Source organism: Canis lupus, chromosome X (assembly GCF_003254725.2).
Source record: "Canis lupus dingo isolate Sandy chromosome X, ASM325472v2, whole genome shotgun sequence".
In the NCBI taxonomy this organism is placed as follows: Eukaryota; Metazoa; Chordata; class Mammalia; order Carnivora; family Canidae; genus Canis; species Canis lupus.
Window position 1 is genome coordinate 22,901,293 of NC_064281.1, and position 72,089 is coordinate 22,973,381.

General features: G+C 36.7%; 2 protein-coding genes and 1 long non-coding RNA gene across 9 annotated transcripts; 2 read left to right on the forward strand and 1 right to left on the reverse strand.

Moving 5' to 3' along the window:
• The first annotated feature begins 7,619 nt into the window (after positions 1–7,619).
• MAGEB10 (MAGE family member B10) lies at positions 7,620–53,855 on the forward strand. 6 transcript variants are annotated; one of them, XM_025439104.3, is made up of 2 exons: positions 7,620–7,771; positions 52,030–53,855. In XM_025439104.3, exon 2 carries the CDS (start codon positions 52,091–52,093, stop codon positions 53,132–53,134), a length of 1,044 nt encoding a protein of 347 aa, XP_025294889.1. In that variant the 5' UTR covers positions 7,620–7,771; positions 52,030–52,090; the 3' UTR covers positions 53,135–53,855. The 6 variants fall into 6 exon arrangements, with proteins under 6 accessions (XP_025294889.1, XP_025294901.1, XP_025294885.1 ...); XM_025439116.2 differs by having other exon boundaries at positions 7,621–7,771; positions 52,084–53,855; XM_025439100.2 differs by lacking the exon at positions 7,620–7,771 and adding an exon at positions 50,064–50,180.
• Positions 16,274–51,166, reverse strand: LOC112654551 (uncharacterized). Of its 2 annotated transcripts, none has more exons than XR_007409384.1 (4): positions 50,026–51,166; positions 38,683–38,806; positions 36,046–36,177; positions 16,274–16,574 (listed from the first exon to the last, which is right to left on the reverse strand). It is a non-coding gene; the product is annotated as an uncharacterized LOC112654551 (long non-coding RNA). The 2 variants fall into 2 exon arrangements; XR_003133097.3 differs by having other exon boundaries at positions 16,275–16,574; positions 49,841–51,166.
• An 8,510-nt stretch (positions 53,856–62,365) lies between the features above and the next one.
• Positions 62,366–64,394, forward strand: LOC112655766 (melanoma-associated antigen B10). The gene is made up of 2 exons (XM_025440967.2): positions 62,366–62,505; positions 63,193–64,394. The coding sequence occupies exon 2, from the start codon at positions 63,245–63,247 to the stop codon at positions 64,379–64,381; it is 1,137 nt and encodes a 378-aa protein (XP_025296752.1). The 5' UTR covers positions 62,366–62,505; positions 63,193–63,244; the 3' UTR covers positions 64,382–64,394.
• Positions 64,395–72,089: the final 7,695 nt, after the last annotated feature.

Consider the following 72,089-nt stretch of genomic DNA (forward strand, 5'->3'; position numbering starts at 1 on the left):
GAATCTCTGTTTAGAATCAAATGCAAATCAAGGCCAATTTTGCATGATTGGTTCTTTTGATTATTCTGCTAAAAAGCTATAACAACCCAGATATTCTAGAAACTCTTCCTCAGCTGACAGGGATTATGAACACTGTGAAGGACCAAGAGCCATAATCAGTAACCATAAGATCTTCAGTCAAATGAAGAAGCCTCTCTTTTCTACAATGAGTTGTTCTCTAAGAGACAGGATTTGGGCCTTAACTGTCATCTTCTTAAGACTAATTAATGATAATTGATAATCCCCATCATAAATATTTTTAAAAGATTTTATTTATTTATTCATGAGAGACAGAGAGAGAGAGAGAGAGAGAGAGAGAGAGGCAGAGACACAGGCAGAGAGAGAAGCCTGCTCCATGCAGGGAGCCCAATGTGGGGCTCGATTCTGGGACCCGAGGATCATGCCCTGGGCGGAAGGCAGGTGCTCAACTGCTGAGCCACCCAGGCATCCTATAAATATTTTTTAAAAAGCTTGCAATGATAAATTCTTGAATGAATACAGGTATCCTTACAATTTTTTAAAAGATGTCTTTAGATATATGGAAATACACTTACTTTAACATTATCAGATAGAACCAAATATTTTTAGGGACAGATTTTTCTTTGCACATGCTTTTTCATAGAAGATTCCTCTCCAGAAACATCTCTGTAGAATTTTAGGGTGATGGAACTACTCTGTATGGCACTGGAGTGGTGTATATATGATTCAATGCATTTGTCAAAATTCATAGAATTGTACATCACAAAGAGTAAACTTTAAGATATGCAAAGTACAAGAATTTCAGCCAGGATGTCAGGAAGTCTCAGAATGTAGTACACATGATGACAAATGATTCTAACTCTATTACAAATTTATGACAACACCTCACTGAAGCACGTGGGAGAAAAGAAGCCGGCTAAACAACTTTGTCAAAACTAAAGACAAAAAGAACTGTACATAAAAACTGTACTCCAGGTGGCAAATTTGTTTCTCGTGATGATTCAGGTTAAATAATTCTCAACCTACTTTACAAATATATCTCATGTTTAATAATCAAGTAAATGGATGGTAAGAACTAGATTTCTTACTGTCAGAGAGGGAAATTATGGATAAGCAAGGAAGGAAGGCTAGATGAACTCTGTGGTACTGAATTTGAGTTGGGAAATACCAGTATGAATTCATAATTAAGTTAGCATAATATATATACAGATGGCTAAATGCTGAAATAATGATACAAATGTGTGTATACATAGGTTATTAGGTCATTATACTGATATATATATTTCATAGCTCTCTTCACTGAGAGGCCTTGTGACCCCTGACACCCCTGTAGTAATGAGCACTACCAGCACCTGGATTTTATTTCTTTTTTTTTTATTTTAATTTCTAATCCCATTTTCCAATGAAAGGAACCAGAGATCCTTGGAAAACTGTCTGATTCCAATGCTAGGGCAGGGAATATACAAGATAACCCTGGAGCACCTTGTAGGGCTGGAGAGTAAGGAAGTGGGATGAAGGTATATCAAAGTGGCAAATGGAATAATAGAGTTCCCAATGACCAAAGCTAGAAGAGTTTGATTTAAAAAATAATAATGTGGTATTACATTATGACCTAAAGTATAAGACAAATATTCATGAGTCCATCCTGATATAAAATTAAAACAACAATTTGGGGATAAAGGATAAATGTCCCTACAGAATAATTCCAAATAGCATAAATAGAGATGGATATTGATTTCCCTCCTGCTTTTAAGTATCTTGTATCCAAAAGAACAGAGTATAAAAAGAGAAAAAAGAGTAACTTTACAGTAAATAAATCCTACAAACACCACTTAAACAAGTGATAGTGACTATCACCAGTGATAAAGTCACATCAGTATTACATGCCTCCAATATGATACAGGAAGGGCATTCACCTCCATGGTTGTTCTTCCCCAGAGCCCAATAACTTCAGTCTAGCCATGAAGAAAATATCAGACAACCCCAAATTAAGGAACATTCTACAAAATACTTGGCCAGTATGCTTCAAAAATTCCAAGGTCATAGCAAAGAAAAAAAGGCTGAGAGTCTAAGGAGACTTGGTGACTAAATGCATAGTGGTATTCTAGATAGGACCCTGTAACAGAAAAAGTATATTAGAGGACAAAGTTGGGAAAACATGAATAAATTCTGCAGTTTACTTAATAGTCACAAACCAATATTGATTTCTTAGTTTTAACAAATATATTAAGGTAATATAGATGTTAACATTAGGGGAAACTGAGTAAGGGGTGTGTGAGAACTCTCAGTATTAACTTTGGAACTCTTTTTGTATAAATCTAAAATTCTTTCAAAGTAAAAAAAAATTAAATGTCAAAAACCCCATGAAAAAAATCTCTAACTTTAGTAGTCATAATAATTGTGGTAATGTTTATCATATCAGCAGAAATAATTCAGTTCCCTTGGTTTTTGAAGTCTCTGCTTATTTTGTGATTCATGCTGAGTAACTTTCATTACTTGTGACCTTTTGAAAATGTTCTTTCTTTCATCATTTCTCTATTTTGTTTGATGATCTGCTTCTGGTAAGTTGTTGCTAATAAAAGTGCAATAAAAAATGTAAATTCAAATAAAGATGAAATTTTAAAGGACAGCATTTAGTAAATTCTTAAAAGAAAGAAATGTGCTTAAAGAGAGACATTTTACCAAACTAAATTGTAAAGTACTTAGTATTTAGGAACTGCACAAAATATGCATGAATAGTTGCTTTCTTTAAACCACTGATAATTTAATAGAAAACTTATCTCTGCAGTAACATTTTTCGGATCTTTTTAGAACAAAGACGGAATGGAAGCCAGATTTGCCTTGGTTGAAAGTATACAGGAGGAGAGTAAGTAGATAGTGAGCATAGGCAAATCTTTCCAGAAGTTTTGCTATGAAGAGGAAAAGAACAATGGAGTGATAGCCGGAATAAGATGTATATTTAAGGGATCATTGTTATACTTTATATTTAAGGTGAAGGAAATTAGAAAAATTTATATTGACAATAAAACATGGGAAAGAAATGAATGATATGGGAAATTGTGGAAAACTCCAGGATTCAAGCACTGAGGGAGATGTTATTTAGAAACAAGTGGAGGAATGCCCTTTCCTAGGATCAGACCATATGTTATGGATTTGGTCAAAGAAAAAACTGACAAATTTGGGGGCAGGAAGGGGTGGGGGAGACTGATGTTATTGCTTTGACTCTCTGTCCTATAAAATATGAAGTAAGGCCATCAGTTTAGATTCCTGGGGAGGGAATTTTGTAGTTCTGAAGAGAGAAGACCACTGAACTTAATTTTCTCAGAAAGTAGGGAATAAACTTCCTAGAGAAATTTTTTTCAAGAAATTTAGAATTTTTGAATAAAACTGTTAACTAAAGGAATTTTCCTTGGCAATTACAGCAATGGCATTTTATTTGAAATTCAAATCTAGCTTGAAAGTACATAAAAAATAATGTGTGGCAAAACCTCACTCCACTGGAGACAAAGGCAGTGCCTCTATCTCATTTAGATAGCAGGCATTATCATGGCATCTATTATTTCTGTGCAGTGTCACACTAACTTGATTTAAGATCCAAACTGAAATTTATACTTTCCACCAAAATGCTTATAAAACTTTCTCTTGATTATACCAACACATGTATATAGAAAGAGTGCCTACTCTTCTATATATAGAAGAGTAGGCACTTTAGTGCCACTTAAATCTAGGTCCTTCCTAGAGTTATCAAGTAAGAAGCCTTCTACAGAATACCACAGTGGAGATCCATGCTCTACTACTTTTAATATTTTTATTTTTTACTTTTTAAAATATTTATTTATTTATTTGAGAGAGAGAGAGAGCACACGCAAGTGGGTGGTGGTGCTGAGGCAGAGAGAGAGAAATCCTCCAGCAGATTCCCTGCTGAGTACAGAGTCCAATGTGGGGCCTGATCCCAGGACCCTGAGATCATGACCTGAGCCAAAAATCAAGAGCTGGACACACTTAACTGACTAAGCCACCCAGGCACTCCTCTAATACCTTTTTAGGACCACAGTTTCTATAACCTGGACTAAAACTTGAGAAATCTCTGCAATGAGTATTAGAAGTCCAGACATGAGAAAACGACCACTTCAACACAGTCCAGAATGATGTATAAAGAAAAAAATCAGTGAAACAGTTCCCTCAGTTTCTAAGTGGGTACAGACAGATTGTAAAGTACAGAGTGGGGTCTAATGGGATTGTCCTTAAAGGCTGAAATTGTCCATTGAAATCAAAAGCCACTTTAGGGCAATTGGTATATTAGAGCAAAGACAATAAACTATTTACTCTTAAGTGAGTGCAGGAATCACATATGAGCTATTTGAAAATGGTCACTTTGTTAAACTCTCATATTAGTTCTAATTATTAATGAGATTATCTCAGATAGTCCATATGTGCTATCATATCATCGACATTCAGTCTTCAATATATTTTGCATTTCTTATACTTCTTATTTCTCCTTCACTGTTTCTGGCATTTGCTGGGATCTCCTAAGCAAAGCTGAATGATAGGGGTATTGGGGTACATCCGTGTTTGTTCCATTAACGAAAATGTTTTTAATCTGTAATCATGTTTTTGTTTTTGTTGTTTTTTTTTTTACTTTTGGCATATATCTGTGCCTTGACTCTTTTTCTTATTTATATTAGCCAATTTTTAAATGTATTTTACCTAATTTTTCAATGTCAGGTTTTGGTTTTAGTGTAAATGAGATTACTAGTGTGTGTTTGTTTTGAATGGTTTTTCTACCTCATTAATTTCTGCACGTATACATGTTTTATTTCAATTTATTTGGGGTTTTATTCATTTTTATTTTTTTTATTCTTAAAGAGAAAATTTTCATCCTTTTAATTTCGATTTTTCAAGTAAAATCCATTTAATTCTGTAAAATTTCTTCTGAGTATGATTTAGGCCACTTCCCATAGGTTTTTCTTATAAAGATTTTATTTATTTATGTATTTATTTATTGAGAGAGAGAGAGAGAGAGCGCATGCAAGCAGGGGGAGGGAGAAGGACAAGCCAACTCCTTGCTGAGCCTGGAGTCCAACATGGGGCTCGATCTTATGACCCCGAGATCATGACCTGACCCAAAATTAAGAGTTGGACACTTAACCGACTGAGCCACCCAGGCCTCCCCATAGGTTTTAATATATAGTGTCCTCATTCTTCTCTAAATACATTGTGATGCTGGCTATGATTTTCTCATTAAAACAAAACTAAAAACTAAACTAGACAACACTAGCACTTTTAGTTATTTTATTATGATGATTAAGAAATAACCCATTTTCATAATAAAATATCCAAACAGTGGAGAACAGTATAAAATAAAATGAATTCCCCATGTCTTCATACTCTGTTATTGGAGGTTAGTAATATTAACAATTTCTTCAATCTTTTTGCAAAACATACTTTATACATATAAGAGCACATGTATCTTTTTTTTTTTTTTTACACAAAAGGGAATCTAAACTAGTTATCCATCACTGTGAAACACATTAACCCAAAATTTGGTGACTTAAGACAGTCAACTTATTTTTATTTCATATTTTCTGTGCATTAGGAATCTGCATGTGACTTAACTGGGTCATCTAACTCCAGGTATCCCACAAGGTTTCAATCAATGTGTCAGCCAGGACTGCAGTCACCTCAAAGCTCAAGAGGGAAAGGAGCAATGCCTCTGAGGTCACTCATGTGGCTCTCCGCAGGCCTTTAGTCCCTGCTAGCTATTGGTCAGAGACAACAATTCGTTGTCAAGTTGGCCTTTCCATAGGGCAGTTTACAAAAAGGTAGCTGACTTTCCTCAGAGAAAACAAGTGAGTGCAGGAGGGTACAAAAAAGATACTACAGTCTTGTAACCTAATCTTTGTCACCTCTGCTACATTCTTTTCACTAAAGTGAATCATGAAACCCAGCCCACTGGGATGCTTGGGTGGCTCAGTGGTTTGCCGCCTGCCTTTGGCCCAGAGTATGATCCTGGAGACCTGGGACTGAGTCATACGTGGGGCTCCCTGCATGGAGAGAGATCTCTGCCTATGTCTCTGCCTCTCTCTGTCTCTCATGAATAAATAAATAAAATCTTTATACAATAAATGAAACCCAACCCATTTTCAAAGGATAATACCAGGAGGGCAATGATTGAAGGTAGTTTTAGAGACTGCTTACCTCAGGATCATATTATGCCTTTATCCCCTGAAAAATATCTTTTACATCCTTTCGTGTTGTTAATTTACCTAATGCTTTCCAATCACTGCCAGTGTGATGGGGGGAAAAGCAGTGAACAAGCAAGCAAGCAAAAAATAAATACATAAAGAAACACATAAATGAGAACTCAATTTAGTAAATATATTTAGGTATGATTACTAAGCATATGTGAAAACTTCATGGTTAGTGGCGTACCCCTCAATACTGTAAACTCATTTCAAACTTGGCCAAGTAGTATAATGGACTAGCAGGATCCTCTTGAGAATGGAATCAAGGGTCACAGAGAAAAATAGAGAAGAGAATTCCTTCTGGGAAAGCAGAAGAGTCCAAATGGATAATCAGTGATCACAACTGTAGAATAGACTTAGAAGACATTGGTCTTCCTTTTTACACAAAATATTTGGAATCATAATGGGGCAAATTCTCCTGTTCCCTAATTCCTCAGCTGAAGCTGAGAGATGAGGACTTAGACGAGGGAGAATATAGGTTCAAAAGGCAGCTTCTACTGTACTGTGTCAAATAATCACCTTATTGGTTTTTCCAGGGCTTTTTCCTGGTCCCTATCAACCCCTTCCAGTCATGGAGTACCCTTGGACTAGTTTTAATCATTTGTAGCATTCTTCCTTGTACATATGATCTATTTCACCTTATGTATTCCAGTATTCCTTTATCAACTTTGTTCCAACATGGGAACTCCATATGTTTTCCAGTAGAATTATAGATTTTGGGGATATTTTTTGTTCATTATTTTCTAATCCAGAGCATTTTAAATCCAGTAGACCCATATTATAACATTTTTCTAGTTTGCTATACCAACATTGCAAATCCTTTCCTCCATTACATGGAATAATTAACATGAGAGGCTGAAGACTTCTTACCTGTCATGGAATAACCATTCATATTTTTTTAACCATTCATATTTTTATCTCCTTCTAGGGTTTTTAGAAGTTTCATGATTAGCAATGCTATCACTTTAAATTGTGAAGTTCTACATATTTCATGCAACTGCCCTCTTCCCAGTGTTCATCAAGATACTTTGAAATTCCACCATCCTTTCATGAAAATAGCCAAAGATATACAAATGATTCACTTGATTAATACTTTTTAATTTTATGAATATTTTTCCTATTCTGATTTTTTAATGAAGAAAATATATAGGTTTCTAAGGTATGTGATGGTCAAAAATAGGCATAGCCCTTCCCTACTATTGTTAAATAGGAAACTGTAGCAGTAGTGAGGAAGAAAAAATAGGTTAACATTTGCTCTACATAGATAATTTGGCTTCAATGTGTCCAATAACAGATTAGATTTACTAACTATGAGACAACTCAATGAGAATCTTCACTTGGTGTTTTTTTTTTAGTTTAGAGTCTCTTTTTACTGATTACGGTATGATGGTCAAAAGAACAAGCTAAAACTATTTTTTAAACTTTACTTATTTATTTTAAAGAGAAAAAACGTGCACGTGTGAGTGGGGGTTGGGAGAGAAGGAGAGAATCTTCAAGCCGACTTTCTGGTGAGTGCAGAGCCCAAGGTGGAGCTCATTCCTACTACCCATGAGATCACTAATCATAAGATCATGACCTGAGCTGAAACCAAGAGTCAGACACTTAACTGACTGAGCCACACAGGTACCCCAAGCTAAAACTATTTTTTGAAAAGATAACTGTCTGAGGATATTTAATCTGTAAAAAATGAAGCGTAAAATTACCTCTTAAGTATAAAATGAGAGGAGTGAGTCAAGTGGAAGCAGGTCCAAAAAGTGAGATAGATGTGTTTTATCAATGCAAACAAGAAACATGTCAGAAAGAGTACTGGATTTGTTTGGGGCTCTAAAAAATTACCTGAAGTGGCCGAGGCTGGGCATCTTATGTTTAGAAAGTTCTGGGGAATTCTGATCTCCTAGATTAGTTACAATGAGTGTGGTGCTAATTCACACTGAGACATCATCCTTATTTAAAGACCTTAAGATGTTTGAAAAAAGAAGAGGATAGTGCAGAAAAATTGAAATTCTTAGAGAGTTACACTGTTCAGATGTTAGGAAACCTGCTGAATCTTACAGCCTTCAGCAAGACTGTAGCCTCTGTTTTTGAGGGTGATAGAACTTCTCTGAAGAACTTCAGAAGATTATGTGGAGGAAGCTTGCTTAGTGTCTATAAATAATGGCTTTTTGGAATAAACGTCTGCATATACTTTCATTACACAAGACAAAAGATATCCCAGGTCATGCTGTGCTCCAAAATTTCTTACTTGGTTTCTTGCAAAATATTGAAGGTAAATAAGCTTAATTGTTTTCAGAAGTATCATTCACAAAAATGATTAGTTTAAAATACATTAAAAATATTTATAAGATTGATGAGAACTTATTTTAAGGAAACCTTTGCATGCCCTCAAAATTATTATTTCTTTGAGTGATTTTATGAAACATAAAAAAACCCTGCAATTTCATTTCAAATACTTCTTTTGGCCTAATTATGGGTAGCTGCTTTTCTCATATAATTAATAAAAATCAGGTTTCAGATTTATTGGATTTTGGATTTTAAAAAATTTCCTAGGAAAATTAGAAGCCATTCTAATAATGCCTATATTGCATATACGAAGAAATCTATTCCTTCTCTTAATTATTAAAGTAGGTCATAGACAAGTCAATTTGTGGTAAATACAGAGGAAAAATATAAACTATAGCTAAGGGTTTTTAACTATTCTAAAAACTTTTAATTGTGAAAACAAGGTATCTGTTGAGTCTGTGGAAAGGAAGTGCTATTATCCTTTCTCCTTAATTCACTGTCCAGTTGGTATGCAAGAATGAGAGCTAAGCAAGATTTTAACTTTCATACAAGTTTCCACTCCAAATAGGCTTCAGCGAAATTGTTATTTTAGAATAAATTTACAGAAACAGCATTGCTGGGAAAATGGTATATAAAAGACAAGCTTTTTGTTGTCCCTAAATTGCTCTTCATGCATTTGTTTCAGTTTTGGCTCCCATCAACAGTTTTAGACAATACTGGCTTTCTCATACTATAAACAAAAAAAGCCATATTTTAAAACTTTTCTTACAATGTTTAGTTACTCTCTTTCTTCTTTTGTTTCTATTTGATATTTTTATAGTAGCTACAATACATTATTTCACTGGATTTAAAACAATGAAGAGTCTATATAACGAAGTGAGAAAAATGAGGATTGCTCTTCTCTTTCAGTCATCCCATATATGTTCTTTTGGGCTTATTTATGATTCCCAGAAAGAGAGAAAAAGGGGGAGGGTAGGGAAGGAAAGGAGAGAGTGATGGAATAAGGAAGAAAGGAAGGAAAGAAGGAAGGAGGGTTGGCTGGTTGTAGCTCTAAAAAGAATTTTATCCTAGTATCTTGCATAGCCAAAGAATATTTTTCCCCCAGGGTCATAACCATAATATGCAAATGGTACCTTTGATTTTCTAAACAAATCTGTTTATTGGCATAGCACATGGGTTTGTCCTTATGCAAGGAACTGTAGTCCATAGAATCCATGCTCTCCCAGACAGTTAACTACTAGATTTGTACAAAAAAAGCACCGAACCTACCTTGTCTGAGACAAAAGTGAATGTCATATAAGAGGACAGTGTCAGAGATATGATGAGTTCATCATATCACATCCTCCGTCTTTCTTTACAAAGACTCTTCCAGATAGCACCATTACCCATAGCCTCAAAATAAGAGAAGCTATCTAAGCTATTTTAGTTATTGATTGCAATTGGATGTTGGTAAGAGAAACCCATATTATCCGGGGCTTAAACACAATGCAAGTTTGTTTCCTCTTAAACAAGTCCAAAGATGGGCAGTTCGTGGCCCTCAATATCCCAACCAACTCTTACCTTTATGCCTTGCCATTTATATCATGGTGGGGAGATGCTCTACCCAACATAATTTTTTAAAGATTTATTTATTCATGAGAGACACAGACTGAGAGAGACAGGCAGAGACACAGGCAGAGGGAGAAGCAGGCTCCTCACAGGAAGCCTGATGCGGGACTTGATGCCAGGATCTTGGCATCACACCCTGAGTCGAAGGCAGGCGCCCAACCGCTGAGCCACCCAGGCGTCCCTCCACAAAACTTTAATAAGCAATTGTGTTCCAGGCAGAAAGGGCAAAGTGGGGGAAGCAAAAAGAGATAACCTCTATATAGAGAATCAAAATCTTTTCCAGAAGTGCCTAGCCAACTTCTTACATCTTATCACCTCCTCCCAAATGTAAGTGACCTTGATAATTTCTATTATTTTAGCTGATCATATGGTCACATGTAACCTACAGAGTTTCTATTCATAAGGAGAAAGGAAAGAGAAGGACAGATACTGGGTAGATTTCCTGCTACAGGAATGCCAAAAGTATTTCATAAAGAAAGGAATTCCCAACAGTGCCAAGGATAGCTGAAAATCAAGTAAGTTAAAAGTGAAGAAATATCCATTAATTCTAAGAATAAGGTTATTTAGTGACCATGGCAAGGAAAGTTTCAATGATTGATGCAGGAGAAATCAAAAGGAGTGAGGGAGGGCTAGCACTAAGTGGACTACTAAAGACAAGGGTTCATAAGCAAAAACAGATTTTAAAAAAGAATCATTTTATAAACTGCACATGTGCACAAGGGAATTTTGGAGGGTGATGAGAATGTTTCTGGATTTTGGTGCTGGTTGCACGCATTCATAAATTCACTAAAAACATCACTGAGTTGACACAACCTGTGAATTTTATGACATGTAAATTATACTTCAATAAAACCTAAAAATAAAACAAATGATATTAACCTCTACAGATATTTGGCTGTGAAGGAAACAAGAAAGATGTAGCAATTTTCCCCATTATTAAGAAATCCCAACACTTGGTTTCATTCTTGTTAAAGATTTTTTTTAATTTTTTAAAGATTTATTTATTTGAGAGAGAGAGAGAGCACACTCGCCCATGCATGAGCAGGGGGAGGGGCAGTGAAGGATGGAGAAGGAGAAACTAAAAAAAAAAAAAAAGAGAGAGAAGGAGAAACTGACTTCCCACTGAGCATGGGGCTCATGCAGGGCTCAATCTCATGACCCTGATATCACGACCTGAGCTGAAATCAAGAAGGGGACATTTAACTGACTGAACCACCCAGGTGCCCTTACTTGGTTTCATTTTTATTTTGTTTTGTTTTAGTTTTTTGGCAGGGTGTGGGGGCAGGCAGATTTTATCAAAATCTAAGTTATTTTGAAGAAATGAGAATTTTGTTTCTTTTTTGTCAGGAATTAAGAAAAAAAATACAAAACACAATAGAGCAAAAGCTTATAAAGTTATGTGAGGTTAAATTTAAAAAATCTTTCCCTACTTGGTCTGCCATCACTACTTCTCAAAGGTCAATGCACTTATTAGCCTGGTGGTCTATCTTTTTAAAGTTATATGTATATACAAACATATACAAAAGTGGGCCCAGGCTAAGTGGAGCCCAAAGTCTATACAATACGATGGCTAATAAAAAAATACAAAAATTAAGAAAAATAATACAAAATTATATATTTATAATTAGGTTCAAATATATATATATGTTTTTTTAATTTCAGTTAAGTAATAAACAGCATAATAACACTTTTGTGTGTCAGCGTAATATTAGTTTCAGGTGCAGAATTTAGTGATTCAGCACTTCTGTACATCACCCAGTGCTCATCACAAGTGTCCTCCTTAATCCCCATCACCTTTTTCACCCATCCCCAACTCACCTCCTCTCTGGTAACTATGTTTATTCTCTATGGTTAAGAGTCTGTATTTTTTCAGCCATAAAAAAGAATGAAATCTTGCCATTTGCAACGACATGGTTGGAGCTACAGGATATTATGCTAAGCAAAATAAAGCAGTCAGAGAAATACGAATACCATATGATTTCACTCACATAGGGAATTTAAGAAACAAAACAAATGAGCAAAGAAAAAAGAGACAAAAGTGTACATATATTTTAATGAAAAGAGAAATCACAAGGAATTTCTGGAGCTTTAACAATTGAGATTCATTTCTTCTGAGGTCTCTTTACACAATTTTGTAGAAATGCTTATAGAGAAATACTTTCTGTGCAAACTGGTTTCCAGAATGTACTACAACTCCAAGCACTCCTACAAACCTAGGGACTTGTATAAGAGAGAGAGAGACCCTGAAGTTTAAGTTTCTTTACTCTCAGAAAATTTGCCACCATATATATATTTTATATATCATAAACATTAATAAATATATTAAAATTGATAAATAAATGTCAATTTATTAATAATTGATATTAATCTATTAATAAATAATATATTAATGTATGACATATTATATAGTGGGTAGCCAGCATATGGAGCTTAGTTGTGCAAAAGATACAATTCTTTTTATTTTCTCATATCCACTTTATTTTTATTGAAGATCTCTACTGGAGTAGTGGAAAGTTGTTCTCAGTTCAATAGGGTTTTATCCTATTCCTTAGAGATTTGGTCAAAGTTCCTGGAGACTTAAAGGTGCAAAGGAATGAGAACAGATAATTCTTTTTATTTTATTTTATTTTATTTTATTTTATTTTATTTATTTTATTTTATTTTATTATTTTTGTATATTTTTTATTGGAACCGATATTTTGGTTGGAGCCAATATTTTATTGAACCAATATTTTTATTGGTTCGATTTGCCAACATATAGCATAACACCCAGTGCTCATCCTGTCAAGTGCCTCCCTTAGTGCCCGTCACCCAGTCACCCCATACCCCCGCCCTCCTCCCCTTCCACTACCCCCTGTTCGTTTCCCAGAGTTAGGAGTCTCTCATGCTCTGTCACCCTCTCTAATATTTCCCACTCATTTTCTCTTCTTTCCTCTTTAATCCCTTTCATGATTTTTTTATATTCCCTGTATGAATGAAAGCATATAATGTTTGTCCTTCTCTGATTGACTTACTTCACTCAGAATATACCCTCCAGTTCTATCCATGTTGAAGCAAATGGTGGGTATTTGTCGTTTCTAATGGCTGAGTAATATTCCATTGTATATATACATAGACCACATCTTCTTTATCCATTCATCTTTCGATGGACACCGAGGCTCCTTCCATAATTTGGCTATTGTGGACCAACTGTGGAAGGAGCCTCGGTGTCCATCGAAAGATAATTCTTGATAAGGTCATTGAAGAACCAGCGTATCTAGGGCCATTGTATAGCCATTTTTTCCCTTGGTTCTTTTGTTACCAGGGCTTGCCCCCTTTCCCTCCCCTTCCTGGGACACTACAATACTTAGACTCTTACCTGGCAGGTTATCTCCAGAATAGCTCATCCAAGTTGTTTACAACCAACATATGTGCCTGATAGGTCGACAGCAGACCAGTACAGATCATTCTCTATTTTGAATACCAGTCTATTATTTTCTCCCCACCCCGTAAATAAACTTCTAAGATTTTTTGGGTAGAGACATTTTTAAAAATGAAGAAATTCTCATTCTTGATTTTTCCCCCATTTTCAATCAATTCTCAACATTCTCTAAGGACTTTAGATTTTAGGTGTCTATATCCAGAAGAAACATGAAAGCTCTTTTCTTTCTCATTCCTCCCCTGAAGCTATGAACTTAGGAATTTGAGTGGGGTGGGTTGGGGGACAGAGTGGAAATGGTATGAAAAGTAGTGAATAATTGCTAGGAAAACAATTAGTTAAAATTTATTAAATAATCTAACTGTACATTTTCCAACATATAAAAGATGTCATCAATGATTATTACATTAAATATATGCAATTTAGTTTTAAAATTTTACTTGATTACATTAATCTATGAAATATCTTACTGATTTTTTTCCTTATAGTTAAAGTTTGAATATTAGCTGGCTTCACATGGAGAATATAAAGATTCTGCTGCACCACTTTTGGACCCCAACAGTGAATGTATCATATTACTCTTTTGATATATACTGAAAACCAATTATATGACAATGTTCCAGCGTTGGGAGTGTAGTGGCTCACAAAAAAAGCCTCTGTCCTAATGAAGCTTTGACTTTACTGGGAATAAGGATAATAAAGATGTATACACATTTATAATGTCACCAAAGTACAGGTAAAGGCTATGGGAAAAAAAAGGGGGGGGGGAGGCAGGTGAAGGCTTAGAGACTGAATATGGTAATCAGGGACAGTCTTTTACAAGAGCTTTGAAAAAATTAAGAGTGAGCCCTGTGAGTATCTGGAAGAAGTTCCCTGACAAAAGGAGCAAGTGATGGAGGCACTGTGAGAAAGGCAGAGTCCCTGGGAAGAGGAGGAGCAGCCTAGAGTGATGGGAGATGGAGAAAAGTTTCAGAGCCAGATCCTGTGGTCAAGTACAGTGATATAGGCCTGGATAAGAACTTTGTATTTTATTCTCAATAAGTGTGATGGGCTCCTGAGAGTTCTTTTTGCTTTCGTTCCTTAGCTTTGTTTCTTAACCAGAGTGTCATGTGTTTCATAAACAGTGCACAATGTCACTACTTTTAGGACTGACAACTTAATTTCAAGGCATATATACTGAAGTATAACCAGGTCTCATTTGCATTCTAAATTTAATAAAAATAGGATGATATATAAATAAAGTGTATAATTTTATTTTTAAGACTAGCAGTTTATAGCACATGAATTTGGTCACAAACATGTATTTAGCTTAGAATATGCTGCACTCTATATCAAGCAAATAGGCTATTTCTCCTCCCTTTAATCACAATGCCTGACAGGTGACAGACATGTTCTATAAAAAATGTAATAAAAAAAACTTTAGAAAACATATTTTTCTTAAAAAAGAAATTTTCAAGTCAGTGTAGTTAGTGCTGGCATCATAGAAAAATATTTGTGAAGATTTTTCTAATGTAAATTGCAAACTTAACCATGTAAGGGTTTCTAAGCTAAATGACTCAACTGGAGACACAAACAGAATACCAGAATTTTTTTGCATGATTAAGTTGTATACTTCAAAAAATGATAACTATGTCAAAACTTATTCCTTGAACTGGCCACTATACATTACTTTTACATCATCTATTTTAAGTATCCCAATAAATCCCTTAGGCTGTATCCTAAGGAAATAATCAGAGATACGAAGAAAAAATTTAGGTTCTAAGATATTTATCCTAGTATGATAAAAGCAAATTTGACAAAATATAAATTCCCAGCAATAAGGTAATAATCAATAGATTGTGGTATTTTGTATCATGAAGTATTACCATGATAATGAATGTTCACTATTCTAAGTATAAAATAAAGGACCGGGCTCTGTGGTTTTTGTGTTCCCATTCAGGTATATCAAGCTGTCAAATTTGATTCTTCAAGAAGTTCCTCTTTTAATATGACAAGTCTAACATTTGTCTTTTCCACTGTTACTATTATTAATCTTAATTTCAGAAATGCAAACACTATTCATTGATTTGCTTGAGGTCTTTTGGGATACTTCCTGGATTACTTTTGTCTACATATACTTCATTTTATTTTAACACTTAGAAAGCTGAATAAGCAGTCACAAGGACTTCTTGTCCCTGTTAAAGCAAAATGTACTATTAGTCTCATCTTTCCCTCAAAGTTTATAGATATATGATTATCTATCTATCTATCTATCTATCTATCTATCTATCTATCTATCTATTATCTATCTATCTATCTATCTATCTATCTATCTATCTATCTAATCTATCTATCTATCAACTATCTATATCATAGAGCTTGTCAAGGTCGTATATTTCTGAGTTTACTTCCTTCTGATTAAACAATAGTATATCTTTTCAATAGCTCATTTTGAACAGAGAAGATCTCACTTGTTATCAGTTTTATTTGATCTTACCTAATTTTTCCATTTTTCTCATATGTGCAGATTATATTGAAGTATGATAGTCAGTCTCTGGAAGTATTGCTCCACTTTATCACTTCACTTCAACCGTATTTTATCTTCCTCTCTGTATTAAAATTAAAATTACCAGGCAGCCGGGGTGGCTCAACGGTTTAGCGCCGCCTTCAGCCCAGGGCCTAATCCTGGAGACCTGGGATCGAGTCCCACCATCGGGCTCCCTGCATGGAGCCTGCTTCTCCCTCTGCCTGTGTCTCTGCCTCTCTCTCTCTGTCTCTCATGAATGAATGAATGAATGAATGAATAAATAAATAAATAAATTTACCAAACATTAGTTTCTTAAATTACCAGTATACTTAACCATTGATAAATTTATAACTTAATGATAATTTATAGGGCAGCCCCGGTGGCGCAGCGGTTTAGCACCTGCAGCCTGGGGTGTGATCCTGGAGATCCGGGATCGAGTCCCACGTCGGGCTCCCTGCAGGGAGCCTGCTTCTCCCTCTGCCTGTGTCTCTGTCTCTCTCTGTGTTGTACATAGATAAATAAATAAATTAAAAAAACAATTTAAAAATGATAATTTATAACTATAAACTTATAATGATATTTATTGCATAAACAAGTGACATATTTTATTAGATGTTTGCATGTTATTGGTAGTAGAATGTATGACATTAAGAAAAACAAATGATAAATTTTAAGTTTTCCTTCTCTGAAATGAATAGTTAACTGAAAATTCAGTATCTGTGTAAACTGTGAATGTGTTTTTGCTAAATTTGCCTACATTAGTGTCATATGTTCTGGCTTTAAATCTTGGAATGGTAAAGTTAGAAGACTAAAGGTTATCATATTTAGTAGCATTACCTATGAGAAATGTACTAAGAAATGAAACCGTAATGAGGCAAATCAACATAATTACTTCTTTTTCATGGTTTGGGCAGCACTTCACAGAAAGAAGGACTATAAAGTAGATGTGAGATCTCAGCTCCATAGCATATCTATACCATAAAGAGTTAGCTGTCATTTGACATCTGCACCAGAGAAAAGTCAGAGAGATTCTTCAAGACAGAATATTTTCTATGTAATGTAAAATTTTGATCTTCCAACAACTGCCTAAACTATGATGAAAGATAATATGTGTTGTAATGGTTACTGGAACAGCCTTTGAAGCCAGCCTTCCTTAGTTCAAATCTTGGATCTGCCATTCACTGTTTAACCTGTCTGCCTCAGTTTCTCTTCGGTAAAATGGGAATAAGAATAATATTATTTATTCACTTCACAGAATTTTCTCAATGTCAAATGAGTGACTAATGTGTATAAAACACTGGGAACTATAGCTGATAATTATACAGTGTTCTTTAAATATGTGCTACTATTATTTTGATCCCTCTTATTATTACCCATTCACTTTTCTCATATTTCAGAAGTATTACCTATGATGGCTTGTGAGGTGCTGGCAAACATTTCAGAAAAACAAATCAAATAGGAAAACAAACAAAATCAACTCCTGTAGCCAGACTTTAGGAGATTTTACTGACATTTGAAAACTATTTTTGCCATCTAATTCTAAATGCATCTAAGCAAAAGGCTAGCTTTTGTTGTGTTTTAAAAGCTAAGTTTTATGTAAATCTGATCAGAATAAAGAAGGGAGAATATACATTTGGTTAAACTACAAAAATGCTAAAATGTTTAGTCTCCTTTTCCATTCATCATCTAGAAGTAAATTATGGCATGATACACCTTTATAAAATGCTCTTAAATTTTCTCCAGTCTTTTTACATAATCTAAATCCAAAGAACCAGGGATTATTTGAATACAAGCATAACTACAACTGACAAATAATCTTATTTTGTTTTTAAAAGTTCTTGGGACCACAAATGTAAAATAACTTCTTATCAGTTAATATGCCAAACCAACCAGAATGAGTTGTTTAGTGACCTTTATTAAAAAAAATACTTCGGGCAGCCCAGGTGGCCCAGTGGTTTAGTGCCTCCTTCAGCCCGGGGTGTGATCCTGGAGACCCGGGATCGAGTCCTGCATGGGCCTCCCTGCATAGAGCCTGCTTCTCCCTCTGCCTGTGTCTCTGCCTCTCTCTCTGTGTCTGTCATGAATAAATAAATAAAATCTTTAAAAAAATACTTCCTAAAAAGGCATAATATTACTTTAATCTGACAGGATGGAAAGGGAACATCTGCCACATAAACTGTTTTTTTAAACCCTATATTGTATGCATAACCATTGAATCTTTATTCAGATGTCCAAAGTTTCCAGAAATTTTATATGTATACTGAAAAATAATTTATTAAAATTGAATAAAACCAGATCTTATTATAACAACTTTAATTACTTCTTTTTATAAATTCGTTCACTCTAATTATAAAATTAATACACAGTTATAGTAAAATTTTTGAACATTGCAGGCACTCGTTGAGAAAAAAATGACCCTAAACTAAAAATGGCCTTACACAGAAAGCAGCTTATTGGTAGTAAATTTCTTTTTTTCTTTTTTTAAAGATTTTATTTATTTATTCATGAGAGACACAGATTGAGAGAGAGGCAGAGATACAGGCAGAGGGAGAAGCAGGCTCCATGCAGGGAGGCCGATGCGGGACTCGATCCCGGGTGTCCAGGATCACACCCTGGGCCGAAGGCGGCACTAAACCGCTGGGCCACCAGAGCTGCCCAGTAAATTTATTTCTAGATTGCTCAGTCTTTGTATATATTCATATAGCTATCTCATCTTGGGTTCCTACCAGATATATAGCCATTTCCTCCTGCTTTTCTAAAATTAAACATTATTCCATGGATATTTCTGTGCTACTCTTTATTTTCAGAAAACCCGATTATAAGGGTTCCATGATAATTATTCATCTAGATTTTATTGGGACTCCAACCTTGTGTGCCTTTTCATATTTCCTTAACTATCTCCTTCTTTCACTTTCTTAGGTGGTAGGCAAACTATTCTAGGTCATGCCTCCCTTTTTTGAACTTGGATGAAACAGTACATTGTGAAGAGCAAAATCCAACTTCCAGAAGGGTCACCAAATTAGCAGGGGATTAGCTACCCTGAGGTCAACTTTGACCAATAGGAAATAAGAAACGGAAGAGATCAGGGCATATAAGTATCCCTCTTTTCTTTCTTCTGTGGACTACTCCCAGGACTGGCTACCTTCAGAACAGGTCTCATACGCTAAGTCAACATGGCTTCAGAGTTATCTAATCTGTCTTTTTTGTGGCTTAGTTGAACCAGTAGCAAATGTGGCTATTTATTGCTTGACGTTGCTTTGCATCTTAACGCATTTCCTTTTTATCCTTACCCCCACTACACTGGGCTAACAACTCCCAAGTGAAATTTAAGCAAATTAATCCTTCAGGTTTCCACTTTCTTAAGAAAATTAATTTTTCTTAATTTATTTAACAATTTTCATTTCTTGAAGAAGCTATTGCCATTGTTTTGCTATTATAAATATTTAGCATAATAATATATAGCCATTTTGTGCATGTCTTTGACTGCATTTCTTTCTATTTCACAGGACCGATGAGAAATGCCCTTGTTAAGGCTCTTAAAATATTCATTGTAAATGGATTTTTCAGAAAGGTTATGCATATATTTATATATATATATATATATACACATATATACAAACACACACACATAAATATCCCCACAAAAAAGTGAAAAGAATGCTCATTGCCAAAAATGTGTTTATAACTTTAAAATTTGCCAATCCAATGATCTTAAGTGGCATTTAAAAAAATATGTAGGCATTACTGAGATTGAATATTTTTTCATGTATTTACTGGTCATCCATATTCTTTTATAAATTGTCAGTTTGTGTTCCAATTATTTATAGGAAAGTAAGTTTCTGTTGCTTTATAAGTATTCTTTAATAATAACAGCATCCCTTACTGATTTTTTAAGAAATATATTTTATATATCTATATATGCTCTTTTTATGATATTTTAAAAATTAACCATATATACCATTCTGTCACCTACCATTGTGTTCATGTATAGAAAATTATTCCTCATATAAAAAATGGAAATATTCACATATGTTTCATGAAAAATAGCTTTCTGTTTATCACTTATCTAAGTATCCTGGAAACTCTTACTTAATAATATTTCCTTTCCCTATAACTCTTCTAGACTCTGTGCTGGGAACTCTTTACTAATCATAGTCCATTTTTTTTTTACCATTGGACTGGTATCATACAATTTTAATTAAGGTAGTTTTAGATATATCTAAGTTCAAGCTTTATCAAATTATGTTTTATTATGAGGATAATAAATGTACATGTTAAATAAAAAAATATTACTGAACTGACTAAAATTAAAAAGTGAAAGTGTCTTCCTTTTTCACACACACACACACACACACACAATTTAGTCATCTGCAGTTAATGGTTTTTGAGTTTAGGCTCATGGTAATTACCATTATTACTTCAAAAACAGTTTTATGTACCAAATATAAAATGTGTACAGTTTCTTTTCTTAAGATTTTAATTATTTATTCATGAGAGACACAGAGAGAGGCAGAAACATAGGTGGAGGGAGAAGCAGGCTCCCCACAGGAAGCCTGATGCAGGACTCAATCTCAGGATCCCAGGATCACGACCTGAGCTGAAGGTGCCCAATGTGTACAGTTTCTATATACAACATTTACATTACTTCCCTCTTGTTTTCACAGTATTCTTTTTACTTCTGGTAGTTTTATCTATTTTTTTTTATTTAAATGATGTACTTGAATTTGCATTTCTTAATATCTCACCTCTAGAAAATAACTCCCTGTTTTTATTTTTTTTAAGATTTATTTATTTATTTTAGAGAGGAGAGGCAGAGGGACAGAGAGAATCCTGAAGCATACATTTACATTTACAGTCATTTCTCTATAATTTTAAAAGATTTTCTCTATATGTTGATGTTAAAGCCTGAAAAGCAATAAACAGCACTTCTCATTCAACTATCCAAATGTATGCCATACAATTAAGTAGTACAACTGATTAGTCTTTGAATCATTATTTTCTGCAAAGGGGAAAAATACTGTATATATATATATATATATATATATATATATATATATATATATAATGGGTCTTCTTTAAATTTATTTTTTAATTTTCTTGAATTTCCTAGGTCATACTTTGATATCAGTGTTTTTTATATTACATGTTGCCATCTTTCTTAGATGTCTTCGTTTTATGTCTTTGATGTCTTTTCTTTGCCTTTTAAGCAACTTTTTCATAGATATTAGACTTCTCTGTTCTTAAGTGTCTGAAAATACATTTATACATGAATTTGACATTCATGGATGATGAATGATATGACTGGGTACAGAATTCTAGTTTCAAAATATTTATTTTTCATAAAAATTTAAAGATATTGCTTATGTTTTTTTTGTGAAAAATTACCTCCCCACACTTCTCCTTTCATTGCAAATAAAATTTATTTTCCTCTACGAAATCTGTAGGATTTTTATTTTAATGTTGATGATGAAATTTACTTATTCTACTGGGCAGTGAATGGACCCTTTAAATCTGAATATTTACATCTTTCCATAATTCAGGGACTCTTTTTTTCAGTTGATTAGTTCCTCCTTTCTCTGGGGTTACCTGAATCTACACACCATGAATTTACACACTTATCCTTGACTTTGCCTCAACTATTTCGAGAGATTTCTAGATCTGCAATTCAAGCATAAGTTATGTACATTTGTAATTTAGTCCATTGAATTTTAAATATCCAAGAATGTAGTTTACATGTCAGATCTTTTTTGCTTTCATGGTTGATTATTCTTATGTCATGGAAGCAATATTCATCTCAGTTCTCTCAGGATGTGAATTAGATTCAATTTATTTCATTTTTCCTTTGCATGTTTTGATTCCTTAATTCTGTTATTGTTTGTTCTTCTTTGACCATCTCCTTAACACTTTGTGTTTTTCCTCAAGTGCACTGTCATATGTGTTGATTTATTTATATTTTTAAATGAAGTAATTGATTACTTAACATTGGTACACAGCATGCTGGGTTCCACACTAGTGCTGGTTGTGCTTCTCCGATAGAACTTTTCCATAATTAAGGCTGACCACTGATTCTGTGTAAGTAAACAAATATTACTCTGTAGCAGTTATCGACTTTTGTATGGATGGTGAATAGGCAAAGAGGCATACCCAAGGTCTTCATAATTGCTAAACCAAAGAATTTTACTCTGAGAATCAAAATCTCTAATATATTTATCTTTTTTGTCCAACACTTTCCTTTTTATAATCCCTTGAGGCTTGTCTCAACTTCAGTTTAGCTTCCTCGCCAAGACACAATACATTTACTAGTAACCTTGTCCCAGAACAGAATATTTTATCTAGAAAATTTTCTTGGACTTCAGTCTGAGGGAAAAATTCAATACAGCCAGCTGTTCTGTTTATGACTGTAGACAGAGAAGCACAAACATCCCAGGTGTTATCAATAAAGTTTCTTAAAATAATTATCTTGAAGATGACCTACAGCTCAGTCTGTCTTTGATAGTTGTTGACTCTTAGCCTTCTCAGAGTTTCCTTGAGAACATCTGCTTACTTGCCGTGTTAGCTTCACGTTTGGCACTTCTGAATCTGCTATCAGTCTAAACTCATTGGCTTTCTACCTACCAATAATCATCTTATCTAAAAATACAAAGTTGTTTTAATTGACAATTCTATTATAGTTTATATATAATACTTGTACAAATAATAAATATATTAAACATATAATAAAGAAAGAGAGAATTCTTTATGAAGAATTGGCTCCCATAATGATGGAGGTTGAGAACTCCCATGATCTGCCATCTGCAAGCTAGCAGAAATCCCGGGAAATGGTGGTGTAATTAAATCAGTCTTGAGGCCTGAAAACCAAGGGAGCAGATGCTATAAATCCCAGTCCAAGGGCCAGAGAAAATGAGATGAGATGTCCCAGATCATGCAGTGAGGCAATGTTGAGGAGAGGGGTGGTTAAAAAAGCCAAATTCCTAATTCCTCTGCTTTTTGTTCTAATTAGGCCTTCAACTGATTAGCTGATGCCCACCCACACTGGACAGGACAACTACTTTACTGAGTCCATCAATTTAAATGCAAATATCATTCAGAAACATTCTCATAGACATACCCAGAAATTATAATTAATCTGGTCAGATAACTTGACAATTAAATTTAACCATCAAAACTTGATACAAGTCTCTATTCAAATCCTTAGGTCTCAACATAAAGTTGTATAGAATTCTTCATGAAGTTCACATTCAACTTTTATAGTTACACCAAAATTCTACTAGTTTATTATTATTATTATTGATGGGGTATATTTTTCATTATATTTCTACATTATCTTTGATGGTATATAGAATTTTTCATATTTACTTATTTTTTGTTCTCAGCAATAAAATAGATTTTTAGTTGTGATCATTTTTTCAGATAATTTTCTGAGTTTTCACGTAGATAATATCTTTTACAAATAACAGTAATTTTCTTTACTACTTTCCAACAGCTACATGTCATTTTGTTTTTCCACATTCTTCCATAGGCTAGGACTAGCAGAGAAATACCAAAAAGCATGATAGGAACATCATCTTTCTATGATTTCAGAATGAGAGATGCCAATTCAGTATTTGGTAATACAGATAATACAAAGGTATTCATTATTATGTGAAGCAAGGATCTTTATATTTTCCATCCATTCATTTTTAATTAGAGTTAATATGTCCTTTTATTAATGCCTTTTTGGTACATTGTTCCATTTTTATATTTTTAAATCTCCCACTACTTCAAAAACTGTAAGTATTGAAAGTTTGTCATCTGTAGTCTGATGATTTTCTAACCTTCTACAAGTCTGGGAATGTGATGCTATGCTAGAAAAGAACAACATTAAACTACTATTTAGAATATATTGATCTGTTTACTGGCCAATATGCTCTTAGGGCCATTTCTTACTTTCCTCTTACTATACTCTGCTCAGGGGACTTAGCCCCACAACTGCAAAGCCCATACTCCTTTACCAATTAGCATCTGACTAATGCTGTCAGATCAATCCTGTCAATGGGAGCCACTAGCAGGAGAGGGTGAATGGAGAGTGGAGACCAGATTCTAGGTTATTTCTCCCACCTATCTGCTTCAGATTACCTTTTTGGTGTGGCTCCATCTCCTTGTGGTTGTAACTTCTAGCAGCATTCCTCCTTCCCAAGTCCCAGTTCCTTACAGAAAGCCCCTACTCCTGTTTCTTTGTACCACTACTTCCTATCCTTGCTCCTCTAGTACTAGGTTTAGCCGTGGCTTCCTCCTGTGCTAATAGCCAAATTGCCTCATGGTCCCTTGTTTGCCCTTTCAGTTCTTCTAATACTTTTTGGACATAATATTCCCAATATTAAATTTTCTCTACTGAACTCTATAGCTTAAATTCTCTCTGCCTGGCTTCTGACTGATATATGCTTTTAAATTAAAATTGTTATTTAATAATCAGCTGAACAGGTGATGGGGCAAAAATCAAGCAAGACATAATTACAAGAAAAAATTAAAATATAATTTGAAAATAGAGACTTTGACATTTCCTTCTGCTCCTCTTTATATCTAATAATTCTATCATCCAACTAAAAAAGTACTTTAATACCTAGTAAATGAAATAATATTATAAAAAGGGAGATTCACCAGCTCATATATATTGACTTGTGTACCTTAATTCTCAGCCCAAATCTATAAGCTGGATTGCCTCATATGTACCAGAAAAATCATTTAGCTTAATTCTGTTTATGTTTGATAAATAATATACAATCAGTGTACCAGAAGAACATTTTCTTAGAGTATTAGAAAGAGTATTAGAAAAGCTTTCCTACTTATTTTTTTAAAATATTTTATTTATTTATTCATAATAGTCACAGAGAGAGAGAGAGAGAGAGGCAGAGACACAGGCAGAGGGAGAAGCAGGCTCCATGCAGGGAGCCCGATGTGGGATTTGACCCTGGGTCTCCAGGATCGCGCCCTGGGCCAAAGGCAGGCGCTAAACTGCTGCACCACCCAGGGATCCCGCTTTCCTACTTTAAAAGTATACTTTCATCAAAAGTCTTCAGGATACATAAGTAAACACAGAAATATCATATAATAAAAAAGTAACTCTCAACCATATTGGGTTTGCACTTTTAATATATGATCCTATATTTTTAACATACTTTTCTTAGATTAGTCATGTTAAATTCTTAAAAGGCCTATTTTTATATTTTATGGGGAAGGCAGAATGAAATTAACAAATACAAGTATATTTTAAAATTGGATTAATTTGCTAATACTTTTAGATGAGAGAATGGAAAGAAATTAATATGGAAGAATACATGGATAGCTGGGTTATCAGCATTGATCTAAGTGAATTCATTTTATTATTTTTATTTTCTATTTCAGCACAGAAATAATTTGGTTTCATATCCCTTTATTTATTGAACTAGATTTATTTTACATCTATACTTTCCTTCAAATGTTAGCCTTTATTTAAATAATCAAAGGCTTTTGCTAATACATTCAACTCATATAGGATTTAATCTCATTTAATTAATTAAAACTATTCTAACGACATACTTCATACACCTTTGAATAAAGGTAATACCATGACTTAGCTAACTTCAGAAAACTACCTTTATCCGAAGGTCTAATTTTGAGAGAATTTGGATTTATGGTATTATGTGTTATAATAATAAACTCAATATCAAGAATTAGAATTATCAGAAAATTTTTAAATGGGGTCAGCATGTAAGTTTTCATAATGCATAGAAGGAGATAAAATCTGAAGTATTTCAGAGGTGTATTTGAAAGTTATTTTGAAGACTGTAAGATTGCCATAAAAAAGAAACAATTGCTGCATCTCCTTAATACATTCTTCTTTCTTTAATGAGTTTTCAAAAGTGATATATTGGTTACTTTCACCTCCTTCACCTCTTTTTTCCACATCTGTACATGCCATTTCTGCCCAAGACATTTATTTGAATTATTTAAGGATTCCATTTAAAAATGAGGCTTGCGGTAGTGGAGAAAGCCTAGGAACGATGCATTCTTCCCTGGAAAACAGAGTGGAGGGGAAAGGTGGGATTGGACATGGAATTGGCTTATAAGCATATCCTTAGCTGGGATGAGGAGAAAGAAACACCAATTTCTCAAATCAATCCTTTCCATCCTCAGGACTTTGAGTACTTAATGTCATTGTCTCTACCAGATAACTCACCACACTGCTACACAAGTATCTCTTTGTTGCACAGTTATCATCATGGGGCCCTGGTATCTCTGAGAACAGGGACAGCATGTTCTGTATCCCCAGTACAGAGGATGGTGCTTGCCACATAACATATATTTAATAAAAGTTGTTAGGTAAAGTAATTAAATGCCCAGCTAAGAAGTGTAGCATAGTGCAGGATTTCCACTATGTCAGTGCTTTTTTTTTGAGTTCTTTCTAGAATGGTTTCTAGTATTGATTTTTTAGAGACACACATGGATAACCATCTACTTTGCCAGCAGCCAAGTATGTTTAGCTTTCTGCTTAGCCTTTATATTAAGTTATATATTTTAATAGTTACATTTAAAAGGACCTGTAAGTAATTTTTTCACAACCAAAATCAAAGCAAACAGAATTTAAGGGCTATTAGAAACTTACAAAGAGCTTTTAGCATATTATCAAATATTTAATTCTTGTTAAACCTACACCAATTTCTGTATTTTCTAGATAAAGTTTCATATATAGTCCTTGCCCTGGAAAATTTACAGGCAAAGGAAGCCTAAACAGAAATGGGACACGCACTTTTTGTCAACACTTAACAATATTATAAGATGTCAATACTATAAGATGATGACTAAGAAAGGCCTATAAAGTACACTGAAATGGTAGACCGCATAATTGAGAACCTGAAATGGTACCACATAATCTAGAACCTGCATCCTAATATACATAAATAAAAAATCTGAAGAAGAAAAAAACATATAATCAGAAAGCTAACAACATGATGAGGAAATAGAAACACCATATCTTGGAGAAGACAGAAATTAATAGGTGAAAGCAGTACTTGCAATGCTATATGCTACCCTTTGCAGGTGGCTAAGAGGGCAACAATAGCTGTGATAGGCTCAAAGGCTAAGTGAGCAAAAGATAAATTTCAGGTCCTGCCAAGATGGAGAACAGTTTTGTAACCTACCTGTCATTTAGGATAGTTCCTGGGATCCTGGAAACTAGGAGCAATTATGAACCAGAAAGAAATCTGTCCTTGCATGGACTGAAGCATAGTTTTAGGTCATCTAGTTTCTAAAAAATCTCAAACTCTAAAATTGGATTACGGTGATCTTAGATTGCTAAAGCCTCCAAACACTTGGCAGTAGGGGGGAAAATCTCCCTGGAAGCTATTAGCACAAATACATGAAATCATCATATTCATGTACAGAATACAATAAAATGTCTAAATAAGTGTAATCAAACAACGGATCTATACACAACAAAAAATAACCCAGTACATGATGAGACAAGATGATTGACAGTCCTACAATTAGTACAGATACTATATATAATACACAGAAACTATAAATCAACTATGCTATCCATGATCACAGAGCTAAGTGCTGAACTTAAAATATTCAGCAAGAAACAGCAAAGTATAAAAAGTAACAATACAATTTCAAAAAGAACCAATCAGAAATTCTAGAACAGCAAGATACAATGATCAAAATTAAGAAGGTAAAGGATGGATTTTATAGCATACTTAATTTAGCTGGAAAAGAAAAAAAAAAACTATTGTGATTTGTAAGATGGGTCAGAAAAAAACACCCAGAATGAATCAGGAAGAGAAAAAAGTAAATGAAATATAGAAGAAAGGCTAAGAGACAGAGAATACAATTAAAAGTTTTAAAATACATCTAATGGGAGTTCAAAAGAAGAGAGAAAGAAAATGAGACTTAAAAAATGGCTATAAATTTTCTAAAACTAGGGACGCCTGGGTGGCTCAGTGGGTAAGCCTCTGCCTTTGGCTCAGGGCATGATCCCGGGATCCAAGGATCAAGTCCCACATCAGGCTTCCTGTATGGAGCCTGCTTCTCCCTCTGCCTATGTCTCTGCCTCTCTGTCTCTGTGCCTTTCATGAATATATAAATAAATAAAATCCTTAAAATTTTTTTCTAAAACTAATAGAACATATCAACCCATACATTCAAGAATCCCAATGAATCCCACAAAAGATAAAAGAAATTCAGACATATGTACAATATATCTGTGGGAAATCAAAGCAAAAAATAAGTAACATCTTTTAAAAAACTCATGGGAGAATCACATTTAGAGGATCAACAAAGGGCAGCTTCCTTTGTAACATCAACAATGAAAGCCAGGAGCCAATGGGATTATAGCTTCAAAGTATTAAAATGATCACCAACACAGAATTACATATTCTACAAAAATATCTTTCAAAAATTAACAGAAAATAAAGACACTGACTGGCAAACAGAATCATGAGACTCCATCACCAACTGTCTTATAATAAAGGAAATAACAAAAAGTGTTTCTAAGGTAAAAAAAAAATCCTAAATATAAAGTCTGAGATGCAGGAAGGAAACAAAACTATAAATATGAGGAAATCTAAATCAACATAGAGTACATGAAATAAAAAATAATAATAGCTGTCAGTGCTTAACATTAAAGAATTAAACCCCATAGGAATAACATATACATAAGTCAAAATGGAGGTAATTGTAGTTAAAGTAAACTACATTGCCCACATTTTCTAAGAAGAGGGTAAAAATCAACAAATACTAGTCTTTGGTACTTCAGGGTTGCATGCTGTAATTTCTAGAGAAAAAGGAATTGAAGAAATAAAGAATATCATACTATAAATATCATAGAAAGGGAAAAATACATAATACCATGTTCAATGCAAAAAAAATATAAGGAAGGTGAGAAAGCCTAATAAAAAATGTAGGACAATATGAATGCAAGTAATAATTTAGTATTTATAAACCTCAATACATTCGTTTATTTAAGAAATGTAATGAATGCACTAATTAAAGGAAAAGAGATTCAGACTTGACTTAAAAAATCAATCATGTGCTGGGGTGCTGGGTAGCTCAGTTGATTAGGCATCTGACTTTTGATTTTGCCTCAGGTCATCATCTCAGGATTGTGAGATGGAGCCCCATGTTGAGCTCCACTCTGGACATGGAGCTTGCTTAAGATTTTCTCTCTCTCTCTTTATTTCTCTCCCTCTTTCCTTTTCTCACCCCCAAAGATCAACCACATGCTATTTACAAGGGAGTTATCTGAAACAAGCGGATATAATAATATTGAAAAAGCATGGAAAAAGTAAATGTACTATGTAAATCCCAATCAAAATAATTCAAGTATATTAGTATTATTATTTTTTATAAATCTTTTTTTAAAGAGTTTTTATTTATTTATTCATAGAGACAGAGAGAGAGAGAGAGGCAGAGACACAGGCAGAGGGAGAAGCAGGCTCCATGCAGGGAGCCTGACGTGGGACTCGATCCAGGGTCTCCAGGATCATGCCCTGGGCCACAGGCGGTGCTAAACCGCTGCACCACCGGGGCTGCCCAGTATATTAGTATTAGATAAAATATATTTTAAAGCAAAAAAGCAATATTAGATATAAATATTATTTCTGAATGATCAAAAATTTGATTTGATGGGAAGAAGAATCATTATACCTCAAATAAAATGTACTCTGCATACACAGGCAAAATTTGACAAAATTACAGAAGGTGTAGAAAAATCTATAAAAACAGTGAAAGATTTTAGTATATGTCCCTGAACTGATAGATCAAGCAGGAAAAACATTTATAAAATATAGAATATATTAAGAGTTTTAAATTTGATGTAAAGGATATACAGATAATATTTTATCCAGTGAATTCATCACGCACATTTTTTTCAGGCACACCGGGAACACTTAAAATAACTAACTATACATACCAGGCCACAAAATAACTTTAAGAAAATTTCAGAGAATTAAAATAATGAAAGGCATAGTCACTAATCTTTGTAATTAAATGAAAATATCAATAATAAATAAATCAGGGCAGCCCCGGTGGCACAGCGGTTTAGTGCCACCTGCAGCCCAGGGTGTGATACTGGAGACTCAGGATCGAGTCCCACATCAGGCTCCCTGCATGGAGCCTGCTTCTTCCTCTGCCTGTGTCTCTGCCTCTCTCTCTCTCTCTGTCGCTCATGAATAAATAAATAAAATCTTAAAAAATAATAATAAATCAGAATCTCCTCTAACTTTAGAAATTATAAATACAGTGTTAAATAAACCATGGAAAAAAAGAAAAAAAAACAAAACAGAAATTAGAATGTATCTTGAAATAAATGAAAATAAAAATACAGCATGACATTTAGAGAATACTCAATGTATACTTAAAGGGAATGTTACAGTTTTAAAGCCAAATTTCAGAGATGAGGAGAGGGTGAAAATTGATAAGCTAACAAAAAATAGCATCCATCTCAAGGAAATAGCAAAAGAAAAGCAAAATAAACCCAAAGAATATAAAACAAAACATGTCATAGATAAGAAGATAAAAATCAATGAAATAGAGTTCAAATAAATAAAGTACCAACAAACCAAAAGTTAATTCCCTAAAAAGACTAATTAAATGGATAAACTCTTGAAGAGAAATCAAGAAAAAGTGAAAGCATAAGAAAGCCACTGTTAGAATGAAAAAAGAATATCAGATCCAACACATATCAAAAATACTGTATTACAAAAAACTTATTAAACTAGATGAATTCCTAGAGAAATGCATCTTCCTAAAATTGACATAAAAAGAAATAGAAAATCTGAATAGTAATGAAATTAAACAGAATCCATAATTTAATTTCCCTCAAAGCAAATTCCAGAACCAAGCAGCTTCATTAAGGATGAAAAAAACATTACATAAAAACATTTCCAAAAAAAAAAAAAAAAACACATTTCCAAAGAATAGAAAAATAGGGGACATCTCAACTCATTTTATGAGAGCAGCATAAATGTAACACCAAACCTTGGCAAGGACATTATGAAAAATAATATTATAGCTAATTTCTTTCATAAGTACAGATGCAACAATCTTAAAATATCAGAAAATTAAATACAATGATAAAAAGATAGTAAATAATAATAATTATTATTATTGTATTATAATAATAAAATGAATATACATCATTATCAGATGAGGTTTATTCCAAGAATGCAAGATTTCTTTAACATTAAAAATACCAAAAATTTTAACTCAAAAACATGAACAGGACCAAAAGGAGAAAATCACATATATCAATGAAGAAAATGTATTTGAGAAAAGTTACTATCCATTTTTAAAAAAGATTTATTTATGTATTTGACAGAGAGAAAAAGAAAAAAGAGATAGTGTGGAAGGGTAGGGACAGAGGGTGAGGGAGAGAAAATCGTGAGCAGACTCCCCACTGAGGATGGAGCCTGACAGGGGGCTTGATCTCATGATCTGAGGTCACCGCCTGAGCCAAAACCAAGAGTCAGGTGCTTAGCCAATTGCACCACCCAAGCATCCCAGTTAATAGTTATTATTAACAAACACTTATTAATCTAGAAAAGGAAATTTCCTGAATTGAATAAAAAGGGTCTAAATTTCTAGAGCAAACATTGTAGTTATCGTGAAATATTTTAAGTTTTCCCCTTGAACTCAGAAACAAGACAAATGTGCCTATTTATAACACTGTCATCACTTATATCTAAGATTTTGAAGGTTATCCCAGCCACTATAAGGAGCAGGAACACATACATATATACATAAAGACATAAGGATTCAACAAAACAATTAAATGTTTATTAACTTTTATTAATAACCATATAAAGTCCTGCATACAATTTTAAAAGGATCTACACACGAAATATTTAAAATTAATAAGGAACGTTATCAAGTTTGTGGGATACAAGTTGTTATAAACAAATAAATTGTATCATTATATTATGGTTTGTAAACAAAAATGAGATTAATAAAAGCATGTACAAAGTCACCTAGGGGGCACCTGGATGGCTCAGATAGTTAAGCATCCAAATTTGATTTCATCTAAGTCATGATCTCAGGGTCGTGGGAGGAAGCCCTGTGCCAGGCTCTGGGATCAGCATGAAGTCTAATTGAGATTCTCTTTCCCTCTGCCTCGGGCCTTCCCCCCATTCATGCTCTCTCTCTTTCAAAATAAATAAATAAAATATTTTTAAAAACATAAAATACTCAGAAATAAGTTTAAGAAATATACACAAGATGACATCACAAAATATAGCTGAGAGAAATTAAATAAGAGCTAAATACAAAAAAAGATGAACTAAATAATTATTCACTGATTGCAGAACTGAATGATTTAAAGATGTCAAATCTCCTTCAACTGAATATTAGATTCAATGCACTCCCAATCAAAATTTCTGCAGTTTTCTTTTTTAAAAATGGAAATTGACACACTGATTCTAAATGTGTATGGAAGCACAAAAGGCCAAGTACAGTCAAGGCAATCTTGAAGAAGAATAAAACTTAGTAACTTACACTACCAGATATCAAAAATGATTTAAAAACTACATAATTAGACAATGTGTTATTTACAAAAGAACAATAAAATAGGCCAACAGAAAAAACTAGAGAGTTCTAAAATGACCCACATATGCACAACAACTTGATTTATGACAACTGAATGCAGCAGGGAAAGAAGTGTCTATTTGTAAAAGGTCCTGGAACAATTAAACATTTATGAGAAAAAATAACTCATAATTTCTAACTCACACAATAAAAAAATCAGTTCTAGATGTACTGTGTATCTGCAAAAGTTAAAACAATGTAGTGTTTAGAAGAAAATGTCCCAGAATAAGCAACAGTTTCTCAAACAGGACACAAAAAACAATAATCACAATGAGAAAAACTAATAAAATAGAGTACATCAAGATTGATATACTTTTGGTATCAAAATGCCCTATTAAAAGAATGAAAAAAGAAGCCAAGAATTGGGAAAAGATAAGTATAGCACGAACTTCCAACAAAGTTCTTATGTTTAAAATACAGAGAACTTCCATAAAACAATAGAAAAAAGAGAGATAACCCAATAGAAAAAATAGACAAAAGACTCAAATCAGCACTTTGAACAGAGGATATCCAAATGGTCAATAACCATATGAAAAACAGTCATTTTCATTGATTCAATTTACATAAAGTTCAAAAACTTGGCAAACTTATTTTTTAGAACTTTTAAAACAAGGTAGTAATGTTTTAGAAGGCATAGCAATTGGAAAGAGCTATGTTGGGGGCTTTTGAGTTTTAGAAACAGATCGTCATGTCTGCAGTAATTTTTTTTTTCACATTACTGTCTCTGCTGTAGTTCTTTTTCTTGATCTGGATGATGGTTACATGGATGTGTTCACTTTGTGAAAATACACTGAGCTATAACTATAGTTAGCTCACTTTTTTGTTTTTATATACATTATACTTCAAAAATAAGTGTATAAACACGCTAACAAACTAAAGCAACAACAACAAAGACTTCACTGTGTGAATAAGAATAATTTCAGGCAAAATCCAAATTGTAGACCAGCTGTTTATGATTTGGCCTAGTAGATATATCCTAAATTTAAGGGTTAAAAAAACACGGGAGGGCAGCCCGGGTGGCTCAGTGGTTTAGCACCGCCTTCAGCCCAGGGCATGATCCTGGAGACCCGGGATCGAGTCCCACGTTGGGCTCCCTGCATGGAGCCTGCTTCTCCCTCTGCCTTTCCCTCTGTCTCTGCCTTTCTCTCTTTCTCTCTCATGAATAAATAAATAAAATCTTTTAAAAAAATAAAAATTAAAAAATAAAAAAAACACTGGAAGAATACTAAAGGTCATTCAGGAGAAAGAGCAACCTTTATAATATGACCTCAAATTCAGAAAATATATATAAATGATAAATATGACAGATTTAACTACAAAATATTAAAATTCTGTATGTAAAATAAATGAACAAAGTAAAAATATAAATTGGGAAAGTGTTTGCAACAGATACTATAAAAAGTCTAAAATACTGTAAACAAAATATATCTAATAGGCTCTTTTTTATAGTTAATACTTTTTGTCTTTTATTCAACATGTTCCACTTATGAAAATGTAATGGCTTTTTTTTGGTATATTTTTATTTAACTATCAGTTACTTAACATACAATGTAATATCAGTTTCAGGTGCAGAATTTATGGATTCATCACTTACATACAATACCCAGGGGTCATTACAAATGCTCTCCTTAATCCCCATCACCTATTTAACCCATCCCCCCACCCACCTCCCTCCAGCAACCCTCAGTTTGTTCTCCGTAATTAAGAGACTGTTTCTTGGTTTGCCTCTCTTTATTCTCCCTTATGTTTGTTTGTTTTGTTTCTTAAATTCCACATGAGTGAAATCATATGGTATTCTAAGGGATACATGTAGCCCAATGTTTATAGCAGCATTACCAACAATAACCAAATTATGGAAAGAGCCCAAACGTACACCGATAGATGAGTGAAATAAGATGTGAATATATATATATACACACATATATATATACATATATATGAATATTACTCAGCCATTAAGAAGAATGAAATCTTGACATTTGTAATGACATGGATAGAGCTAAAGAGTATTATGCTAAGCGAAATAACTCAGTCAGAGATAGGCTACGTCTTGATAGGAAATTATGGATGATTTTTATTTCTTCTTTAGACAGCTCCCTACTTTCAAAAATAAGGATGCCTTGTTTTAATATCTGAACAGTATACAATGAATTTTTCTAAAATATGTTTTAAAAATATATTCATAAATCAAGAAATCGCAACTTCCTCTCAGAAGTATTCTTATTTCCTAATACCAGGTAATTTTTATTTCATAAATTAGCACTTTGGTTTACCTATTATTATCACCCATTATTTCATGCTACCATACTCATTCTGGGTGAGCATATCTCTTGATATTCTTATTACTGCATATCTCTTATCAAGCATATCTCTTGATATTCTTATTCTTATTACTTATTACTGTCTTCTCAAATATTTTGTGTATCCTTGAAATCTTAAATATACACATAACTAACATCTTACTAAAAATACTACTTCTTATAGTCAACAAATGAACAGCAGACTTTCTTGTAAAAAAAACATCTTTTAAAGTGATAAAAATCAGTTACCTTAACCACATGCTATAGTAAAAATCAAGAAAAAGGTGTGCACTCCTGGGAAATTGCCATTTTGATAATTTTTGTGAAACAAATTTGACTGAAAAAGTCTAGTTTTCTTAACTATTAATATCATAGAGGGATAATAATTTTCTACCTTACAGTCTCTTCCAATCTTGTGAGCTTTGCTTCATTGTGACTGTCATCAACTGAAATATTGACACTTCTTATTGCAGTAATTAATTGTCCCACCATTCAAATATTAAACCATGAGCTCTCACTATTTGTTTCTATACCAACTTAAAGACTGTTTCCTCAAAAAGTTTTCAAGTTATTTTCATAATACACCCTCATTATGATTGTTATATTCCATGAGCCAATACGATTTATGTACCCATAACAGGGTTTGTGGCCTTCTTCCAATGTCCCTTGAGACATAATCACCTACACACGAGTTGTGTTTACGATTTGTAAACAAGGAAATCATTACTAGCTTGAAAATTTTAATGCAAATTCTAAATACCTGAAATTAAAGATTAACATTTTTGTTTGGGAATTGATATGGGGGGAACCACACAGATCTTGAGTTCAAACTAGGTATTCATATATCAAATTAACCATGAAAACCACAAAAGATAAGCATTTTAGAAATAGACGGTATGTCTGCAACATTTTTCTTACAGAACTATGTCTGCTGTGGTTTCTTCCTCAGTTATTAATGTTACCATGACACTCAGTTGACATTTTAAAGTTATTAATAACAGAGCCACATGTCAATGAACATCTTTTTGTCAGGGTATCAACCAAAACTATGAATGTGAATGACTGGATTCTAACCTGGCTTTTTCTTCTGTAGTTCATTCTACCTTCTTTTCCAGGATCTGAGATTAAGTCCTCTAATTCGCTGGATGAAAGCTAGGCCATTCAGTTTTGTCTTTCAGTTGACTCTAGTTCCCAATAAGTAAACAACTCAAAAAAGAAAATTAATGTGAGAGTAAAATATTGGAGTTTCATAAGCTAATAAACATCATTCAAGTATGTAGTCTATGTAATGTATGAGGGTTATTCCCCAATGTATTCTAGAAGTTCTAAATAAACTTAAAGACTCGAGGGTCTGCCGGTGGCATTTATAATTCATTTTTTCTAACAATGTTCTATTCAGCAAATATTTATTACATGTTTACTGTTTACTATGTGCAAGACACAGCTATAGATATTGCAAACAATATGAAGGTGAGTGAGGTACAATTCTTACAGAATGTGAGTATATATGTTGATTTGGTTCTTACATGAAATACCTCTTCTAATTATTTTTTCTTCTAAATTAATGGTATAGTACCTTCAACATATTAATAGTTTTGGAACTTGTAGATAGAAATGAGAACCAGCTCCCCTACCACATTCCCATCACCCAATTAATGTATTATTTAAATAATACCTTTAATTAGCAAATGAATATTATGTCTACATTACATCAAATATTTTGTCATTTCCAAAATTTTAATTCTTAATCAGTGAGTTGTTAACTTGTTTCCAAACTACAAGCTGTTAAGAAACGTAAGTACTTAGAGGATAAAAGGACAGATTAACTATTAATGTAATGTGCCTGCAATAGTTGACACCCTACTTAGCATGACCATTATGTACTACAGCCTACAAAATTATTCTTCATGCTCCCACAGCAGAGCTAGAGTGCCATATGGCCATGCTTGTTTTTCGTCAAATAATTTTTACATAAACAGCTGGTGAACTGTTTTTATTGTAACAGTGCACATATTTTTTGAGACAGTTGGGAAGGATTGATGCAACTCTAGTCACTGCCTGTTTTTATGTCCACATTAAGGAGAAATTCAAATTTATATTTTTAAAAATGTGGACTTTTGTATTCTTGTCACCATGGTCAGTTCACAAGAAAGATTTTTAATGTAGTGCAGGAATTATTGGCATGTTTATAAACTTGCATCAAGAAACAGAAATTAATCATAAGGGATCAACTTAGATGGCATATTCAGTATTTTTATTTTTACACCCTCATGAATTTTTAGAGGCAGAGCTGATATGTTTTGGACTATTTTATAGGCAGTTTTAATATGACTATATTTGGTTTTGAAACATAGCTTCAACACATTTTGATAAGTGATATAATAACCAGAAGATTTTTAGCAGTTTTGTGTGTATCTGTGATTTGAGTTGATTTAAAGACTATCTGATCCAAAAGTACCCCCCATCCTCCTCAACAAGAAACTTTATCTGTTAAAACACTAGTGGTTTCAAAAATGCAACTAGAGCATTTTCTTTTGAAATCTAAGGTAATGATAACCACTCTGCACGTTTTTGTAAGGGGATTATCATAGTGCCTAGAATGTTAAATACCAGTTTATATTTAATACTTTAAATATTTCCCTGTAACCAGAAGCTACTCCCATTAGAACACTGGTAAGGATTCATCTCACTAATTCCTTATTCACAGGATATTAGAGACCATAAAATATGTTTCATTAAAGAAGGAAATGCATGCTTATCATTGTGCCACTAAAAAGCTTAGGACCTTGGGGTCAGAACAATAACATACTAATGGTAAGTGTGTGTATAATGTAAGAGGAAGGAAGATTTTTTCAAACCCTACAGGTTTATTATTTATTTATTATATTTACCTATCTTCCCTTTATATCTTTGATTAATTCCATTTAGGGACACATAGAAATTTTAACAGAATATTTTATTTTGATATACAAAATAGCAAAACAAAGGATCTTTTATTTTGTCTAAGCCTTAACTTTCCATTGAAGAAACTCACCTGGAATAAGTTTTATAATAAAAAGTACGTTTTGTGAGTAAGTTGTCATTTAAACATATAATACTTGAAATCCAGTTGTTTAAGTGGATCTTAATTTACGTCCTACTGTTTACTTTCTCCCAATAAAATATACACCAGATGGATGTTAACAAAATGGATTGAGTGAGACAATATATTTTTGTAAAGATGTTTCTTTTCCCCAAGTGAATCAATTCATATTACTTCACCAAAAGTTTAGGTCTAAGAGGGAGGAAATCAACTATACAAATGACTTTACCTATTAACTGGAATATGTAATGGCTAGGAGACAATTCTCTATGGATCACCTGCATTTCTGTGTATCTTGTGAGGCCGCGGTTGCCCCTTGTTCCAGACAATTTTTTCAAGAAAGTCTGAAGCAAACAGCCTTAGAAGATATCGATCTATCTATAGATATAGATAGACATAGATATATGTCTTCAGAGCAAGGGGAAGGCATCCTCACTGCCTATTATATAAGATGCAGGTTACCTAAGCACAGAGCTCCTCTCCTGCAATGCAACTCACTGCATGTGTTGGTATTACTTGGCCCTCTTCATGTCAGTCTGTGGTTACTGGGGTTTGGGTTACAACTGTAAGAAAATGCAGGTACTCTGGCGACTAGAACTGTTATGAGAATAAAGTTCTTTGTCTCTTACCCAAGAGCCTCATGCTTTTTGCCAGCATCCAAGAAGTGACAGGCTAACTTGTTAGCTTGCAAGAAGGATAAAAATCTTAGCCTCTTCACAGTTCATGACAGCTGCTACGTATCTCCATTTTTTCCTATTTCCAAAGAAAAAGCAAACAAACAAACAAACAAACAAACAAAAAAAAAAAAAAAAGCAAACAAAATTAGCTTGTAAAATAGCCATTAGGGTAGCCTGGGTGGCTCAGCGGTTTAGCGTCGCCTTCAGCCCAGGGTGTGATCCTGGAGACCCAGGATTGAGTCTCATGTCAGGCTCCCTGCATGGAGCCTGCTTCTCCCTCTGCCTGTGTCTCTGCCTCTCTCTCTCTCTCTCTCTCTCTCTCTCCCTCTCTCTCATGAATAAATAAATAAAATCTTAGAAAAATAAATTGTCATTAAAAGGTATAAAAATAGCATTTAAATTTTCCATTTTGCTCCTGTTTTGTTCTATGATAAATTTTAATATGTATCACCAATTTGAACTTATTCAAATCACTTAACTAGCTTCACATATATCATTAAAAAAGTGAGATACATAATATGATGAGGCATGGAAATACATCAAGGAATGTACTTTTGATATTATTTATTGAAGTGAATCTACAGCCATTTTAACTTATCTACTTGGGGTATTGTCTTCGTTTTTTAGCAGAATAACAAACTTACTGAGGTTAAATAATGATGATAAAAATAAACTCCATATTGTTACATATACATTATTTTTACTTTAAGTGTTGTCAAGACTGTAAGAATAATATATACATGGATATATATTATTCTTATATAATATATATCAATATAAACTAACATGTATTTCAATATTATTTATATATTTGTGTTATACATAAACATATATTTTACTCACTGATCTATTTCACTCACATATTGAGGAATACATGTGAATATTTAAACCACATCATTATAAGCTCCTTCACTAATTACTTAACTGAATTTCTTCTATGTTTAAGCAACACAAACAAAAAAGTAGAAAACAAATTCATTCTACCCATAACTTGCATATTTATCTTATATAAATATATAAAATAGTTGTATACAATGTTTGCATGGGATTATATGAGATAATATGGGGGAAACAAAAGTATTTAGTGAAAAATTTTATGACTCTGTGATAGGCTAATGTCTGATCTCCTTCCTCACATCTTTTTTATTTGTTTTTATTGAAGCATAATTAACAATGTTATATACTAACAGATGTGCAATACAATGATTCAAAAATTATATCTTGCCATTTGCAACTCATGTGTTTTTTCCTTTAAATTTTAACTGCTGCACAATTTCTCAACACCCAAGAAACAAATAATCCAATCATGAAATGAGCAGAAGACATGAATAGAAATTTCACCAAAGAAGACATACACATGGCCAACAAGCACATGAAAAAATGCTCCGCAGCACTTGCCATCAGGGAAATACAAATCAAGACCACAATGATACCACCTCACAGGAAATAACAAATGTTGGAGAGGATGTGGAGAAAGGGGAACTCTCTTGCATTGCTGATGGGAATGCAAACTGGTACAGTCACTCTGAAAAACAGTGTGGAGGTTCCTCAAGAAGTTAAAAATAGAGCTACCCTATGACCCAGCAGTTGCACCATTGGGTATTTACTGTAGTGAAATGCTGGGACACCTGCACCCCAATGTTCATAGGAAAAATGTAAAAAAAAAATTCAAACATGTATACGATACACAATTCTACATTCAGGTGTGATGCTGCAGATACCATCACTGAGTCATGCAGACACATGGGCAGCAGTATTACTAACTCCGTGTCATAGTTAGCTTGTGAGAGCACCTAGTATCTTCTCCCTAAATTTTGTCAGCATCAAGATTAATTTGTTGGCCCTAGTGTTGATCAGAATACTGGTGCTGGTGGGGTGAGAGTTCTGAACAACATTCATGAGGTTATTTCTCTCACCAAAGGACAAGGACTAGCCTGAGGAATAGGTACAGTTTTAGTCAATCATTTTTATGCAGTTGCAAAAGTCACTGTGGAAAACTTGGAGACCAAAATTAGAGTACATTTTTTATCTTTTAAGAAACTTTTCTAGCTCAGTAGACTGTGAATACTGTCCTTCAGATACAGTATCAGCATGGCTCCATGCTTAGGATTAAGCCCTAAAAAACCCAGATATAAGTAGATATAAGAAAGAGACTTCTGGAAATTCACCAGGTTACTATTAATTTGAGGATGTTTGAAGTCTGTGCTTCCTCTTCTGTTATTCCTGTTTACAGAACTAGAAACTCCTAAAAGGCAAAGTTACTATTTGTCCCTACTTCCTAAGCAGTATGTTAAAAAAATAAATAAGTAAAAAATTAAAAGAAAAAGGTTGATGGTTGTTATATCCAAGTTATATGATGATAGAAGTATTTACTTGTTCTTTGAAACTCATTCAATATTGCCAAAAATCTCAACTCATCCTCAAGCCTAATAACCATAAATAGATAATGGAAAAAGGGTCAGTAACTGGATAAAGCTTAAAGAAAGGGGTCAGAGATCAAGAATGTGGTGAATATTAGCATACGAGATATTGTCAATAAAGTAGTGACCATAAAGTGTTGGATTGTGGCTGATGGGTCACTGATCAGGTATGGAGTTAGGAATGATAGAAGTAGTAGAAAAGGGGTAACAATGCCTGTTGCATAAATTACTTACCAAAATAATAAATTATATCTTAAGAGCTGGTTTATGGTTTAAAAAAATCAAGATGAATATCAAAATACGATCTGCATGAGAATGACCATATACAATGCTTAAGTAAAGCACAGTTATCAATGCGGTGACCAATCTCAAAGAGAAGTAGCCTATTTTGAACAAAGTACCAGCTGCCTGTGAAATAAACAGTAAAAAAGCTTATCCTTCTAAACAAGGTCTAGGTAATATACAAATTTCTTACACACCACATCTTACTCTTTTCTTTGGAGTTTATGCCTTTAGGTCACATAAACGTGTTTGTCATAAGTTAGTTCGTTATTCTCTTTTGTTTAAAATAATTTATTGAATTTTCCTCTACTTTATGATAATCATATAGTAATGTGCCTCCATTATGATAATAATGATTGTTGATGGGGCACCTGGGTGGCTCAGTGGTTGAGCATCTGCCTTTGGCTCAGGACGTGATCTCGGGATCTTGGGATCGAGTCGCGCATCGGGCTCCCCTAAGGGAACCTGCCTCTGCCTATGTCTCTGCCTTTCTCTCTGCATCTCTTATGAATAAATAAATAAAATCTTAAAAAAATAATGATTGTTTATTAGTGACATTGGACATGGTTAACTACTTGTTTTCTTAGCGACACTGTACATGGTTGACTACATATATATAATAAAGATTTTATTTATTTCTCTATAAAAATGTTTATTAGCAACATTGTACATGGTTAACTACATACATATATATATATAAGATTTTATTTATTTATTTATTTATTTATTTATTTATTTATGAGAGATGCAGAAAGAGAGGCATATATATATATAAATATCACAGCCATGGTGAAAAGTGAAGATACATGTAAAATTATTGAAATATTTGGTGTATACAAAGTTAAGAAGGATTATTATTTATTTTATTTTTTTATTTTTATTTTTTTAAGATTTATTTATTTATTTATTCATGATAGACATAGAGAGAGAGAGAGAGAGAGGCAGAGACACAGGCAGAGGGAGAAGCAGGCTCCACGCTGGGAGCCCGACGTGGGACTCGATCCCGGGACTCCAGGATCGGGCCCTGGGCCGAAGGCTGGCACTAAACCGCTGAGCCACGCAGGGATCCCAAAGGATTATTATTTAACTTATGTTTTATTATTAGATGAAATAAAGTGGATAATTAAGCATTACCAATGAAAATTGGATATTCATGTTTCCTTGAAGAAATATTTGCATTCTTATTATTTTTATATAATATTCATAGAATATATGGACAAAACCTAGGTGTACAAATGCATACACACATGTAAACCATTCTCTATCATAATGCATTATTATTCTACCACCCCATAAAGATCATTCATGCCTTTTCTAGCCAGTTCCAGTAGACCACCTCTACACCTCCCACAGTTCTGATGTCAACTATAAATTAGATTGGCTTGTTCTAGAGTTTTTAATAGCTTTTTAAAGGTGTAACTGACATACAATAAACTACATATATTTAAAGCACACAATTTGTTAAGTTTTGGTGTATGCATACATCAATGTAACTACAACCAAAATCAACATAATGAATATATCCATTATCTCCAAAAGATTCCTCATGCTCCTTTGTAACCTCCTTGGCATTCTTCCCAGTCTATAGGCAACCACTGAATAATATATTTTTTAAAGATTAATAATATTAAATAATATTAAATAATATATTTATATATTTAATTTATAAATAATATATTTATATATTTAATTAATTATATTTAATAATATTAAATAAATTAAATAATATATTTTTTAAAGATTCGTTTATTTAAGAGAGAAAGAGAGAGACAGAGATAGCAACAGAGATAGCAAGAGAAAGCAGGAGCAGGAATAGAGTGAGTAGCAGGCTACCCGCTGATCAGGGAGCCTGAGGAGGAGCTCAGGCTCATCTGACCTGAGCCAAAGGCAGATGCTTAACTGAGCCACCCAGGCGCCCCCGAATAATATTCTTTATATCAGTATACATTCATTTTCACTTCCTAGACTGTTATAAAAATGGAATCATACAGTATGTGCTATTTAGCCTGCCTTCCTTCATTAAAAGTAATTATTTAGAGATTCATGCATGCTACAGCATTTATCAATAGTTAATTCCTTTTACTGCTGAATAATATTCTATTGTATGTATATACTACACTTTATCTGTTCACCTGATGGTGGATATTTTAAGGTATTTTCAGTTCTTCACTACTACAAATTAAGATGATATGAACTTTCAGGGCACCTGGGTGGCTCAGTAGGTTAAGCATCCAGCTCTTGGTTTTGGCTCAGGTTATGATCTCAGGGTTGTAGGATCCAGCCTCATGTTGGGCTATGCGTTCAGCACAGAGTTGGCTTGAGATTCTCTCTCTCCCTTTCCTCTCTGTCTCTCTTCCCACTCGGGCTCTCTGGCTCTCTCTAAATAAATAAACAAAATCTTAAAAAAAAAAGATGCTATGAACTTTCATATATACATCTTTGCATGGATATAAGCTTTCATTTCTCTCAGGTAAATGTCTGGTAATATAATAGCTAGATTATACCGCAGATGCATGCTTCACTTTTTAAGAGATTGCTAAACTGTTTTCCAAAGTGGCTGTACCAATTTACATCCCCATCAACAATGTACAAGAGTTCCTTCACAATTTTGACAGTACTCGATATGATCAGTCTTTTTACTGTGTATATTCTAGTATATGTGTAATGGTATCTCATTGGGATTTTAATTTTATTGCTCTAATGATTAATGATGTTGAGAATCTTTTCATGTGCTTTGTTATCACTCACATGCTTCTTTGACTCCAAGGTCAAAACTTTTGACCCTTTATATTGGGTTGTTTTCTTATTATTGAGTTTTGAAAGTTCCTTATAAATATTGCATACAAGTTGTTTATCACGTTGAAATCAGATAGTTAGTCCTCCAAATTTCCTTTTCTTTTTCAAAGTCATTTCAGCTATTATTGGCCCATTGTATTTCCATATAAACTTTACAATGTATAAATTTCTTTTTTTAAAAAGTCCTGTTGGGATTTTGGTGGGAATTTTACTAAACCTACAGATCATTTTAGGGAGAACTGACAAGTGAAGCATCTGATTTTCCAGTTCCTAACTCTTATTTCATTTGTTTGCTTTTATGTGCTAGCATGTATTATAGTATTATAATGTGGGATAATAATGGTGATGGTAGCTATTCTTATCTAATTCCCAATTTCCATTCTTTCTCCACTGAGTATAATGCCTTTTTTAAAAAAATGTATTTATTTATTTTTGTTAGTGAAACAGAGTGTATGAGTGCACGAAGTGGGAGGGGGCAGAGGGAGAAGCAGACTCATTACTGAGCAGGGAGCCTGATGCAGGGCTCCATCCCAGGACCCTGGGACCATGACCTGAGCTTAAGGCAGATGCTTAACCAACTGAGCCACCCAGGTGCCCAAAATTTATTTATTTATTTATTTATTTATTTATTTATTTATTTAGAGAGGGGGAGGGAGATTGAGGAGCAGAGGGAGGAGAGAGAATCTTAAGCAGGGTCTATGCCCAGCATGGAGCCAGATGCGCGTCTTGATTTCACAACCTTGAGATCATGACCTAAGCTGAAATCAAGAGTCTGTCGCCTAAATAGCTGAGCCACCCAGGTGTCCCTATGATACTTGATAGAGAGTTTGTTTATTTGCTTTTTGGGTTAGCCATTATCTAGTTTGATAACATCTCTTTTTATCATGGATTACTACTGATTTTTATAGAGCAGATATTTAACAATTTAGATATTCTTCTCATTTAATGTGTCTGTATGGTATGTCTGTCCTGTACTTATTTGCCTTCACATCATTCTTTCCTCTTTTTTGCTCTGCTCTCTAGTGTTCAGGAAATAACTCCTGCAGGCTCCAATTCCTAGGTTCTCCAATATTTGGCTGTTCTCAAGGTTCAAGCAACAAGGACACCAGCAGATTACAGCCCAGGAGGACAGAAACAGCCTTCTTTCTCTTCATCAGGTGGTTTCTATTTTGATGGCTATAGCTTCTCCACGGCTCTAGCTCTAGCTCCCATCATACTGGTTAACCATGGTTTTAGATTCTGTTGACATCAACTCCCAATCTCCTGCAACACTACCGCCTTCTTCAATTTGTCCCTCTACACTAGAAATGGGAGTGACTTCCTCAAGTTAAGTATTGGTTTGCCTGACTACCTGGTTTGGCCTCTCCATCACTTGAATAACCAATATCTTGCATTAAATTCTGTCCAAGTTATAGAATCAGAGTAGTTTCTGTTTTCCTGAAGTATCTCTGACAGTTGCACTTAGCTAATTATATTGTTGATTTTCTAGCTGTGAATCCCTCTTTTCAGTCCTAGGAAAAACTTAACTCAGTTATAAGCAATTAAATGAGCTCAAGTCTCTTAGATCACATATAACCAAAACAAAACAAAGCAGAACACCCCAGGGACACTAACACTTCCTCTAAGTAATTCTATTTCTCTCCTCTTCTTCACAAAGGATCCTTTTCAATAATAATTTTCTGCACTCTAGTATGTATATCTATATATTCAAAAATTCTAAGAAGAAATACAGAGACATATTCAGCTTGTAAAAAATTCCAGTACTACATATAAAACTCTATAGAGCTACTTGTGGAAAATAGCCCAAGTGGTACTCAGAAGGATATTTGCAGTCGTAAGAAGATTTATTAATAAAATAGTGCAGCCACTATAAGAAACAGTATGGAGGTTACTGGAAGAATTCAAAACAGAACGACCATATGGTCCAGCAATTCCATTTCTGGGATTTTGCTGGAAGAAAACAAAAACACAAATTCAAGAAGATATATGCCCTATGTTCACTGTAGCATTATTTACAATACACAACATATGGAAACAACCTAAGTGTCCACCAATGGGTGAAGGGACAAGGATGTGAAACACACACACACACACACACACACACACACCCCACAAATATACATACATATATTCACAGTGGAATATTACTCAGTCATTAAAAAGAATAAAATATTTTCATTTGCAACAACATGGATGGATCTTGAGGGGAATTACATTAGATGAAATAAGTCAGAGAAATAAAATAATATATGGTCTGATTTATATGTGGAATCTATTAAAAAAAGCTCATAGATACAGATAACTGATTAGTGGTTGCCAGAAGCAGGGGCTAGAGGGTGGGTAAAATGGGTGAAAGTGGTCAAAAGGTACAAATTTCTAGTTACAAAATAATTAAGTCTTGGATAAGTAATGTACAGCATGGAGACTATAGTTTTTTTTTAATTTTTATTTATTTATGATAGTCACAGAGAGAGAGAGAGAGAGGCAGAGACACAGGCAGAGGGAGAAGCAGGCTCCATGCACCAGGAGCCCGACGTGGGATTCGATCCCGGGTCTCCAGGATCACGCCCTGGGCCAAAGGCAGGCGCCAAACCGCTGCGCCACCCAGGGATCCCGAGACTATAGTTATTAATACTCTACTGTATATTTGAAAATTGCTAAGAAGACGGATCTTAAAAGTTATCATCACAAGAAAAAATTATATTACTGTGTAGTGATGGATGTTAACTAGACTTACTGCGGTGATTATTTCACATTATATATACTATCATATCATTATGCTGTACATCTAAAACTAATATTATGTTGTATGTTGATTATATCTCAATAAAAAATAAAGTCCATTAATGAGAAAAGAAAGCATGGAGATCATAACAAGAAATTAGAAAAAAAGAATGAGCTAATTTGAAAAAGAGCTAAACTGATATCTAGAAATAAAAATATAGTTATTGAAATTAAAATCCCAATGGACAAAAAATGGTAATATTTACAGCATGCAAAAATTTCAAGAAATTAGAGAAAGAATACCATATTGAACCCAAAGAAATAGAATATAGAAAATAATGAAATGCAGAAATGATGAATTAGAAGACAAAGGAACCAACTAACAAAAGCCTATACTTTGAAAAGACTGATATAACTGACAGTTTTATAAGTATAATCAATTAAGAAAAAAAAAACAGAAGTAAGTAGTATTAGTTAAATTATATTGTGCAAAATATAGGGGCAGAAGGAATTTAAAAATTATAAGAGAATACTATATATATCATTACCAAATGGTGAACAAGGATAGGTTTTTACATAAAAATATATTTCATCTTGGACACCTGGGAGGGATCACCAGGTTGTGATCCCAGGGTCCTGGGATCGAGTCCTGCATCAGGCTCCCCACAGGAAGCCTGCTTCTCCCTCTGCCTATGTGTCTACCTCTCTCTCTGTCTCTCATGAATAAATAAATCTTTTAAAAAAATTCATCTAATAAACTCAGAAAAATGATAGAAATAACAAATTAACATTGTGTAACCCTTAAATAATGGATAAATATGCTAATATTCAAAGTTTGCAAACATGAACACAAAGGAAGACCGACATTTGTTTCCTAGTGATAAAAATTCACAATACCAACTTTGGGTAGTCTTTCCAAACAAAAAAAGAGAGAGTAAAAAATTATACTTTAATCTGATGAAACTTCTACCGATTTAAAGAAATACAGACGGAGGACACCAGTGTTGCAATCAGTAAAACCTATGCCATATGAAACTGGACAAAACACGAGTTCTTTTTCAACAGAAAAATGACAAGGAAAATAGGTAATAAATGTATGTGGGGAGGTGTAGGATCTATAAATTAATGGGAATAAGAGCAATGACAATGAATAGACTGGATTTGACCCTAGTTCAAGAAAAAAATATATTTTTAAGAAGTCAGGCAAATGTGAAAAATAACTGGACACTTGATGATATTAATTTTAAAGTAGGATATGTGTAATTGACTATTTATGTTTCATAAAGGATTCCTATCTTTTAGAAATAGACACTTAAGGGGTGCCTGGATGGCTCAGTGATTGAGGGTCTGCCTTTGGCCCAGGTTATGATCCCAGGGTCCTGGGATCGAGTCCCACCTCAGGCTCCCCGCAAGGAGCCTGCTTCTCTGCCTATGTCTCTGCCTCTCTCTCTGTATGTCTGTCATGAATAAATAAACAAAATTAAAAAAAAAGGGAATAGATACTTAAATATTCAAAGATGAAATGGCATGATATCTATGATTTTTTCTCATTATTTCAGTGGCACAGATGGGAGTAGATATGGGTATAAATGTAACAGGTAGGCTGTGTATTGATGATTGTGGATTCTGATGTCAAGTATATTGGTTTTATTATACGATTCTCTCTACTGTTGTATATGTTTGAAATTTTCTACAATAAATAGAATTAACAAATATATGTAGCCATTAAATTTTAAGCCCCAAGTGATAATAGACCATTATTTAGAGAAGATATTAATTACTCAGTAGGTTCAAGCAGAAGTAGAAAACTGTTATTGAGAAATACAAACTGAAACTATCCTCAAAGCTTCAGTCACATTCAAATGTTTCAGGACAAGGCAGTCAGGAACCAGTTCTATCAAATAACAAGCAAAAAGTTAACCACCATGTCATGTAAACACATCCAAGGCTTACAGAAAGATGGGCAATTTTCACCTTATTTTCCAATCTAGATCTGCATAATAAGAAAACCAGCTAAGGACACTTTAAAAACAGAACGCTTAAGCCAAGCTCACCCACATATAGGCAAAGATTCTAAATAAATTCATAGAAATTTAAATATAGCACTGAATTAAGTGGAAAAATGAGGCTGAATCCAGGAAATATAATGATATAATATTAGAAAAAACTGCCTAAAATACTAATAAGATTTAAAAGGCATTTGATCATGTATTGAAGTAAAGAAAAACTTTGGAAAAAAAATTCAATGTGAATGCATAATATCATTTAGCTAGCTAATATTAGAAGGGAACTTCCATTTCCTAAAATCTATAGCAAACAAATTTAAACGTGAAATATGAAATGTTAGTAGCATTCCCATTATTATAAAGAGCAAGGCACAGCAGTGTGCTACCAACTGTAACTGTTCAAAACTAGATTAGAACGCATAGCCAGAGGATAAGAATACAAAAATAAATAACAGTTAGGAATAGTAAAAAGAAATATAAATTATTTATTGCAAATATGATCATCATTTAGAAAATCCAGAGGAAAAGGCTACAGATTATTTAAGTAAATAAGTAACTTCAGAAAACTGGTGTATATAGATAACTATTGTAAACTCAAGACCCTTGTCGTACAAAGCAGTAATTATTAGAACATGTATATATGTATTATAAATGAGAATCAAAATTAAAATTAATTTCACCACAATGTTCAATGTTGGATAAAGTCAAAATACCTGAGTCTCCTAAAATTATGCAGATCTGCCTCTTTCCTGTAGGAAGTAGATCTTTTCGAACAGAAAGTTCCTGAAAGTCTGTTTGACTAGTGAAGAGATCCCATCAACACTAAGTATTTTCTCTGACATCTCAGAACCTGTCCTGCACCCCACCCCGACCCCCACCCACCTCGCTGTGCGGCTTCTGGATCTCACCCCACGGCTGGGATGTGGAGCCACCGTCTGCAAGGGTTTAAGCTGAGAAACTGTCCAGAGCTTGGGAGAGGAGGTGATATTTCCCAAGGAGCTTTTAATCAAAGAACCAGGAGCCAAAATAAGAACCTACTTCCCGAGAGGACTTTGGATACTACTCACATTATAACAGAGGGGGAACCACAAGAGTCATACTCCTGGGACCCCAGCCGGCCCCCCATGAGTGGCCGGATGTGCGTAACAGTGACTTCCGTTTCTGGGGTCTGTGGGAGGTGAGCCGGTGGAGCAGCTGAGGGAGGGATCCAAGCGCTGCCCAGGTAAAATACGAATATCGAGTAAAGTTCGAGGGAATCCCTCCCTAGGTGGTTCCAGGCAGGGATGACCCAATGTAGTACTCTCCGAATTCTTCGAAGAACTCAAAGAAATAGCTTTGGACCCAGGATGGGGGTATCGGAGGAGTCGGTGAGGGCCCTCGTGTGTATTCAGTAGAACTTCTCGTCTCCCATGACAGAGGCGTCCGTGTGGAGCCGGGCCCCTGCCGCCATCCAACTTCTCCTTCAGAGAACTCGGAGAAATAATAGCTTTGGACCCCGGGAGGGGGTATCGGACGAGTCGATGAGGGCCCTCGTGTGTATTCAGTAGAACTTCTCGTCTCCCATGACAGAGGCGTCCGTGCGGAGCCGGGCCCCTGCTGCCAGCCATGGGAAACCCCGAAGGGTGAGGATGTCTGACTAGGGCGTCTGCCTCCGGCCAGCAGAGGAAGGAGTCCTAGGCTCTGTCAGGAGCCAACAAACACCCCAATTTATCTTTTAGGAGAAGCCGCCTCCCTAGAACAGTGGAGGCCGTAAAGAGCCCCACTCCTGCTGTTAGCCCTTGGAAGCCCCTGGTATGGCCGTAAGGCTCAGGTGCCTCCTCGCTTCACCTTTTGGTTAGTTGGAGGAGGAGGGGTGCATAAGAGCCTTGGTCTAAGGCTGTATGATTCAGGTTAGCAGAGGCTGCCCTAGGGGTCGCTTCGAGTGAAATTCAGAACCTTATTAAACAAGGACTGAGCGGAATTCGTCCTCAGGACAAAAGGGGCCGGAAGAGTACATCCCCTACTATAAGCCCTGGTGGATCCTCAGCAGGGCTAAGAGGCTAAGATGTCTCTCATTCTCAGTGGTCCCAGGGAGACAAGAGCCCTATTAGAAGGAGATGACTCAGGCCATTCTGGAAGTCAAAGTGAGACAGAGGTGGGGAGGATACACAGAGTTAGGACCTTCCTCTGTAGTCAGCCCTGGAAAACCCTGGGAAAATTGCATTCTGAGTTTCCTCTCACCCCCACACCTTACCCCCACCCCCACCCCACTGCATATTCCAGGATATCAGGTGGATGAGAGCCTTGGTGTGATTGTTAAAGCCCTCAGGTCTGCACAAAGGAGAATACCTGGCAGTCAAGGGGAGGAGGCATGATAAGGAAACTGAGCATTGAGCAGACCACTCATCACAGAAGAAGCTGTTTCATAGAGCCCTCCATGTGACATCATCCCTCAAAAGGGTCCCTGGGGAAGAGATATTAAACTGAGTCCTCCCTAAACTCTTCCTCAAACCTTTCAAAAATATGAGATTCTTGCTTTGTGGGGATAGGTCTAAGGTCAGCCAAGAGAGGAGTCCTAGGCTCTGCAAGAAGCCAAGGTGAGAATTCTAAGTGAGGAGTGAGAACCCTTATTATCCCAGGATGGAGAAGGTCCCGCATAGCTTTGCCATTGCTGTCATCTCAGGGCACCCCTGAGCAGATGTGCTGAGATGTGATTTCCCTTCAGTTCCTCCTCCAGGATGTCAGGGAGGTGAGGGCTTTGAGTCAGCCTCAAATCAGTTAAGCAGAGGCCCTCAGGTCCTGCAAGAAGTCAAGGTAATGGTGCTGAATGTAAATGGAAACACCTACTACTCCAAAACAGGGGAGGCACCCTAGAGCCTGGACCTGCCAAACCCTGTGTCAGCTCCAGCAGGACTCAGGTGAACTCTAGTTACTTCCAGAGTCCTCAGAGGGAAAGGCTACTCCAAGAAAGGAAGCCTTGTGGGTTCCTAGAGCAGTGTCCTCAAGGAAACCTAGAGAGATGGCTGTTGATAAAGCCCAAGATGGTATCTCCCTGCCAGAGGTATCATGCCATTTCATCCCCTTTCCTCCAGGTCACTGAATCATCTATCCTCTTTTCCACACTTGTGCCTGCTATCCCTAACCAGAATCATCATGCCTCGGGGCCAGAAGAGTAAGCTTCGTGCCCGTGAAAAACGCCGCCAGGCTCGAGAAGGGCCAGGGCATCTGGTAGCTGCTCAGGCCACTGTACCAGAGGAGGAAGAGTCCCACCCTTCCCCATCTCATGTTGAAGATGCTCCCCAGAGCTCACCTGCCACTGAAACACCAGGAAATCCTCAAGTTACTGGGAAAGTCTCTACCAGCACTACTGCTGCTGCAGCTGCTCCAAATACAAAATTTAATGAAGGTGCCAGCAATCAAATGGAGGAAAAGCCAAATGCCTCACAGGCCAAGGATACCACTGAGCAATGGCGCAAAGGCCCGGTAGACAAGAAGGTTGCTATGTTGGTGTACTACCTGCTGTACAAGTATCAAATGAAAGAGCCCATTACCAAGGCAGATATGTTGAGAAATGTAATCCAGATGTACAAGAATCAATTCCACGAGATCCTCAGGAAAGCCTCTGAGCACTTGGAGCTGGTTTTCGGCCTTGATGTGAAGGAAGTGGATCCCAACAGGAATACCTATGTCCTTGTCAACAAATTAGAATCCAGCTGTGATGATAAAGTAAATTATAATTCAGGTGTGCCCAAGACTGGCCTGTTGATGACTGTCCTGGGCGTGATCTTCACAAAGGGCAACTGTGCCACTGAGGAGCAAGTCTGGGAAGTGCTGAATATGATGGGGTTATATGATGGAATTAAGAACTTCATCTATGGGGAGCCCAGGAAGCTCATCACCAATGATTGGGTGAAAGAAGAGTACCTGGAGTACCGGCAGGTGGCCAATAGTGATCCTCCACGCTATGAGTTCCTCTGGGGCCCCAGAGCTTATGCTGAGACCAGCAAGATGAAAGTCCTAGAGTTTGTGGCCAAGATCCACGATACAGTCCCCACTGCCTTCCCAGTCTGGTATGAAGAGGCTCTGAAAGATGAAGAAGAGCGAGCCCGAGCCAGAGTTGTAGCCAAGGCTTGCACTGCTGCTGTGGCCAGTGCACGTGGCAAGGCCATGGCCAGCAGCTTCTCCTGCCCCAAGTAAAAGATGAGGAAGGTTATTACTATGTGTTTGAAGAGAACAACTAATGTTCTCATTAGTGGAAGGTCAGGGGTGGAGCTGGAGACTAGAGTACATAACATGTTTGTTTTCCTGTTCTGTGTAGTAATCTGAATATTTATTTAAATGTTGATCTTTTTTTTCTTTTATTAGAGAGAGAGTGTGTGAGCATAGCAGGGAAGGGCAGAGGGAGAGAGAGAATCTTAAACAGGCTCTGTGCCTAGGGCAGAGCCCAATGTGGGGCTTGCCTTCAAAACCGTGAACCTGAGCCAAAATCGAGTCAGATATTTCACTGACTGTGCCACCCAGGCTCCTCAGTGTTGCTCCTTTTAATAGAAGGTTTAACTAGCTTCAGAATCTGAGTTTGTAGATGATGTAAATCACACATTTATTGATGTTTATGAATTTTAAGAGAGTTTTACTATTTTATAGAACAAACTGGGAAATTTCCCATTTTATTTAGTTACTTTGGAATAAGATAAAGTAGTAGTGGATTAGGCATTCCCTTGGAAATGTGAATGAACTCAGCAGTAAAATTCAGGGAACAAGAAATAGAGAATAAAGTGAAAGATGATACATTCTTGCATTCCTTTATCACTATTTGGTCTGTTCTGTAAAATTAAGAGATAAATATATATGCTTAGATGTGCTTCACTTATTCAAGAATGTAGAATTAATTGCAGCATAATAAATTAGACCTCTTGAACATTGTCTCATTTATTTCTTACATTCCTTCAGCATCTGCTCTTTGGGAGGTTCCTGCTAGTACTGGGAGTGTCAGGATAAACAAGACCCACCCACTGTGCCCATAAAATTTTAGAGTGTAGTAACAGCTGTTAAGTAGGAAAGAGGATGGAATACACCCTAAGGCCTAAGGACAAGTCAAAAGAAGAGGATATGGAAGGATCCAGTCGTGAGAAGCCAAGGGTTATCGCCCTGAGGCCAATGGGTGTAGGGCCTTAGAAAACTGCAAGTCCTTTGGTGTGAGTCAGTTTTACCTGAAGCTGGGTGGTGGATCAGATGAGCTGTGGGAGTGGTGGGCAGGAGCCAGACCCTCAGAAGTATTACATGATCGCAATAAAGGCAATTCACTAATGGGGAAAAAAAAAAAAAAAAGCAGCTGTGTCCAGAGTTGAGAGGCTAAAGCCTGGAATGAAAAACTGTTTCTAGCAATTACTTTTTAAGACCATGAATTAATCAGAGAGAAATCTCCACTTGGGACAGGAATGGAAGGTATCCTGAATTCTTTCCCACTGTTCCTTTCCAGTGCAGTTGAGCATAGCACACAAACTATGCTTTATGCATGCCATTGCCACAGAGTTTCTGAGAAATAGGAGTGATACACAACATGGATATGCTCAGAAGCCACTATGCTAGCAGTTTTTGTTCTGGTATGGAAGAGACACAGCCCACTACATTAAAGCTCATTTTATTAAGTTGTGTGTAATTTGGCAAACTCCCAAGTGGGGGCTATTTTTTTTCTTTTTTTTTTTTTTTGAGGGCTATATTTTTTATGTAATTGAAATAAATGAAAAAATAGAGGTGGTTTGGATGTAAGGACAATTGGAGGGAGGTGGTTCTTGACACATAGGACCTTTAAGTTCCACCTAACTGGGGAAGACTCCCTCAACACACAATAAGTAGCATATCCTAAAAACTTGCAGAGTAAATAATTTAGCTTTACTTGCTATGCATGATGTTGGCTGATGTGTTGTGCTGTCCCATAGAATGCTGCATATTCTCTGATACCTCTTGGATAAAAAAATAACAGCAGATTTTAGTAGAGTCAGGGGTCAAAAAAGTAATAGTAATAACTGAAAATTATTAAAGAATACATGCCAGACACTGTGCCAAGTGCTTTTATACATTATATACATGCCAGGACATCATCTGGCTCATAAATGTCAGAAGTGGGGGCTGGACTTCTGGTCTGAATTCGTTTAGAGTCCCTCACTGTTCCATGTCTTTTTGAATTAAGCAAAAGTTATTTTTTCTCTTAATTAATTTCTATTCTCACTACTCCACAATATCTTTCAGGCAATTGAGATGAAGGACCCTGTTGCCAACGTATTAAGCCCAGGCATAACAAATAAAAAAGAAAATGATAATTAAAAACAATTTCAGGATAGTCCGTGGGCTTAATTAACCTCGGCTCCTCCTGCTTCTACCCCCAGAGCTCCTTGAGAGCTACTCAACCCAGGTCCCAGCACTTGGGACCAGTTCTAGCACTTCTGAATTACATCGCTCTTGCCCTGGGTCTTCCTAGTATGCCCTCATGTCAAAATTTGGATCCTGACCAGCTGTCTAGCTCCTTTCATCAGGCTGTACTCTGTTCCCAATGAAACAGAAAGCCCAGAATCACCTGCCTTTCCCCTAATTTAGAGCATTCCAAACACTGAAGGTTGTCTGTCCTATTCCTGACCATGGAACCACCATGAAATAAGAACAGTCCCATCCAGGTGGCTGTTTATTTCGACAGTAAAGTTTAGACTGCTCATCTGCTCTGGGTGCTTCTTTCGCACTCAAAGTTTTTTCCAAGTCAGCTTGTGAGCAGTAGGATTGGGCACAGGATCTACTGATTCTTGTAAGATAATCCTGAAGTTCGGGAAGAGATTTCAGAAAGCAGATGAGATTCTTAAGGAATTTAATCTGGTAAATTATTGAGACTGACCACTGAATTCATAATATACTGAAAAGTGAGCTTAAGTAAGTGGCCAGGAACCAGAACCTCCCTCCTAAGTGGTAGATGAGGAAAGCCCGAAGAAATCACTATATAGCAACCATTGGCAGAGGCTGGATTCCTAAAATCATGGGTGTCTTTCCAGGAGGGTGTAGTAATTTTCTACTGCTGACAAACAAATTACTACAAATCAGGATACTTATAACAACACACATGTATTATTTCATATTTCTGTAGGTAATATATATGGGTTGGCTGTGCAGTTTTCTTTGTTCAGGGTTACACAAAGCCCAAATCAAACTGTCAGTCTGAGTTCTTGAGAGATACTTAGAAGAAACTCATTCCACACATACACAGATTGCTCTCAGAATCCAGTTCTAGGAGGAATTCAGTGCTTTGTGATGATAAGGCCTCATTTCCTTGCTGCCTGTCAGCTGGAGCTGCCATCACTCCTCAAGGTCTCTCTCCACTTTTTGCATATAGGCTCCTGCTTCAGAAACTGCACTTGACTCAGTCTCCTCTGGAAACTCTCCTACCCTCATTCTGCTGTATCTTTCTTCTGCCTCCAGTCAACGAAAGTCCTCTGCTTATAAGGGCTCATGTCATCGGATTGGGCCCACTCAGATAATAATCTCCCTGTTTTAAGGTCCATTCCAAAATTTTAATTACATATGCAAAGTGCCTTTGACCATGTAACATAACATATTGACAAGTTTTAGAGATAAGGGTATAGGCATCTTTGTGGAACAATTATTCAGTCCACCACCAAGGCAGAAAATGTTTGTCTCCCTGGCAGACATGCCAGCTTTGATAAGAAAAGAAAAAAAATCTTTCCAACATACTCCTGACTTTTGTCTATATCTGCACCAGAGGAAAATCCTAGTTTTTCAATGTGCTTAAAGATACCTGAACAAGTGTTCAGCCGTGTTCTTCAGGTGGTGGACAACAGAGACTCGTGAGTTACAGGTTTTTCATGCAGCAAAAGGAAGCAGAGAATTCTCAATATATTGAGATTATACAGGTTATTGAAAAGGTCAGAGCAGAAAGGTGCTAGAGTGAAAAAGGGTGACACTTCCCTGCTGAGATTTTTCAATGTCCTTTAGAAAACTGGTGTGATCCTGTATTTGAAAACACTAGTCACATATGGGTACTAGAAAACAATTGTTGAATTGCAAGGAAATTTGATCTTCTTGGAAAATACAGAGGGCTAATGTCATAACAAATTATAATAATTTCTCTGAGTACCTATTATGTAACAGTTAATGGGAAGGTCTGCAGATGATCAGTCACTTCATGTCTTGCTCTCTATCCTTGGTTCATATGGAGGCTACCTGCCAGTGGTTATGGAGGGTCATGTGACACTGAAACCTGAGCAGAAGCATGCCTCTTACCTCCAGACTAAGGTATTTGAAAACTAGTGTGCCACTTCTATGCTTTTTATTTCATTGAGCAGTAAACATTCAAAGCCTGTGTTGAGATGTGGAAGCTTATGATGGCAGCACCCTGGATCCCAGGGTCACCTGACAATGGAGACACTCTGCCAATGTCCATCAGCTTTTAGGAACATAAAAAATAAAATTTTGTTACGTTAAGCCATTATCAATCAGATTTTTTCTCATTACATCTCATATACTTTATCTGAAAAATACACAGATACTGCTTCTATTCTCTTATTTAAATATTTCAATTACAAAGGAAATAGGGCATATATGCTTGTTACCAAAAATTCTAACAATAGGGATAAATTACAATTCTTTTTCCTTATTATGTTTCTTCAAATTTTATCCCACCCTAGAGGTAACTACATTAAACAATCTTGTGTGTATTATTTTAAGACTTATTCCAGGCCTATTCTTACATACATGTGTTAGAAAAATACACTGTGAGTTTTAAAAATACATGTGTAAGAGTGTACATATCATTTTGCCTCTTGCCCTAGTCCCTGAATAAAAGAAATGCAGGATTTTTTTCGAGAGAGCACAAATAGATCCACCTTACTCTGTTAATTGTAGAATTCTAAAGTATGTATGTGTCATAATTAATTTAAACACTTTTCTTGATAGACACACAAGTTGCTTCTCACGTGTTGCTATGATTGAGACAACTGATATCAACATCATTGAACATTATTTCTTAGGCAAATGTGGATGTTTTATTATGGAGAGATGTAGAAAAGTGCAATTTAGGTGGAAAGAGTCTGATGACAATACATTTTTATGAATATTGCAGATATTCTGTTCCAATAATGTACCAAATTATCTTTTCATATATTTATAGATGTGAATAAATTAAGACCTCAATGGCATTTTATTTTATCAATTTTTCAAATTTTGGTCAAACTTTTTACTGTAACTATATTATATCTCTGCTAGTTTGTATTTGTCTATTTTCTAAACAGATTAAGTAGAAAATTAATTTAATCATTCACCCACATAAAGCAAAATTTCTGCAGCAATATCTTAAGTACTAGAATTCCTTTGGGTGCATAGTTTAAAATTCTATGTCCATAAGACTTTCCCCTTTACTTTAAGACATTAGAATTCAACAGGATGACCAGGTGCCAGGAAATGGACCTGGATAGGAAAACATCAATAAGTGAGGAACATCGGGAGGACCAGAGGTGGAGGAAGTAGAGCAATTTCCAGAATCATGAGAGCAATCACATACTAACACAAGTCCAGAGAGCCCAGGGCAGCTGGCAGTCAGGGACCTGAATGCAGGCTTCAGCAAAAACACAGAACAAGTGCCAGAAGGAGAGAACTTAGAGAATCTGGTGCAAGGTACCAGACAGCTTACATAGATAGGCTAGGGAATCTCTGAATCATCACTGCCATCCTGAAGTTGTAGAGTGATATGAGTGGGTAGATCTGCTGGATGAAAGGACCAGAGGCATGCCTGATACCTGACCCCCACCCAAGAATACCCCCTGACCACTGTCAGAGTATAGATAGCTGTTCCCCGCTGTGGCACCCACCAAGTAATGGTTACTGATGGAATCTAGGAGAGCTACATCTCTTCACTACTCTAATCATGCCATGCATCCTTGCCAGTGACCAGAGCTATGAGTAGTCTTAATGCCTGATGGAGAAGGCTTTTTCTTCCCCTATTATGTGGCCCTCCTGCCACTGAGATTGAGGCTCTGCAAGCAGGTGGGCTTGACTGATGATTCAGAATGTTTAAAATAGGGCAAGGATTACCAAAGAGGGCTGGAAGGGGGTGTGGAGCTGCAAGGAGGGGGAAACTGGAGGGGTAATTTGTTGAGGCTAATACCCCAGTGACTCTGGGAATAAAGGGTAGACATGTCTTGAAAACAATCAGGTGTTATCCCCAGCTCTGATTACCTCCCATGGTTCCTGACTTCTTTGCACACCAGAGGGCAGATGTAATCTGACTGCATTTGGTGGTCTATGTTGCTACCAGATACTGACTGGAGTAGGTGGTGGGCCTATGATACAAACATTTACAGGGTGGATGGAAAACAACTGTAGTTGGTGTAGTTGCTTATTAAACTGACAGAGTGGCAGATATATGCGGAGTCCAAAGCTATATTTTTTGTTGTAATGACTCCAATTGGATTTAAGTAAAAAAATAGAGTCTGTGTTAGCCATTCTAAAAAGCATCACATGATCTGTAGTAAATATAGTAAAATCTAAAATTTTGAAGTGAGGACAGTGGATCAGCCTGTCAAACTGAATTCAGCAGATAGAGGAATCCCAGACCCTAATAGAAGTAAAGGTGGGACTCCAGGAAAGTGTATGGAGGTTTCTCAAAAAGTTGAAAATAGAACTATTCTATGATCCAGCAAGTATACTACTAGGTATTTACCCAAAGGAGCCAAAAATACAGATTCAAAGGGGTACATGTACCCTGATGTTTATTGCAGCATTATCAACACTAGCCAAATTATGAAGAGAGTCCAAATACCCATCAATTGGTGAATGGATAAGGAAGATGTGGGGGATATATATATATTTTTTATGTGGGGGATATATATATTATATATATATAATATATGTGTATATATGTATATAAAAATAAATGTGTGTATATATGTATATATTTATGTATATATAAAATGGAATATTATTCAGCCATTAAAAATATGAAATCTTGCCATTTGCAACGATGTGGATGGAGGTAGAGTGCATTATGCATTATGTTATCTTTTTGTCTCAGTCAAAGACAAATACCATATGATTTCACTTATATGCGCAATTTTAAGAAACAAAACAGATGAACCTAAGGGAAGGGAAGGAAAAGTAAAATAAGATAAAAACAGAGAGGGAGGCCAACCATAAGAGACTCTTAATGATAGAGAACTGAGGGTTGATGGAAAGAGGTGGGTGGGGGGTGGGCTAAATGGATAATGGGTATTAAGGAGGGCACTTGGGATGAGCACGGAGTGTTATATGTAAGTGATGAATCACTAAATTCTACTCCTGAAACCAATATTACATTATATGTTAACTAACTAGAATTTAAATAAAAAAATGAAAGAAGAAAAAGAAGAAAAATTGAGGACTCTGAATGAAATCAGAGGGAAACACCCATCCTAGAATAGAAGGTGCCACCAGACAGAGCCCTATTGCTGTGGGTGGCTGGGAATGGCTTCCCCAGAATTCTGTCTCTAGTGTCTTAGGAAAATGAATACCTTGATCTGAGGTGGGCAGTGTCAGGTTAGCAGAAGAATCCACTCTCTGCTTGGAGTTTATACAAGGTCCCTGATTAAGACAGAATCCCCACCCCAGAAGACAGAAGACCCCACAGAGGCTCACCCCTGCTTTTAATGCTAGCAAGCTCTGTGCAGGGATTGCCTAAATAGTGCCCTCTGAATTTCCCCACTGGGGTCTCAGGAAGTTGAGGGCATTTGGACCCGGTTGTGCCCTCAGGGCTACAGAGAATGAAATCCCAGGCACTAACAGAAGTAAAGGTGAGGACTCCATCTGATTTCTCTGGGACCTCCCCACCCCAGCAGATGGGCACCACAGTGGCCTCTTTCTGTTCTCAGCTCTGGGCGGCCCTGGTATGCTTGCGATGAGGCTCTGGAACCCTTTCACTTCACCCTCTAGAAACTGGAGGTTTAGAGCTAATCTGGGGAGGATACCTGGGATCAGCCAGAAGTAATAATAATTAATTTAAAAAATTAAAAACCCTATGTCAGTTCCAAGGGAATCCCCCATGCACAGAACAATGTCAACCCCACAGAATCCCATCCCTTTGTCAGCTCTGGGAGAACCCAGGCAAAGTTGCCCAGAAGTGGTACACTGACAGCTGCTTTGGGGTCTCAGGGAAGTGAAGGCATTGCTCTGAGGGAAGTGGCATCACATAAACTGAGGGAGGAGCTCTGGGCTCTGCCTGAAGTTAAGGTAAAGATCCCGAGTTAGGTGTGATGTTACTATCCATCCCAGACTGGAGAAGTTCTGGAGAGTACCGCCCCTATTATCAGCCATGATAGAACCCAAGCAGGAATCTGATGTAGTGAACTCTGAGAAACTTCTAAATTTCCCAAGGGGACTAATGGGGGTGAGGTTGTCAGCTTCAGACCAGCAGAAGAATGGGTACCAGGTCCTAATGGGAAGAAAGGCAAGGACTTTGAGATGTGGGGCAACCACCCACTGCAGAACATAGGGGGCCTCACAGAGCACCCCCCACCACCAATGTCAGTCCTTGGAGGCCCCACTTGGTATGCACCCTGACTTCTGTCTCTGGTGTCTGAGGGAAGCAATAGCTTTGGCATTAGTGGGGCAGCATCAGGAAAGTCAAGCTCCAGGCCCTGCCTGGAATTAAGGTAAAAACCCAGAGTTATGGGGATCCCTGGGTGGCTCAGCTGTTTGGTGCCTGCCTTTGGCCCGGGGTGTGATCCTGGAGTCCTGGGATCGAGTCCCACATCAGGCTCCCCGCATGGAGTCTGCTTCTCCCTCTGCCTGCCTCTCTCTCTCTCTCTCTCTCTCTCTCTTTCTCTCTCTCTGTCTATCATGAATAAATAAATAAAATCTTTAAAAAAATGAGTTAGGTGTGAGAGGACCATCTAATCCAGATTAGAGGAGTTTCCAATCAGTTCTACCCTGGCTATCATTCCCGATAGAACCTAGACAGGAAATGTCTGACATATGGAGGTCAGACTACCTTCTAAAGTTCCCTGAGGGGAAGGAGGGGATGAAGTCATTGAAACAGGGTGTTAACTTCATACCAGCAGAGGGACTGGTTGTAGGCGGCAAAGGGAGTAAAGGTGAGAACTCTTGAGTGATGTCTGACGGCACCCTACTCCAGCACATAGGGGGCCTTGCAGTGCCCCGCCCATACTTTCTGTCTCAGAGGCTGCAGGTTAAATTGGATTAATGTAAGGCATCCTGACTTCTGTATCTGATGTCTCAGGGGCAGTGAATACTTGACAATGGGAGGAGGATGGTTGTTAGGGGACAGAGGGGCTCCCAGGCCTTGCCACCATATAGTGAGGACACTGAATGAGGTCTCAGGGAAACATTCACTCCCAACAAAGGGTGCCTCACAAAGGCCCCCCACTGTTGTCAGCCCTGGGAGGCATTGGGTAAGGATGTGTGGCTGAGGCAGTCCCTCACATTATCTTCAGGGAAGTCACAGGAAGATGAAGTCTTGTCTGAGACAGCAGCCTCATTGTCATTAAAAGGATGGAACCCAGAGTTTTCCAGTAGTCAATGTAAGGATCCTGAGTGGGGACTGAGGAGATCACCCACTTCATAACAGTGAAGGTCCCAGAGAATCCTATCCATGCCTCGAGGGTACCTGGAGCAGATATGTTAGACTGAGGCCTCAGGACTTTCATGGATTTTGGGGCTTTGCTCTGAGGGTCTTAGGTCAGCAGAGGGAAGAGTCCCCAGCCCTATCAAAACTGAAAGTGAGAGCCCTGAGGGAGGACTGAGACCTCTAATTACCCTAGAATGGAAAGGGTCACACAGAGCTCTGCCTATACTTTCTTCCCTGTGCGTTCCTGGACAGGTGTGGTAAGATGAAGTTCCCCTCAGTTCCTCCTCTGAGGTTTCAGAGTGATGAGGGCTTTGAAATGAGGGGTCAGCATCAGAAAAGTAGAGAATAGGGACTTTGGGTCCTGCCAAAAGTGATGATCCTTAATGTGAACTGAAATGCTCCCCTGACTCCGAGCAACTGCTCTAAGCGCAGTGAGCCCCAGGTGGATCTGTAGGCAGGAGCTAAGGCACACCCTAGTTACTTCCACAGGATCCTTAGGGCAGACGCAATCAGAGAATAGGAGCCTTGTGGGTTCCTAGAGCAGTGTCCTCAAGGAAATCTGGAGAGTTGGCCGTCAGTAAAGCCAAAGTTGTATTTCTCTGCTAAAGTGGCCAAATGGTCTTCTCCTCTCTCTTTCAAGTTACTGAGTCATCTGTCTGCCCATCTGCCTGCTGCCCTTGTCAAAAGTCACCATGCCGCGGGGTCAGAAGAGTAAGCTCCGTGCCTGTAAGAAGCGCCGCCAGGCTCGAGAAGAGCTGCAGGATCTGGTGGGTGCTCAGGCCACTGCAGCAGTGGGAGAAGTTTTCCACTCCCCTTCCTCTCTTTGTTTCAAGAGTTCACCTGCTGCTGGGTCATATAGCGTTTCCCAGGGTCCTCAGGGAGCCATATCCACCAGCACTACTGCTGCATCTGTTTCACACACAAGATCAAATGAAAGTGCTGACAACCAAGTGGAGGAAAGACCAAGATCCTCCCAGGCTCAGCCCACCGCTGAGCCGTTCCCCAGAGGCCCGCTAGATGAGAAGGTAGTTAAATTGGTGCATTACCTGCTGTACAAGTATCAAATGAAAGAGCTCATTAGTAAGGCAGGAATGCTGAGAAATGTAATTCAAATGTATAGGAATCACTTTCATGAGATCCTCAAGAGAGCCTCTGAGCACTTGGAGCTGGTTTTTGGCCTTGACTTGAAGGAAGTGGATCCCAACCGGCACATCTATGTCCTTGTGAACAAATTGGAACTAAGTTATGATGCAATGCTGAGTGATGATGAAGGGGTTCCCAAGACTGGCCTGTTGATGACTATTCTGGGTGTGATCTTCACAAAGGGCAACTGTGCCGCTGAGGAGCAAGTCTGGCAAGTATTGAATGTGATTGGGTTATATGCGGGGATGGAGCACTTCATTTTTGGGGAGCCCAGGAAGCTCATCACCGAGGATTTGGTGAAAGAAGAGTACCTGGAGTACAGGCAGGTGGCCAACAGTGATCCTCCACGCTATGAGTTCCTGTGGGGCCCCAGAGCCTATGCCGAAACCAGCAAGATGAAAGTCCTGGAGTTTTTAGCCAAGGTTCATTATACCGTCCCTAGTGCCTTCCCAGCCTGGTATGAAGAAGCTTTGCAAGATGAGGAAGAAAGAGCACAAGCTAGAGCTGCAGCCAGGGCTCACACTGCAGCCATGGCCAGTGCACGTGCCAGGGCCATGACCAGTGCACATTCTAAGGGCATAACCAATGAGCACTCCAGGGCCATGACCAATGTGCATTCCAGGGCCATAGCCAGTGTGCGCTCCAAGGCCATGCAGACAATTCCTCCCACCCCTAATAAAGTCTGAGCCCAACTTTTTACTTTGTTGTTAAAAAGAGAAGTCTATATTTTAAGGAGTCGAAGACCAGGGTGGGGCTAGAGAAAACACACTATATAATGATATTTGTGTTTCCGTTCTATGTGGTAACCTGGATAATGTTTTTAAATATTGTTACTCTTAATAGAAGATTTAAGTAGCTTCATAACCCAAATTTATGAATGATATTGCTCATTTATTTCTGTGAATGAGACTTAAAAGTAAGAGTTTTATTGTTTTGTAAAATTGGAAAACTTTATTAAGTATTACTAAGTAATTTGGAACAAGATAACATGACAGTAGATGAGGCACTTCCTTGGAAGTATGAAAAAACTCAGTAGTGTAAGAATTGGGATCAAGAAATGGAGAAATAGATAAAAGATGATAGACTCTTAAAAAAAAAGATGATAGACTCTTGGTTTCATTGATCACTTTTAGTGTGTTTTGACACATATATATGATATATATATCGTAATACACACACCTGGATATACTTAGTTTATTCAAGAATGTAGGGGAAATAATTATATTATAATAAATTCTACCTGTTTCTCAGTGGCTCATTTTTTTTTCTCCAACAATAATTGAGCATCGACTCTCTGCAAAGCTCTATGCTAGTACTGGGAAGGCTAAGAGGAACAAGAAATACCCCTGCTCATAGAATTTTAAAGTCTTAGAGAGAAGCTACAATGTAAGGAATATTGTAAGATACACTCTATGACAAGGACAAATCAAAAGGTGGCATGAGCACATAGAGAGGTTTTAGGTGTGAGCTGTCAGGTGTAAAGGCCCTGTGGCAAGGGGGTTTGAGACCTTGGGAAACTGCAAGTCCTTCAGGGTGAGGTAATTTTAATTAAGCTGCATGGTGGGTCAGATGAGTTTGTTTGAGTGGTGAGTAGGGGCCAAAACCTCAGATGATGTGTCTCAGATGGAGAAGCCTGAAATAGAAAAGTGTTTTTAGTACTTAAAGATCATAGATAAACCAAAGAGAAATCATCACCTGGGGCAGGAAATAGAAGAGGTCCTGTGCTTTTGTCCTAGCACAGAAAAATACTATACACAAAATATGCGATGTGTGCACGTCATACTGAAAGAGTGGCTGTGATACTCGCAGGAAGTAAGATGCTCATAGGTTACTGTGCTGGTGATCTTTGCCCTGGGATGAGAGAGGCATAGTCCATCCATTAAAAAGGCATTTTAATTAGGTTATCTGGAATGTAATTTGGTAAAATCTAAGCTACTATATTTGTGATGGAGGTGAAATAATTGCAAATAAAAGTGTTTTAGATGGAAGGGCAGGTGGAAGGCAGAGATAGAAATAGACTTTATTTTTTAAAAAAGATTTTATTTACTTATTCATGAGAGACACACAGAGAGAGGCAGAGACACAGGCAGAGGGAGAAGCAGGCTCCATGCAGGGAGCCCGACGTGGGACTCGATCCCGGGTCTCCAGGATCATGCCCTGGGCCGAAGACAGGCGCCAAACTTCTGAGCCACCCAGGGATCCCAGAAATAGACTTTAAAACAAATTTCAGGAGTTCTGAGCATCAAAGTGAGGAAGATTCCCCACACCCATAATAAATGACATATCTTCAAAAAAGTTAAATAGCAAGTAACTTAGTTTAACTTGCTGAGCATCATATTGGCTGATTTCTTGCACCAGGTCCTAGAGGGTTATAAATTCACTGGCATTCCCTGGACTAAAATATATATATATATATGGAGGATAGTAGGTTTTAGGGTGAAAATAATAGTAGTGGTAATAACTGGCATTTATACAAATCTAATACATGCCAGAAAGTGTGCCAGTGTCTTCCTTAAGTCAGATATTTTACCATTTGTATGTATAAGATATATGTAAGCCAAGAACAAGAGGACTACTTATCAAACCCACTTCATACATAAAGAACCTGAGGGGGCAGCCCCGGTGGTGCAGCGGTTTAGCGCCGCCTGCAGCCTGGGGTGTGATCCTGGAGACCCAGGATCGAGTCCCGCATCGGGCTCCCTGCATGGAGCCTGCTTCTCCCTCTGCCTGTGTCTCTGCCTCTCTCTTCCCTCTCTCTGAATGAATAAATATATAAATCTTAAAAAAAAAAACCTGAGGCTTTACATAACTGCAATTTTCATGAGTTCACCTGGCTTGTAAGTGACAGTGCTGGGACTAGAGCCCTGGTCTGAATTAGTCTAGAACACACACTGTTCCACTCCTCCCTGCCTGAGGCTGATTTCGTATCTCTAAATTCATTTCTCTGCTCACTTCTCCTCAATGTCTCTCAGGAAGTAAAAAGAAGGAAGCTGAAGCCAATTCACTAAATTCAGGTGTATTATTAAGGCAAAATGAGAATTAAACATCAGGTGGGGACACTCTATGGGTTGCATTTGCCTGAAGTACACCTGCCCCTAACCATAGTTTATTTTTTGTTGTTTTTGGGTTTTTTGTTTTGTTGTTGTTGTTGTTGTTTGTTTGTTTGTTTTAGAGAGGGAAAGAAGGAAAGAGAGAGAGAGACTTAAGCAGCTTCAACTCCAGCATGGAGCCTGATGCAGGGCTCCATCTCACAACCCTGAGATTATGACCTGAGCAGAAATCAAGAGTTGGATACTTAACCAACTGAGCCACCCAGGCACCCCCACAAGGTTCTTTGAAAGCTGACTCTGCCCAGTGCTAGTACATGGGACCAGACGGGGCACTTTCCCAGTTACTTCACTATTGCCCTGCGTTTTCCCCAGTGTGTCCTGGTGTCCAAATCTGGATCCTGACCTGCAGTGCAGTTCTCCCCTGCTTCCTTTGATAAGACTGCACTCTGCTCCCAGTGGAAAAAAAGCCCAGAATCACTTTTCTTTACCCTAACTTACAGCATTCTGATACACTGCAAATGCCTCCTGTCTGTCCCATCCCTGACCACGGAACCCCTTGGTAACAACAATCTGTTCTATGTGATTGTCTACTTTGGCAGTGACGTTTAGATGTTTGCTCATCTGATCTGGGCAATGCTATCACCTCTCAAAGTATTTTTCCAAATTGGCTTCTGAGCAAAATCTTATTTGGCATAGGATCTACTGATTCTTGAAAGACAGCCCTGAAATTAGAGAGGAGATTTTAGAAAGTGCATGAGAAATCTGGTGACTTATCTGAGACTGGCCACTGAATCCTTAAACTGATGAGTGAGCTTAACTAAGTGAAGAACCAAAGCCTCCCTCCTACATGGTAGGTGAGGAAGGCCAGGAAATCACTGTGTAGCAACCATAAGCACAGGCTGAATTCTAACAGACCTTATAGTCCTTCCAAGAGATTGTACTTATTCCATAACCACCATAACAAATTACCACACATTTAGCAGATTACAACAACACACATTTATTATCTCACATGTCCGTACGTGAGAAATCCAAGTTGCTTCTGTTGAATTCTCTCTTCTGGGTTTCACAAGACTCACGTCAAGCATTCAGCTGGCAGGTCTCTCATCATGAGTTCTGGGAAGTATCTCTTTCCAAGATCATCCAGGTTGTTGGCACGTCCAGTTCTTTGTGGTAATACTATTGAGGCCATGTTTTTTTGCTGACTGTCAGCTGGAGCTGACATTAGTTTCTCCAGGCCCCTCTCCAGTCCTGAGCCCATCTACTTTGAATCAGCAATAAAACACTGCATCCTTCTCACCCCTTTTTTATTAGTCATTTTCATAACCTTAGTACCTCTGCAAAGTGTAGCATAACAAATTCACAGGTTTCAGGGATAGGGCTACAGGTATCTTCGTGGAGCAATTATTCAGTCTACCACCAAGGTAGAAAATGCCTCCCTGCCAGACCTGCCAGCTTTGATAAGAAAAGAAAAACTAGCTGGCTATCATTTTCCTGACTCTTGTCTGTATCTGCTGCAGGGAAAACTCCTGGTTTTCAGTGTGCCCAAAGACACCTGTACAAGTGTTCAGTCATGTTCATCGTCAAGTGGTATGCATCAGAAACTCAAAAAGCTGTGGTTTTTAGCTATGCAGCAAAAGGAAGAAGAAAATTCTCAGTCTATTGAGACTATGGAGGTTATTGAAACGGTCAGTCAGTATAGGAAGGTGCTATAGAGTGAAGAAGGATGATGCCTCCCTGCTGAGATTTCCAGTGTCCTTTAGATAAATAGCGTGATCCTGTATTTGAACACCTGTCACACAGTAGGCTCTTAGAAAGATTTGAAGTGTTGCAAGGCAGTTTGGCCTTCTCAGAAACTTCTTCAAGGACAGAGGGCTTTTGTCATATAAATTCTAAGTGTTGCACTCTACTGATGACCTACTGCTTATCTGTTTTATAGAGAGACTCTAAGTGCTCTTCCACATCGCGTTTTGCTCTCCTTCCTGGGTGCATGGGACATACGATATTGGCAAATGCACTTGTATCAGAAAAGGTTTTGTGCCTACCCTCGCCACTGACATATGAACAGAAACAATGTCATCTGCAGACCAAGGTGTTTGAAAGTCAGTACGCCACTGCTATGCTTTCTGTTCAATGACCAGCAAACACACAGAGCCTGTGTTGAGATGTGGAATCATATGATAGTAGCAGCCCAGATCTGGGATCACTTGACAGCAGAGACATTGCCTACCCCTGTCAGATTTTATGTGCATGAGAAATAAACTTTTGTAGTGCTAAGTCATTGAAATTTCTGGTTTCTTCCATTACATTAGGCAGCAATTACTTCATCTGAATAACACACATCTACTTTTTCTATTGTTAGCCTTTCTTAAATATACTAATTACAAAAATAATAGTGCACATATTCCTGATGCTAAAGAAATTCAAAAAATATGGATAAATAAAAAAATTTCATTCCATATTTCATCCTCCAAAATTCAGCACTCCTTAGAAGTAACCACAATTTAAAAATGTTGTATATATTATTTTAAAATATAGTCTGGGCTTTTTCTTACATGGATGTACTAGAAAAATACAATTTGAAGGTTTTTTAAATATACTTGGATAATGTTGTACATATTGTTTTGCCTCTTGCCCTTCTCCCTAATAAAATGAATGCAGGATCTTTCTGTGAGAGCACATATCGATCCACTTAACTCTCAACTACTTCCAAAAATTCTAAAGTGCAGATGTGCCATAATTAATTTAATCAGTCTCCTCTTGTTGGATACGTGAGTTGTTTTCCCTTTGTTATTATAACTAACAGAAGTATTATTAACATTATTAAATACAAATTTTTGGGCAAATATGGATATTTTCTTATAGAAAAGACATAGAATTGAACATTGGGTTAAAGTTAAGTAGTGTGATGAATGCTAAGCTTTATGAGTATTGCTAATATTCTGTTTCAACAATGCTGTACCAATTTATGTTCTCACATGTATGTAAATATCCTAAACTCTCACAGGCATTTTAATTGATCAATTTTATATGCTGATCAATCTTTTGTGTCAAAATATATTCTCACTGTTATCTTATTTGGAATTTACATGTTTTCTAATTATGTTGTTCAAAAATAATTCTTTATTAATTAATTCCTCATCCACAGCAAGAATGAATTTTTGCAAGCTATCTTGATTACTGGGGTAACTGTGGGTATTTTAAAATGCTATGTCAATAGATTTTTTCCATTTAGTATAAGAAATAAGGATTTGGTCAGAATTACTAGGTCTCAGGTAATAGTCTAGACAGGATGCTGTCAGCTAGTGAAGAATATCAGGAGATCTGGAGGGTAAATAAATCTCTAGAGCTCATGAGAAAGATCACATACTAAATGAAACCCAGATACCCCAAGGAAGGCTGGCAGTCTGAGTTGTGAATTTAGAGCTCTCCATATAATGGATAGAGGACCAGAAGGAGAGAGCATGTGGAATCTTGGAGGGTCCTGGACAAGTTCTGGGAAAAAGCTTGGAATGTCTATGAATCATTATTACCAGCCTAAAGTTGTACAGCAATCTGAGTGGACAGATCTTCTCGATTAAAGAACCAGAGGCATACTTGATACCCCTCCCTGACTTAGAATATCCCCTGCCCATTGTCAGACAGCAAACAGCTAGCTCCCATGCATCACCCAGTGATATTAATGAATTTCGTGAAGCCTATATTTCTTCACTACTTTCACGGTTCCATACGTTCTTTCCAGTGTACCAGGGCTAAGAGCTGTCTTGAGGCCTGATGGAGAAGGCTATTTCTTCTGCATATAGCACCCTTCCAGTACTGAAGTTGAGGCTAGATCATAAAAAAATGATCTAGATGTTAACCCAACTTAGACTGCCCTGCCTTGTTTCCTGCATAGCAGGAATGTCCTATGGCTCTTTTTGCTGATGTATGTTGCCACCATATACTTTCTGGGGTGGAGGGCTGACTCCAGGTATATAACCATTTTTACAGAATGGATGGAGAGAATCATTGCAAATAGTGTGGTTCCTTGTTAAATGGAGTTGATGGTGATATGTAGTGTTTAAAGTGCTTCATTATGATAATAACTCTGGCTTGATAGAATTAAAAGATTTTGTATAAAAGATTCTCAATATTTTCACATGATCTGTAGTAAATATTATTCCCTTTCAATGAAAGGTGATGTTATTGGACCAGAGTGTCAATCTCAGGCAGCAGAGAGAAGGATCCCAGGCCTGAAGAGAAGTAAAGGGGAGGAGCAGGAGGAAAATCTGTAGGAAATGCCCACCAGAGAACAGACTGCCTCACACAGAGCCTTGCCCCTGCTGCCTGCCTTGGGAGCACCAGTTATAGTTGTTAAGCACAGGCACTGCTTTACTGCATCCTCTTGAGATTGGGGTTAAGGGTGGAATCATAGGGTAGGGTAAGGATTTGGCTTTGATCTAAGGCTAGCAACTTGGCTCAGCAGAAGGGGGAGTCCCAGTTCTGTCTAGGAATCAAGTTTAGAAATCTCAGTGAGGACTGAGGATATTTTCTCCTATAAAACAGAGGGACCAGCTTAGAACCCCAACCCTGCTGTCAGCCCTGGCAGACCCTATGCAGGGTTCTCAGAAATTTGCTTCCCTTTACCTCTGCCTCTGGTGTCTCAGAGTAGTGAAGGCTTTGTTATGAGTGCAGGGGAGTCAGGTCAGCAGATGGAAGAGGAGCCCTGGCCCTGCCAGGAGGTAAGGTAAAGACCCTGAGTGATGTTTGAGGGGACACCCACCACAGATTGAAGGGTATCCCACAGAGTACCAACTCTGTTTTCAGCCCTGGTAGACCCAGGCAGGGACCACCTGATTTAGCACCTCTAAATTCTCCCTGTGGATTTCTGTCTGCTGAGAGTTTTAGACCATGGTATTGACCTCGGGCAAGCAGAGGGAAGAGGCCCAAGCCCTAACAGAAGTAAAGGCAGGAACTCTGAGTGAAATCTAAAGAAATAACCCGCAGCAGAACAGATGAATCTCCACAGAGCACCCCTCTGCTGTCAGTACAGGTAGGCCCCAGGAAGGTTGGCTGAATGGGAGAATTGGACATTGGTCAACACTTGGTAAGTGTACCACAAGCTGAAGTGTTCCTGTTTATTTAAAATCATTTATTTTTAAAAATAGTGAAAGGGAATAAAGGGGAAAGGAGAGAAAATGAGTGGGAAATATCAGAGAGGAAGACAGAACATGAGAGACTCCTAACTCTGGGAAACGAACAAGCGGTGGTGGAAAGGGAGGTGGGCGGGGGGTGGGGGTGACTGAGTGATGGGCACTGAAGGGGGCACTTGATGGGATGAGCACTGGGTGTTATGCTATATGTT

Bases quoted from the DNA above. Each gene is read 5' to 3' on its own strand.
- MAGEB10 (XM_049107522.1), top strand. From the start codon at position 51,461: ATGAGATTCTTGCTTTGTGGGGATAGGTCTAAGGTCAGCCAAGAGAGG. The intron at 51,535-52,029 runs GTGAGAATTCTA...CCTTTCCTCCAG, and splicing joins AGGCTCTGCAAGAAGCCAAG to GTCACTGAATCATCTATCCT.
- LOC112655766 (XM_025440967.2), top strand. From the start codon at position 63,245: ATGCCGCGGGGTCAGAAGAGTAAGCTCCGTGCCTGTAAGAAGCGCCGC.